Consider the following 72089-nt stretch of genomic DNA (forward strand, 5'->3'; position numbering starts at 1 on the left):
TCCATTAGTTCTTTACTACTCGAGTCCCGTACCAGTCCATACAAATATATACCCCAGCTCAGTGTTAGGGGATGCTATTCTGCTGGAGATGTCATCTTTCAAATAAGACATGAAACCTAGAACGTGACCATTGAAGATCCCATGACACATTTCACAAAGGTAGTAATGTCTTACTTTACAAAATGAAGAAAGCCTCTCCAAGTGATTTGATAGTATGAAGGCTGAGGTGAATATTAAAGTGAATGTGCAGAGTCTGTTTTTTTGGTTGATGTGCCTGTTTTCCAAGGCTACTCAGTCTGAAAGACAAACTGGGATTTGAAGACATTTATTAACTACAGTAACTAAAGGTTTGAGCTAACAGCTTCATTTTCTTAAAACATTTATTTTTCAATCCCTTAAGAACAAACATTAGACACATTTGATGAGGATTTTGATTGTACCTAGAGACTGAATGGAATTCTCCTTTTCTCTCTGGCTCTGTTCTGATGCAGCACACCACTAATTAGAAATATGTTCGTTTGGTTCACTGTACACAGATTAGCTTAATTTTGGTGACGGCATAATATTGGGTGATTGAATTAAAAATAGGTGCTGCAGATGTTTCTGCAGAGCAAAGCACTTTGAAGTATTTCCTTGGGTGTATAAGGTTCTGTGCATTTGTGCTTAGCAGTGGAGCATAATTAGATTTCAAATTAATGGGTTGCATATGACTACCCTGGAACAAAGATGAGCTATGGTGACTCAGTAGCTAAGTGACTTAATTTTCTCCTTTGAGGTCCTAATTCCAGTCCTTGACTCTTTGTGAGTATGTGTGCATATGTGTTTTGTATGTACTCTGTATGTGTGCATTAACCCCTTAAACTAATCACATAATCTGCAGTCAGTTGTGCTAATGCCCTCAGCAGGAAGAAACAGTGAATGTCAGATGTCATGATGTGGTCTCCTGAAAAGTGTGGGAGCTAGAAGAAGTTGCTAAGAACCAAGGTTAACAAAATGGGAGTATCTGGCCAAGGTACTCATTCTGCATTGTAAAACACTGTTGTTCTGGGACCCACAATCCCAGCTTTGGATGCTGGGTGCTAACAATGGTGCTAACAATGAGAGGAGCTAATACCAGCCAAATACATGCAAACAATGAGAGGAGCTAATACCAGCCAAATACATAGATAAAATAACCTCTCTACTCATACCTCTTCCAGTATGTATCCATGAAGGGCTCTCTAGGGCAGTTCTGCAGCTTCCCGCATCTTTCCAAATGGGGTGCACTGCAGTGCCTGGAGAAGAGAGGAAAGATTGGGGATAAGAGGAATGCTACTTTGAAAAAGAGGACTTCACAATCTCTCCAGGAAGTAAGATTAAAAAAAAAAAAAGGTTTCGGGCATTACACCAGTCTCCAGAATGATTTTATCCTTCAGGTTATATATTACTTCTATTGCCCTCAATATTTGTATTCTCCAAAGAGTCACTCAGCCCCTTTCTTTCTCCATGTGTCTGTATATTTAGCTATGAAGCACAGATACAAGGAGGAAGTGGGGTGGGGAGAGGGTGTCAGAGAGAGATGGGATCTGTATCTCTGATGAAATCCTCTAGCTTTTCATAGACATGGAAACATCATGGTTCTGTAGAAATTAAACGGGGTTCTACAGAAATTATTCTAAAAACATACAGGGTCAAATCCTGGTCCTACTGAATCTAGAATTCTTTGAGAGGATCAACAAAAAAAGGGGTAAACAGTGAGGTGGCAAAGTTTGCAGATGATACAAAATTACTCAAGATAGTTAAGTCCTAAGCAGACTGCACAGAGTTACAAAGGGATCTCACAAAACTGAGTGACTGGGCAACAACATGGCAGATGAAATTCAGTGTTGATAAATGCAAAGTAATGCACATTGGAAAACGTAATCCCAACTATATATGCAAAATGATAGGGTCTAAGTTAGCTATTACCACTCAAGAAAGAGATCTTGGAGTCATCATGGATAGTTCTCTGAAAACATCTGCTCAGTTTGCAGCAGGAGTCAAAAAAGCAACAGAATGTTAGGAACCATTAGGAAAAGGATAGATAAGAAGACAGTAAACATCATAATGCCACTATATAAATCCCTGGTACACCCACACCTTGAATACTGTGTGTAGTTTTGGTCACCCCATCTCAAAAAAGATATATTAGAAATAGAAACAGTACAGAGAAGGGCAACAAAACTGATTAAGGTACAGAACAGCTTCCATATGAGGAGAGATTAAAAAGACTAGGACTATTCAGTTTGGGAAAGAGACAACTAAGGAGGGATATGATAGAGGTCTATAAAATTATGAATGGTGTGGAGAAAATGAAAAGGGAAGTGTTATTTACCCATTCACATAACACAAGAACCAGAGGTCACCTAATGAAATTAATAGGCAGCAGGTTTAAAACAAACATAGGGAAGTACTTCTTCACACAACATACAGTCAACCTGTGGAACTGGTTGTCAGGGGATGTTGTGAAGGCCAAAACTATAGCTGGATTCAAAATAAGAATTAGATATGTTAGTGGAGGATTAGTCCATCAATGGCAATTAGCCAAGATGGTCAAGGATGCAACCCTATGCTCTAGTTGTCCCTTAGCTTCTGACTGCCAGATGCTGGGACTGCACAACAGGGGATGGATCACTTGATGATTGCCATGTTTTGTTCATTCCCTTTGAAGCATTTGGCATTGGCCACTGTCAGAAGACACGATACTGGGCTAGATGGTCCATTAGTCTGACCCAGTATGGCCATTCTTATGTTCTTTGTGACAATTTTGCTTTTCATGTCATTGGGGGTCAACATTTCAACCTTAGAATTTAATTGGGAATGCTCTTTTCTGTAGCATTGTTGAGCCGTCCTGTAGAATTCTATCGCAAATTTATCATTCTCTATTAAAGTCTATGGAATGTATTTTTTTTAAATATAGTAAAGTTTTCATTTTCTATTAAATACTATAAGTCTTTTCCCTAGGTGATGTGAAAAGTCTTTCCTGGCCTCTGTCCAGTTTATTATTACCAAAAGTATTGTGTATGTTGCATTGCGTTGTATAGCAGGCTATAGTTCAATAGGTTTTGTTTGTGGGTTTTTTGGAGGGGAAAATGGGATAGAATAACAAAAAATTCAGAATCAAAAAAGTATCAAGAAGACATAACTTATTGTTTACCTGCTTTGCTCTTAAATTATAGATAATTCAGGTGGGTTAAAGAGGTAATTAACAGTCAATCAAAGATTCCACTTCATTCATAATTATGAAAGAGCATCTTTTCATTCAGTGTACTCAGTTGGTGTGGAACCTTTTCAGTTCTGATTTTGTACCACATGAGTCAATGGTACTAATGAGCTGGCTTTGGCTATAGTAATTAACTCTGATGAGCTGTTTTTTTTCATATTCAGCTGACCCTTTATAGAGAAGGACCATCTAACTCCATGATCTAGAGGCAGGAAGCTTCTCTGCTGAACTTCCAAATCAAATCTGCTTCATCACAGTTTGTGTAATGACCCTCAGCATGTTTCTTCAAAAGGGGTTGAATCTGCAATCTTTACCACTGCCACACAGACTTTCGCTACTTGTACTAAATGAGTAACTCCTTTAGCTGTAGCAAGTGCTAAGTTGTTTTTTCCTCTGCAGAGCTCCCACTAGAGGGTGATGTGAGACACACTATTCAGGTGTGTTATGTCTGGGCAAACAGTGGGGAAATTATTCTCAACAATGTTTTCAAAATCCAACTCATCATTCCATCCAACCACATTTGTGCACTATTGTGTTTACATTGTAGCAAAAATAAGTGACCTTTTTTTTTTTGTTGGGGGGGAGGAGTTTTTTATCTTTGCAAATCCATGCACGACTGTGCGCAGTTGCATGAGAAGCACTCACTTGAGTTAATCCAGGTATGGAACAGACACCATACCAGGTGACTGTTGACCAGTCACACAGATCATGTGATGAATACTTTAAACTTAATATCATAGTTATGTGAATAGTGGTGAAAAACCCATAGGCCTGAATATGGTTTGTATATTAGAAATAATGAATAAGAAGTTCATTTGGGAAACTCACCATAGGTTTGTATATAATTAGGAAACAAAAATGGGGCCAAATTCAATCCAAACAACTCTAGTTCTGTCCCATCGTGTTTTTAGAATCTGACTCTTTTTTTTATTCATTATTTGTCCTCTTCTTTAATGCCTTGGATAATTCCTCGCTGCATACATATCTGACTTAATCTTTTCTGGTATCACCTTTTTTCTTAAATGTAAATGTGACCAGTCTCATTTGTCCACTTCCCCACAATGAACCTCTTGTTTGTCTTCCAATCTGACCCATAGTTTTGGAATTTCTCCCATTTGCATTCTTCTGAGCCACCACTCACTACTTCATTTAAATCCCCCTTAAGCCTGACATCTCCCATAAAGCCTACAAGACATGAGGCAATAATATCTCTAGATAGAGATATAGGCTAGGCAATTCAAAGCAGCCTCAGGGAGTTAGCTTCTACATCTCACTGGAATCCAATGGGAGTCGGACATCTAACCACACTACAAACTATGGTTGACTCAAGTTACATTGGTGCCAAAGTTTATATATCACTTGGGCACACGCATACCTGGCTGCTTGGGTCAGTGTTGCATGTCCTCACCAGAAGTATGTATTCCAGTGTGCCACACACCACTATCTGGCACAGTCGGTTTTTGTAAATCTTCATAATGTGTTACGGGATAGAAATTACTCTCCCAGAGCTCTCGCTGTTAGATGTGTTCGCCAAGGTGGCAATCAGGAAAAGGCAGGGGGTGGCTTTCCATCTCTGTGACCCCAGGACTCAAGAGTTTAAAATAGTGACCACAGTGGTCACTGTCATAGGGAATGGGGCATTTTGAGACAGCTGCTGATGGACTCTTAGGGTTGACAGAGATCATGGAGTGTCTACACTTGCACTGCATCAACCTCAGTAGGTCGAGCAGGGCTCCATACTGTTTGAGGAGGTGGTTTTACTGCACCGCTGGAAGGGGGCTTACATCATCAGACAAATCTGAGGGTAGACATGTGCAAACATAGGTCAGTGAAAAGCACTTATGACGACCTAACTGTAGGGTAGACCAGACCTAACTCCCATACGCTCCTTTAAGAATCCCAGCCAAAAAAACACATTTGTATTACTAAAATATCTGCATAGCTGCTGAGCAGCTACATGAACTTTTTACCACATCCATCTTCACCCCATCCCTCCCCTACAGCTTGTTAAACCCATTTATTGCATCACATCTACAATTAGACTTCAGTCTCTTGGGGGCAAGAATGTCATCCTTTTACTTGTGCTGTCAAGTGTCTAGCACACATTATAGCAATGATTAGTATCTTATATACTAGGAGTAGATATGCAGGAGTGCCTGAAACAACCACATGGAGCACCAATATGGAAGGGACATTCTACAGCAGGTTCCAGTATAATGTTTTCACCCCTCAGCTAATAGAGAGCCTATTCCTTCCAGCCACACCCCCATAACTTCCCATAGCCACTGTGCCTGTCTCTGACCAAGGATCAAAACACATTTAATCACATGGAAGCCATGATTTAGGTTGCCTTCCATATGCCGACAAGTCAATGGCATTATTAACATCTCTGTCTGATTAACGTGAGAAGGAGAGAATGGGCTTTTATTAGCATCCAGTTCTTCTGAAGTGAAGCAAAAATCTAAGCTTTCATTTTGTTAATGAAATCCCCTGCTGCTATAAAAATCCCTCCCCACACTAATCCCATAGGAGATGTTATCTGCTTTTATCTGTGGCAACAGAACTTTAGCTCACCTTGCGACAGTGCATATTTGGCCAGAACAATTAAAACCATTTATACATAAAATAGGAATTGATTTAAAATATATGTGTAGTTTTCATTTCTTTTTTAGGCCTTGCTGAAATTTGTGCATTATGCAAGAATTTTTATTTTTATTATATAGTCTCTTAAGCAATCTGTGAGTAAAAAGACTTTCCTGGCTCTATTTAAAAAGGAAGAACCAGAATGTGGCATTATCAAAAGGTTTCCTAGCTCTGTTAAAAATTTAAAAAGGCCTTATGTAAGCCTCTAGGCTCTACTCCGCAATTTTAAAGAGAATAGCAGATTGAATAATGGAAACATTTATTTGTGAACAGTTTATTCAATGACCGATGGGAAAAAATGTTAAATAAAATATTCACCTACTATTATGTGATCATCAAAAAGGTGCTCAAATAATGAAAAAATGCATTGGTGCATATTTCTTCCCCATCTACTCCTTTTATGCACATATGTAATCCCTAAAGGTTAAACACCACCAGTTCTTAGATACTACAGTTAGAAACACTAAACATAGATACAGTTGAAGGGAGTAAGAGGCATAATTATAACAACAACAACAAAAAAGGGTGGGGGGACAAAGAATGGTTTATTTGGACATGTGCCATTTTCCTGTCCGGAAAGACTAGAACTCTACCCATTTAAATGAATATGAATCATTTTCCCTCTGCTTAAATGTTGTGAATGACACTGTAAACTATAGCAAATCATACTTTTAAATATGATTTTTGACAATAAACTGCAGGCCTTCAATCAACCTTAGGTTAATTTCTGAGCTACCGTCTCTTGGCAAAATGCTTTTGTAGTTTCCAGATTTTTCAGCCTGCTGCTTTGATTAACAGGAAAAAATTCTATTAGCTCACACTTGCCTTTGTCTGAATAAAAAAGGAATCAAAACATCAAAGATTGTGGTTACCTTTTTTAAATACAGCCCTGATATTTTTGCACACTTTGTTCTAACTCGTTTGATGTGCAGTCAGACCCTATTAAGATCAAACGTTCAAGATAATGGAAGACTGTGATCTTCTCCAGTATGTATTGTTAACTCATGTTTAAAACTAATCTGCAACTTTAAACAAGAGTAAAGGTTTCTTTATATCACACAAGAGAATGTGATATTGGTAAGGCATATGGCATTGCCTGGGGGGCAATATGGTAGGCAACAGCCTAATAGGAGCATGTGAAAGGAGCAATTATAATTTCTGTTGTGGACTCTCCTTAATCAGTCTCTTGATAAATGACCCATCAATTACCCTTGAGTAAAGTGACTAGAGAAATGGGAAATAGAATCAGTTCATTTCATTTCAGTGCCTCTAAACAATTGAAAAATGTCACACCTGCTTGTGAAGAGTAAACTGCATGATCAGTGTGGTATTCGGTAGGGGTCATTGGTGGTTAGAGGAGAAAACTTGGATTTAGGACCTATTAGTACTGTTCCTGAGTTTGTCACTTACTCACCAAGCAACTTTGGCAAGCCATAGTGAGTCAGTAAAAGAATGAAGAATGGAATTCAAATGTCCTGATTCTGAATTTCTTGTTCGAACTGCTCCCACTGGGGAGACAGCACCCTCACCAGTTCCAAAAACCTGGCCCTTTGTGACCTATTCCACAGAACCCCAAAACCTCCCATTGCTGATTCTTGTGATACAAATCCAACAATCAATCCAAAGGACTATAGAAAAGTACCGTGGAGGTTTGCAGGATAATTGTATAGGTCATTCTGTGGTATGAAGATCAATAATTTTGAGAACCACTGCACTAGATAAGACTATCCCAAATACAATTAACTGAATACTAGCTAGTTAAGTATTAGGGAGCTTATAACATCAGAGGATTAATTTACATTGATATTTAATAAATAAGGACATTAAACTTGAATGAATAAAAAAGTAGAGAGGAAAAACATAAACAAAACCAAACCAAACCAAAAAGCCAACAACTCCCAAAAATGAGCACTATGGGGCAAAGAAAAGGACAATGGACACTGTTGTTTTTTTTAATGTTTTTCCATCTGCTCCCAATTGTCCTTAGTCAGCATACGAATTAAAACATGAGAGGATATAGAATCATAGACTTTAAGGTCAGAAGGGACCATTATGATAATCTAGTCCGACCTCCTGCACAATGCAGGCCATAGAATCTCACCCACCCACTCCTGTATCAAACCTGTGTCTGAGCCATTGAAGTCCTCAACTCATGGTTTAAAGACTTCAAGGTGCAGAGAAACTTCCAGCAAGTGACCCGTGCCCCACGCTGCAGAGGAGGGCAAAAACCCCCAGGGCTTCTGCCAATCTGCCCTGGAGGAAAATTCCTTCCCGACCCCAAATATGGCGATCAGCTAAACTCTGAGCATGTGGACAAGACTCACCAGCCAGGCACCCAGGAAAGAATTCTCTGTAACTCAGATCCCACCCCATCTAACATCCCATCACAAGCCATTGGGCATATTTACCGCTAGTAGTCAAAGACGAATTAATTGCCAAAATTAGGCTATCCCATTATACTATCCCCTCCATAAACTTATCAAGCTTAGTCTTGAAGCTGACTGGACAATGTGAGTGAGAGACTGTCTGAGTGGCTATATGGAGCCAGGTCCTCTGCCAGTATGATCTGGCATAGCTCCATTGATTTCAGTGAAGCTACATCAATCTACACAATCTGAATATTTGCCTCATGAGCTGTATCTTTGACAGTAACTGTGACTACAGCAATGTCAGGACTTTTTACAATCATTGTTCATATCATAAAGCATTAGACCTGCATCCATAGCCCCAACAACGGTTGTGTTGCTGCTTCTATACAGGCACCAGAGGTCTGATAGCTCTATTCTGTTTCAATTGACTTCAATGGAAAATTCTCATTGAGACAGGGACCAGAAATGTCCCCAAACATTGTAATCCCAAATGGAGACTAAGGGGGAAAATACATCATAATATCGTCTCATAAAATATATAATACAATCTTCTTAAAATTGTTCTTTTATTTTCTATATTCTGAGGGACTAAGGGTCAGATTATCCCATGTGGGGTGGCACAGGAAAGTCTCAACCCAAGGAGTTTCAGGTAACTTATCCAATTAGGGTTTGGCCCACTGTGGAATGGAGAGAGTGGCATGGTCTCAAACAGTGCATGGAGTATTCCATGGGCTCCCTCTGCAAACTCACACAGCTGCAGGGAGAAAGAAGGGATGGGATACTCCATGGACCCTCAGATTACCTAGCACAGATGTCTCTGGAATTTGTGTCCAGATCCATACTGCCCATTCTCAGATAGGTGTGTGTGTGTGTGGGGGGGATTTCTTACTCTTTTATTGCAGATAGTTTCATGATAGATCAGCATTGTTCCTTTGCAAGTTATGAGGGAGATGATGCAAGACCCCACTCAGAATCCACAGATTCCTAAAGCATAGAGCAGGGGTCGGCAACCTCTGGCACTCGGCTCACCAGGGTAAGCACCCTGGCAGGCCGGGCCAGTTTATTTACCTGCTGACGCGGCAGGTTTGGCCGATCGCTGCCCCCACTGACTGTGGTTAGCCGTCCCAGGCCAATAGGGGTGGCAGGAAGCCGTGGCCAGCACATCCCTCGCCGCTTCCCGCCACCCCTATTGGCCTGGGACGGCGAACCACAGTCAGTGGGGGCCGCGATTGGCCGAACCTGCCGCGTCAGCAGGTAAATAAACTGGCCCGGCCCGCCAGCGTGCTTACCCTGGCGAGCCGCGTGCCAGAGGTTGCCGACTCCTGGCATAGAGTGTGCTTGAATAGCTTCAGGGGGAGGAGAGTAGTGCAGTTTCCCCATCCTAAACCCTTTTAGAAGTATCAGCCACTGTTGGTGTATTCCCTATGTGATGATCTGTGCCCAAATTATGTCTCTAAGTCCACGTTACCTTCTTCCTTTAACTCTTAGTAAAACCAGGAAAATAAAATAGAGGAGTGAAGTGTGATCAAATTCAGTCTAGCAAGCGCCTTTCTCACACTTAATTGCTGTTGGTTTAATTTTTGAAAAATGAAGCTGTTGTTCCTGAGAGTGTGAGGGGACCTAGCAAGGGGGAAAAAAAGCCCCCAAACCATTTAAAAAGCTGTGTTTTTTGGAGCTATGTAATTTTCAAATGACTAAGCAATTTGCCCTGTGTTTGAGGGGGAAAAAATAGATTGCAACTGAACTGACAACTTGGATGCCAAACTGCAAGGAAATGCATTTTTAAAGGTAATATTTAGTATCCCTTTGGAGAAAAAACAATGAGGTTTTAGATTAGAAATGCTTGACAACCCTTAATTAAAGTGAAAGGTGCATTGTTGTGCTGCTGTAATATCTTAGGGAGAGACCATTAAGATGGCCTCCCTGGCTACAGGATACTGCAGTCTTGCAGTTTTCACTGATGGGCTGCAGCCCAGGGTGGCATCCAGAGGCCAGAGAACTTCACCATCTTAGACACCGTTAAATGGTTAGAGCCAAATGTTGCTGTGGTTGTATTCTCTTGTTCTTGTGCCTGCCCATAGTGAGGGATTTAAATCCCAGTATTTGTCATTATACAGGTGCCATAGAGTCACCCATTTTCAGCATAGGGCGATACAGTAGTTACCACAGGTACCCAAGGAGCTGAATATTGAATTTTAATGGTACCGCCTAGATGACAGTTGACTTCTTACACTGTTTACACTTCTTCACTTGTAAGGAGAGAGAGGATAACAAATGGCTAAACAGTTCTCAAATAATCCCTCATCTTCTGGATTATGAAGATAGATATCAGAGATAGTCCATATCTTTGTAGAGTCTGAAGGATAGATTGGGTACCAATATGTATATGTTACTATTGTTTCCACCAAGTAATGAAATTGTGCTCAGACCCCCTTGGATAGTTAGTTTACTGTGTATCCTAAACTGAGCAACATTGTGTTTGCTCAGCACTTTCATGGGAGACATCCAAGGAAAACACAGTGGGTTGCAAGAAGTGAATTTGGTGACAATAGGAGGGAGTCTTTCCCTTTTAGCTAGTCTGGAGACAGTACTCCAATACTGTGTTATTGGAGATACTATCTTTGAAATGAGATCTAAGAGAGATGCCCTTTCCACTTTGGTCATTAAAGCTTCTATTGCACTTTCCACAATGGCAGAGATGTTAATCCTATTGCCTTAGCTGAATTTCAAAATATAATTACATTGTTGTGATGGGTTCGGTCAAAGAGACCCCCTTGGAACTCACCTGATGTGCTGAGACTACCTCTGAGCCCATTTTCTCTGCCAATTTGGGGCTTCAGAACCCTGCCTTGTCGAGCTAGACATGCAAGCCTGCTGCAACACAGACCCAGGGTCTGAATCACGCCCCCCAAAGCTGCAGACTTAACTGAGAACAGCTTAGCAAGTACTCCTGTCTCCAGCACCCAGACACACCCAGTTCCCAATGGGGTCCAAACCCAAATAAATCCATTTTCTCTGTATAAAGATTATACGGATAAACTCATAAATTGTCTGTCCTCTATAACACTGATAGAGAGATATGCACTGCTGTTTTCTCCCCCAGGTATTAATTACTTACTCTGGGATAATTAATAAGCAAAAGTGATTTTATTAAGTATAAAAAGTAGGATTTAAGTGGTTCCAGGTAATAACACACAGAACAAAGTAAGTTACCAAGCAAAATAAAACAAAACACGCAAGTCTAAGCCTAATATATTAAGAAACTGATTACAGATAAAATCTCACCCTCAGAGATGTTCCAGTAAGCTTCTTTTACAGACTAGACTCATTCCTAGTCTGGGCCCAATCCTTTCCCCTGGTACAGTTCTTGTTAGCTGCAGCTTAGGTGGTAACTAGGGGATTTCTCATGACTGCAGCCCCCTTTGTTCTGTTCTGCCCCCTTATATTGCTTTGGTACAAGGTGGGAATCTTTTGTATCTCTGGGTCCCCACCCCTCCTTCTAAATGGAAAAGCCCCAGGTTTAAGATGGATTCAGTACCAGATGACATGGTCACATGTCCTGTGAGACCCCAAGCCTTCATTCTTCCTGGCCTACTCAGAGGAAGGCTTGCAAGTAAACAGAGCCATTTACAACCAATTGTCCTAGTTGATGGGAGCCATCAAGATTCCAAACCACCATTAATGGCCCACACTTTGCATAATTACAATAGAACCTCAGAATTATATTTCATATTTCTAGTTTCAGATACAAGAATGATACATTTATACAAATAGGATGACCACACTCAATAGATTATAAGATTTGTAATGATACCTTACAAGAGACCTTTTGCATGAAGCATATTCCAGTTACATTATATTCACACTCATTAGCATATTTTCATAAAATCATATGGAGTGCAATGTCACAACTGTATCTCCCTAATTTCCCTTTGCAGTTTAAATTTAATGTTATTCTTCATCTCTTCCTGCCATGTTGTGGTGCACTGTTAATAGGTGCTATATTTCTGCCCAGAATGGCTGCATTTCAGTGGGGGATAGGGTGTTCTTGGTATGATATGTATGTTGTTTATCAGTGCATTTTTAAAGCCCGCAGGGATCCTTCAGGATGAAAGATGCTATATAAATGTAAGCTATTATTATCTATTAGTCAATTTAAAGCCTCCTAAATCCCTTGCACACCAGACATAACACATTATAAAGGCTGTAGATAAAGACCTCTCTTGATTCATCATAGTGCATGCCTGTCGTATATTATTTTGCAGCTGCCGTTGCAAAGAGGCATCTCATGGTAATAAGGAGTGGGAGGAAGGGGATTGCTTATCATTTGAGAAAAAACTAGTTTTCAAAGTTTATTTTTACAGACTAAAAATAAATGCAGCCTTCTGATGTGTTATTATCCCCCTTCTAGCATTTTAGTAATCTGAATTCAGATCTCTTTAATTAAACACAATTAAAACAAAAGTGTTTATATCATCTTTAACAGTACCAGCCTATTTTTATAAAGGGTGCTTCATATTAGTAATTTGTTATCTAAACTTCTCAGTTTTAATTAAGGATGAGTGAACCTAGTGCAGAAAATAATAAGGGGCCCAAACCTCAGCTGCTGTATATTGGTATAGTTCTACTGACTTAAATGGAGCAGTGTCAATTTCCACCAGCTGAGCAGTGGCCCAATATTCACAGAATCATGGGGAGAAAGATTCCTTTTCACTTCCTGGAGTGGAAGAGGGGGGGGGGACCCCCAAGTGATTTCTCTGTGACATTCTTCTCCCCAGAACCAGGGGATGGGGGTTGGGGAGAGTGGGGAGGGGAAAGGAAGAGGCTCATGTGTAAAGGGTTAATTATTTTTCAGGTTATGCAAGAAAAAAATAAGCCTAAAGAATTAGAGCTATAGTCTTACTAGTATGTCAGGTTCCTATGGCTATGCCTGTTCCTTATCCTTATCCAGAAAACCTCCTGCCTTTGCTGAAATCCATCTTAGAGATTTAAGTCCCAGTTCAACAGTCAGGTCCATTATAGAGCTTTCCATTAGTTATAGGTACTATTGTCATATCATGTCAGTTCCTGGGCTTTCTTGGGTTGTGGCGGCATGAGGAAAGCAATACATTGTTGAGAGTAACAAGGAGGAAAAGGCAGTAATTTTGCAAAGTTTCTATAACTCAGGCTTTGAGACTGCTCTATCAGGGTGTGGCTGGACACCCATTGCCGCTTGGTAATAATCATCACTGTATATGTGTGCACAAGTACGTATTCCTGGGGATGCCAGGTGCATGGTGAAAGATACCCTAGCTTTAAATAAACAAATTTCGGTGCCATCGAGGATGTGCTGCAAATAGCATCTCCAGTGCTGATGATCCATATACCAGGTCCTGTAAAGTGCTGACATTCCATGTATTCAACTGTACAGGCCACAATGGGAAATTAAATATTTCCTCTACATAATAATATCATAATTTTATGGTCCCATGTCTTACAATCTACCAGAACATGAAATAAGTGTCTTATCTCACTGGTAAGGGCATTCATTGATTCCTAGTCAGATACAATTCTCATTTTTAGTCTTTATAAGTCCCAAGATATTGGATCTTAATCGAGTCCTGGGTCCAAGAGTAATATTGCTCTTCCTAAGTCTCACACCATTATTGATTTGGAGTACAATTCTGCATTTGGGAGAAAGAAGGAAACATTTTATAATCAGACTCTTCTTCTTCTAATAGTGCAGTTTGAAACTGCTAAGAGCTTTGTAATGATAACAGTAGTCCCTGGAAGAAAGAGTAATGGGCAGAATACAGATGATATGATCAAAGTTGCATGATGAATGCAGTAGTTAAATGTCTTTGTCATTTGTCATGCAGATTTAACCATGCTGGGTGGCATAGATTTGAAAAATATTTAGCAAAATCTCTGGCCAGCAGAGTTAAAGACAATAAAAAGGAGGGGTTGTATGTAAATTAGGACCAAAAATATCCTCCTCAATTGTATAAATCCATTAATAGATGAAAATGGTAGAATTGTCAAAAAGGCAGACGTGTTCAATAAATATTTCTATTCTGTGTTTAGGAAAACTATTAAACAAAAAAATAGATGATGTAGTCATATCATATCATATATGATAAAACATTTTCTATCACAATAGTAATTCAGGAGGCTGTTAAATAGCATCTACCAAACTTAGATATTTTAAAATCAGCAGCTTGGATAACTTGCATCCAAAAATTTTAAAAGAGATAGCTGAGGATGTTGCTGGATCAAATGCTGATTTTCATTAAGTCTTGGAACACTGGGGAAGTTTCAGAAGACTGGAAAAAAGCAAATGATGCTTCTATTTTTCACTTCCTGGGAGCTGTCTGAATAATTATCTATGCTTCAATCCTCAACTGAGCCCAATAATTTCTGGGTGCAGTGGAGGACATGTGGAGGATGGTCTCTCTGATCCTGGGGCAAGTTCAGCCTTCTGCTCTAAACTATGTCCATTTAAGGCCATCCATCAGCCAGAGGTTTCTGGAGTTCATTGGCATTCCAGCCAGATGCACATATGCACGCACGCAGACAGACACAGGGGAATCCTCAGCTAAAGAGATCTTGATGTACTTTTTTGGAATGACTCAATATTGAGGTCTGATTAAATGGTAAAGCCCCCAAAACCTCAGTGTTGGCTATTATCCTTATATTTAAATAATTCTGGGATATAATGTTGGATTACATTCTAAAAATTATTTTAAAAGCCCAGTATAGATATAAATAAATTATACACACAAACCTATGTGAAAAGAACATTATTTATGTTTCAAAGTCAAACACGCAAAATTTAGGAAATGCCAGGTCCCCTTGTGCATACGTATTATTATTTACAGTCTTTAATTATATGAGCACATGCTATTTTCCCCCCACAGGATCCCATCCATTCAGTGTGCAGAATACAAGGCAACTTTAATTCTGGCATCTCCTGACTTTTGAAAGTGTGACTTAGCAAACCCAATAATGCTCTTTTAGCAATGTTTTTGGTGTAGGGTTTTTGTTTTGTGTGTGTGTGTGTGTGTGTGTGTAATTTCTTAGCTGTTTGAAAAAGCAAACTGAAAAAACAGAAATTACAAATCATAGCATTAATTGACACCCACATGAATCATCAGCAGGATTGGAATCTTTAGATCCACAACACAAACCTGTGCCTCTTGAGCTAATAGATAGCAGTAGTAGTCATCCTCTGAGTGGACCAGCACTAGAGGGGACTGAGATTTTGCCAGTGAGTTTCACAGATATTTGCTGACAGCAGAGGGATGGTGGGGCTCAAGAATCTTGGGTTCTATTACAGGCTCTGGAGGGGAATGTGTTCTAGTGGGCACAGACTCACCTATTCCTCCCAAGCTTGACCCTTTCTGCCCCATCCCCTCCCTGTCCCAGTCCCAGTCCTGTCCCTTCTTCATCCCTGGCTCCTCATTCCAGGCCCATTCGCCTCACATAGACAGTTCCAGTCTCCTATCCTCGTGATTCTCATCCCAGCCCTACTCTCCTTGCCCAGCAAGTTCTAATATCACCTCTCCAAAGCCCCATCCCACTTCCCCCCTACTCCCACACCGTCTCTTTGACAAACCATTCCCAATCTCCCCCATCCACCCCAGCTCCTTGTTCCCAGTCTCCTTGCCCAGCCAGCCCAAGTCTACTCCCAACCCCTCATCCAATCTCTCTCTTTCGCCCCTAGCCTGCAGGCACCCTTCCTGCCCAAGTTCTCTTTACCCATTGGCTCCATTCCCAATCTCTTTCCCCAGGCTCCTTGTCCATTTTCCTTGTCCATTATCATAGTCTCTTTGCCCATTTCTCCCATGTACCACTGATCCTCATTAGATTTGTTTTTATTCCCCTTTCATCTTCTTGCCTCTGCCCACTAGTTCTCAGTCCCAGTTTTCTTGCCCTGCCAATCTCAGTCTCCCCCTACCTACTGGTTCCCATTTCTCCCATTTCACTCCCTGACCCATAGCTCTAATCTCCTAACAAATGTCAGTCTCACCCCCATCCCAACTCCCAGTGCTAGTTTCTCACTCCCCCATTCTTCCAGCCTCCACTCCCAGTCTCCCACCTAATGCTTCTTCTCCCAATCTATTTCCCCCATTTGCACAGGCCCAGCTCTTGTCCTCTTTGCATTTGAATCAAGCATCTTCCTCCTCCATGCTGCCCGGGCTATCAGGGGGTCATCGAGAGCACAGGAAAGACAGGATCCTTGCTTTCAGTTCAAATGTCTGGAACTGGACCTGGCATGGCCTGCAGTACCCCAGAGCTACAATTGTGGGGAAAGTCCTGGTCAGCCATAGGATGGAGCATGCCCAGTTTGGATTGAACCTTCTGGGATTTTAGCTACTAAAATTTAAGTCTCTTCTGAGTATGCGGAACTGCAATTTTTCAAAGACTTATAATGTGGCTATATTTGGGTGGATTTTCAGGGGTTGGGCAAAGACACATCTCAAAAAGGCCATTCTTTGCCCAAGACCTTGCTCCAAAGCTTGTGGGTACTAGAGCTTCTCAAAGAAAAGGTCACTAGAATTTTTAGCATGGGCAAAACAATGTATTTTTCCCTAGCCTTGTTCTCAGAAAAAGCTGAACTGTTTTGGATGATTTCTTTCAAAAGTCAGACACCTGGCATGGAAAACTTCATCTCAAGTAATTAAAGTTTGGCAAAGTTCTAAACAACTGAAAATAGGATCATATAACAAGAAATGTCAGGCAACCTTAATAGTAGGTGATGCTACCAACCCTGCCTATAATAAAAGTATCTCTATCGATATATAAATCAGCATGAATAAAAGAAAGGCTTACTGTAAACAGAAATATTTGTAGACATTCTAATAACATTAGCCATCAAATTTATACTTCTTTGGAAAGATACTTTTCAAGTATGTATTGACCCGTAGACTTACTCCGTTTATATGACATATACATTTTAAAGGGCTAAAGCTATCAAGCATAATAGCTTGGAGTCTTTTATTAATATTCAGAATCGTATGTATTAATTTCTTAATAATTGTTAAGTATTAGACCATTTTTATTTCATAGCACTCTTTCATGTATAGCAACTTTATACTTTTAGCTTGGTTGAGTCTTGCCCCCCATCATTGTATTATGCTAATATTTATATTATCTGAAAGTTTTAATTAAAATGTTTAAACATTTTTCTCCACTAGCTACATTCTACAAGAATGGTACCAAATCACTGCAGCTTACAGCAGTGATATCACTGTGCCCAAACCTGCCATTGAGTCTGCATAATTCAAACCTTATTAACTTTGGGGGTGAAATCCTGGCTCCATTGAAGTCAATGGCAAAACTCCCACTGACTGCAGTAGGGCCAGGATTCACCCCTAGTCTTTCCTCGTGGACCCAATTGCACGATTGAGACCTGTATTTAGGTCATGAACTAAGGCAACTGTATTATCGTTTGGGCATTCTGAATAAATGATCAGTCAGACACAAAGTCCTTCCAGATTGTTGAAAATGTAAGCTAGGAATTTAAGCATGTGCTTCACCTGATGTCAACAAAGTACTCGTGCTTAAAGTTGAATACAAGTTTAAGAACCTGGTTGAATTGAGATCTCAGTTTGTACCACATGTACCTTCCCTTTGGTGAAATGTAAAATGTTACTACAATTACTTCAGTGAGCTATGGGCATTCAAAGTGTAGGCAATAGACCAATAAGTAAATGTATATTTGTAAATTTATGACAATTTCATCAATTTACCAAACATGTTCCTAGCATGGGAATATATAAAACAGGTATGCCTTCTCAAACTTACAAAGTGCTTCCACAAAATATACTATCAGGTAAAATTGAAGTATCATAGATATTTGAGATAGAAAGAAACCTAATAGGTCATCTAGTTCGGTGGTTCTCAAACTGTGGCTCATGGATCATCAGTAGTCCATGACATACGAGACAGAAATAATTACATTACATACTTTACCATGTCAGAAATTGCTATTGATGAAATAAGGATGGAAATCAAAAATAAGTGGTCATCGTGACTGTGACTAGGAGAGTAGGTTGGGTCCATACTATCATGAATTAGTGGGGAGGTGGCCAGAAGAAAACCTGCCTATTACATGGTCCACACTATGTGAATATTTGAGAACCACTTATCTAGTCCATTTCCTGCTAATGCAGGATTTTTTCAAGCAGTATGAGATACTGCTTTCTGTGAGAGAGGTGGCAAGCTTCTGAGCAATGCATTAAAATGATTTAAGTCTTTCCTGGAGGGACGCATCCAAAGAGTAGTAATGTGAAACTGCATCTGCACCACTAGACCTCTCACTTAGAGGCCCACAGGATCAATTCTCTGTCTGGTTCTATTCAATATCTACATGCAGCCACTAGCTGAACTGGTAAAATGACATGGTCTCAAATGCCAGCATCAGTATGCAGATGACACACGGCTATACTTATCTTTCACCACATATGAACATACCCAACCACCAAAATGCCCCAGTACTTGGATGAGATCAGCTCACAGATGAAGAACAGTTGACTGAAGCTGAACCCAAGCAAGACAAGATATTACACTGGTGGGAAAAGAAAGAGTTTGAAGAATTTGCAGCCACGATGCAGTCTTCTTTGGTTGAAGGTTCACACTCACAACTAGTCAGTTCAGTCTGTAGCTTAGGAGTTCTCCTAGATTCCTCACTGATGCTAAGCTCTCATATCCATGAGTAGCACTTTCTACCACCTCTGGTTGGCTAGAAAACTCTGTCCCATGTTGGCAGATGGTGACCTGGTGGATGGATGATCAGTTACTCACACCTTCATCACCTCTTAGATGGGCTACAGCAATGTGATAAACCAGAGCCTGAAACCATCAGCCCTTACGAAACTCTAGCTAGTACAGAACAGTGCAGCACACTCGATTGCGAGCACATGAGACCTGCCCTCTACAGTGGCTTCACATAGACTATTGAGTCAAGTACATGTTCTTGGCATGTATTTTCAAGGCAATCAATGGCCTGGGCCCAGAATATCTAAAAAATTGTCAGGCTGTGTAATGAATACTTCATTCTTTGAGCACAACAGAACATTCTACCATTAAGGTGAAGCTTGTTGACATTTTCTCAGCGGCTGGTCCAAGAATATGGAATGAACATCCAGAGGAACTAAGAACTATCACAAATCTCAGCACGTTCCACTCCACGTGCGAGGCACAATCCTTCAATCTTTCCTTGTCTGACATAAACGCATAGCAGCATGTACGTACAAATAAACAACAATTAATAAAAACTACCAAAACAAAACACTCCACTGCATACACAATTCTTCTCTGGGGAGAGGATTAGAGACAGAACAAATTACATGTGACATATTTTAGTCACGTCATTTAATGCACTATTGGAAGGTGCTCAAATGCTACAGTGATGAGGATAGCATAAGAACCTATATAAAATAGAATATAATATAGTATATTTTCTAATGCTTTTACCAAAGTAATTTTAAATGTCATAAGAAAATAACAGAACTTCACTTAGAAGATCATTTGACAGCCTAATATGGATGAAGTATGTTCTTGTAGGAGTGAGAATCAGTAGATGTAGGTTTTATTCCCACCTTTTTCACTGACCCTCAAGTCATTTTAATCTCTCTGTGCCTCAGTTTCTCCAGCTATAAAATAGGGATAATATTACTTTCCTCCTTTACAGGGGTATTGTGAGGCTATATTAAAGTACGTTATCTCATTAATGTCCTCTGGTCAAGGGCACTATGGAATGCAAATCATCATTTTAAGATCTTACCACTAGACAGTTGTTTCTGATACTAAATGCATCCTCCTTTTGAGCCTTAAACAATTCCTTTCCTGGTGCCTAAGCTTATAATCCTTGTGCAGCCAAAGAAAGAGTGTAGTATCAGGTCAAAGTTTATTGTTCACACCCATGAAATACTTGTATTTCCCCTGAGTCATCACAGAGCTTCACTCTTAATTTTATTTCACTTGCTGCCTCGTACATTGACTTGAAATGTTTTCTTGGTTGTAATATTCAAACCTGTACAAATATTGTGCACAGGAGCTTTTGTGACCTATTCATTGGTCAGCAATGATAGATCTGGTAATAATGTGCTTGCTATTCTAGCTGTGCTGCACTTTACTAACACCAAGGGTTTAACTGAAAATACAGTCTGACCTTGGTTTTGTTCACTGGGCACAGAAAGGATGTAATTGCTATGTATCTGCTGAAGGACGCTATTGCGAAATGTCACATTGCTAATTTTGGCTTCTCATACACCTTCAGAATCTCAGATCCCAATAAAAAACAATGTGTTGCAATTGCATAAAACTCCAATAAAACTAGTGATTTTCCAAAAAATTAACTTCTTATTTCTCTGTACCTATTTGTTGTATCCAAAATTCTATCACAGTATGATAATTGCATTGTCCCTAACAGTCTCATATTCAATCATAATTAAATAAACAGCTTGTAAATTGCAGACCATAAAATATCTGTGTTCCATTCTTACCTTAAGGGGTTTCCATAGTTACCAAGGACAAGAAGTTTAACCATCATTTGTTGGACTCCAGGCTATTCACAGCATTAACTTTTCTCTCCTGTCACCCTTTTCTCCCTATCTCTTTGTTTATTAACAGAACAAGGGAGTAATTTGGACTCAGTTAGTAACTGCAAATGCAATAATGCAAAATGGACTCTCATGCTTCAGTGTCATTTCATTATTAGCTGGATATGTTGCTCCAATAAATGTGGGAAAGAAGTTTTCTCAGAAGAAAACATGCCAGGTGGATGCAGCCTGTAGTCACTAAGGTTATGTAATACTGTTATCCAGCAACAATCCAGCTCAACACAGTATATTGAGACCTTGCTATTATAATACAGTGGTGAAGGCCATATAAGTACACCTTTTAATTCACATCCCAAAATGCTGACTTATGCCTATGTCTCAGTGAAGGTTTGATATAAGATCATTGCAGTGAGACCTCATGTTACTAGGCAGGCCGTCATTATTTTTTCAAAATATTCTATTTTGCACATTATCAAATACTCTTCTTGTCAAAGTAAATGATCATCCATATCACTGAAATGGACTTTCCACCTTAAATTCAGCTGAACCAAGTCCTCTGTCTGGTTAGTCTTAAGACAATGGGAAGAAAGGAAATGGTCTTCCCCCACCATCGCAAAGTTTGGTCAGAACATATCTGTTGCATCACATATGTAAGATGCTACTAATTCATGACCGCAATGCATGTTCACCACTCTGAAATATCAGGCCTCAATATTTTTGTCTCCTTTTTAAGTTTATTGTGAACAGGAGCGGGGTTTATATAGTACATTGAGTTCAAGAGCTCAGCAAATTTCCTAAAAGGATTAGACGTTTATATGGATAGCAAGAATATCCAGAGTTATAATAGTAAATAAATAAATAGCAGTTTGGAAGGGACATAATTCCTCATATTTTAGGACATAAGATAACCTCTAACTTTTGGAGGTTAGGAAGAAGCTTTCTTTAGGGACAGAGTATCCCATAACTGTCTTCTTTCCCCGGAAATATCTGGAGTGGGTATTGTCACAGACAGGACACTGGACTAGATGTCTGGCTGGTCTGATCCATTAAGGCATTTCCATTGTTCCTGTTTTTCATTTTGTGGGCTTGAGGCGTAATGATTGGTTGGGATTTGGTGATATAATTTTGGATTCTATCAGCTATTTACTTACAAAAAGGTACTACAGTAATGACCATAAACCCTGTAATATTTCACTACTTTAAGCTGCAGAATTTTGGAAAACTGCTTTAGAATACTACATTATTTCATCAAAAGTGAGGTTGCCTATATGACTTAAGCTTATATGACTAAATCACAATAGCAATGCGTAGTAATGGTCCAAAATGCTCCATTTTAAAATAGTCTTATTGCAGGAGTTTGGATAATTACTGTAGTACCTTAAAAGGGATGTTGCCTTAGATCAGCGTTTCTGAAACTGGGGTCCATGGACCCCTGGGGGTCCCCGAGGGGACTCCAGGGGGTCTGCTGGCCCTGCTGAGAAACTCCTCCCTCCTTCCCTCAACTCCTCCCTCTCCCTCCCAGGCATGCCTTCAACACACTGGGAAACAGGCTTTACCTGTCCCGGCTCCCCACTGCTCCCAGAAGCGGCAGGCATTATCCTGGGGCGGGGAGGCCAGGGGGTCTCCACGCACTGCCCCCGTCCCAAGCGCTATTTCCGCAGCTCCCATTGGCCAGGTAGCGGTACCTGCAGATAAGGGCAGCATGCGAAAACCCCTGGACCCCCCACCTAGAAGCTGCATCCAGAGGGATGTGCTGGTCGCTTTCAGGAGTGTCCCGAGGTAAGTGCCACCCCCATCACCCTCTCCTGCACCCCAACCCCTGCCTCAGCCCAAAGCCCGCACCCCCTCCCACACCCAAACTCTCTCCCAGAGCCTGCACCTCGCACTCCCTCCCAGAACCCACCCCCTGCACCCCCTCCTGCACCCAAATTCCCTCCCAGAGCCCACACCCCTCCTGCACTCCAACCCCCTGCCCCAGCCTGGTGAAAGTGAGTGAGGGTGGGGGAGAGCAAGCGACAGAAGGACGGGGGATGGAATGAGCAGTGGATGGGGCCTCAGAGAAGGGGTAGGGCAGCAGCATGATCCCGGGGAAGGGGGTAGGGCAAGGGCTGAGTTGGAGGGTTTGGGAGTCCCTGAAAAAAATTAAATCTAAATGGGGGTCCTCGGGTTGCTAAAGTTTGAGAACCGCTGCCTTAGATGACTGTTACTATTATTAAGTTTAAAGTTCTACAGTGTTTCAAAGTAACACTCCCAACCTCTTAGTAACACTATTGGAATCTGTAATGTTTTGGAACATTGTTTTAGAATACCAGGTCACATTTATTGTGGATTGTGTTTGCATGATTTTTTGTTTAGGTTCCCATGTGCCTTCCAACATAGGAACTAGAGATGTGTTTTGGTCATCATTATAAAGCAAATGTGAGCTTAGAAAGCGCCCCTTTAATTTCAGTTTACTCATTATCGGCTGAGAGATTTCTGGCATGAGAGAGTGTCATCCAGAAGGTGCTTATCTGACTTTGATTCATGGTACAGTTAGCATGTGAGGTGAATTAACACGCTAGTGTGAATAATTGCAAACTCTATATAGTCAGGGTTATTACAAGATTTCTTCTGTATAGTTGCTTATTTTGATCTTCCTGCTTCCTTCCTCATAAATATCTTCCATAAGATATGGAAGATGAAAACAGTAAAAAGCCTTCACAAGAGCCATCAACAGTTACAGAAGTGAGAAAAGCAAAGTTGGACTTTAGTAACCCAGGGGATTAGTAATGGGGTGGCAAACCTTTTATTGTTAGGGAACTGGTTTGAATCTTTCCCAGGGCAGTAGAGAATGAAAGTTGCTAATACCTAATACCGCCAAATCAGTGCCCTGTGCAAAATTAACTTAGATCAGTTCTTAGTGGACAGATCATAAATGGCACCAATTAGCCCCACTCTGAACAATCTCAGCAGAGAGGCTAGGAATTGATTGGGTCATACTGTCCTTGCAGTAGGGGAGCAGATGGGCCAACAAATTCTTCCTAGTATTCTTCTATATCTGCCAAAATATATTTTGTCTTGTGTACTCCAAAGTTCTCATTCATGACTGAAATCAGCAAATATTAGGAGCAATAGAAAGGAATGCAAAGTGCAAGTGAAAACTGAGATTAAAAGAGAGTTGCTTTGGAAATAGCCACTGTTGTCAGATGTTCGGCTCTGTGTGTGTTCTCCCTGTGTGCTGTTCCAGCTCTGCGCGATAGCTGGCACAGAAGATCTCGAGCAAACCACTCAATGACCACAATATCTGTTAAGGTGTGAAGACACTTGGTCAGGTTTATTGTCAGCAAAGCACGGTCCTAGCTCCCCAGATTAATGTTGACAGTTGCACTAGCACATGTATGCCCGTGACAATGGATGCAGCTCAGTCAGTGACGGGACTTTCCACTGCCCCCTTGACTGGACAAAGACACTCCCTCTGAGATACATCTTTATACACCAATACAAACAAGTTATGTATCATCCTTGACATATCAGGGTGCCAATCTCTGACGTATGAGGGCACCACCCATTGCCTTGTATTTGTAGGTTCGATCAAAACATTTCTATTTATCGTGCTGCCATCCTGACCTTATCCTTAGGATGGGTTATCATGTTCCTGTTATCTTTGGGGAATGTGGTTATCGCGGTGTTCTGGTACCACCCTTCTGGAATATGTTTGCGTGAGTGTATTGTGCCTAGCACATTTTAGGAATATGTGTTTTTGCAATATCAACCCTATCCTTGCCAAATTCTGTGAGCAGGGTCTGCCTCTAGCTCACAACTTAACTTTGCTTTATATCAGCATGGTTTTGACTACTTTAGCCCAGGTCTCAGATACAAGGGCTCATGTCTCAGGCTCTCTTCCTACTACAAACACGTGACAGAGTGCACTAGCATAAAGCCTTACAAAGCTTTCCAGTGTCCTAACCTGATATCGCTGTCAGAACATGCATGTACTGACCACCCCACTTGGACGAATATGTACTTAGGCATCATTTGATTTAATTGAGACCGTGAGGGGAAACTACATAAGAAATTAGGAAGATGTAAGGGAGAAAACAAGAAACCCTGTTGGAAAAGACAATTAAATAAACCTAAACTGTAAAACAAACTGAGAAACATGAGCAGAAAGAGAAATCAAACCAAATTCATCCCTAGAGGATTCAGTGGAGATTCAGTAGGGATCAACTTGGCCCATTGAATTTAGATCTTTTAGGGGAGTATCCTACCACAAGTGGCTGGGCTGAGTGCTGGAGATAGGGTAGGAAGAGGAAGGGATTTGTGGAACTGCAGTATTTGCTGTAGTTCCTGTACTCATGCTCCATGAGGTGTCATGAAGCATAGCAGTGGATCTCCATACTTGATTCTCTCTTATGCCATTCCTGTCCCCTGCATGACAGAGATACTAAAGAACTGTGATCTGAAGCATGCAAGATTTAGATTCCTTTGTAGATGACTCCAATGCTGGATTTACTCCTAGGCAAATGAGCAGCGATAAATAAACCACAAAAGTAATGTGGGATCCCCTGATTTCTATTATGAGGGAGAAGGAGTTGTGTGGGAAATACAGGGACTGCATCCTCCAGGGCTCACAGGGAACATAAATCACCCCAAAGATGGCACCATGGCCCCTCTCCCACATGGGCTGGCTAGTGCTGCTTGGTGAAAACAGGCTGCACTATCAAGAGATGGTATATTGTGTGCATGTCCCTCGCATACTGTGTCACTCAGGGAATGACTGTGGCTCCTGAAGCATAATCTCCTCTCTGAGATCCACCTGAGGCTGAACACTTCCACTCTGCTCTTAACTCAGGGCTCTGCTTAAATGTAACCCCATGCTATGTAAGTCCTTGCTTTTAAGGTTTTCTGGTTAAAGAAACTGAATATATTTGATACCTTTTGATGGATAGATTTTCAAAAGTGCAAAGAGTAGCAAAGTGCCTATTTCCCATGGAAAATCAATGAGAGTTGGCCCCAACTCCCCTTTGTGCCTTTGAAAATCTGCCACTGAATTTGTAGCCACAGAGATCATCCTGGGGGTGCCCAAGAACTTGCAGTGTTTAATAAATGCAGATACCTTTGGAATGTTTTTTCTTGCTAAGCTCTTCAAGAAGGCTGTGCAGTACATGGACACGTGGTGTGAAAAGTGCACTGAAGGTGCCTTTCCCTGATGCATTCATGTTTGGTTAACTTTATGTCAAAAGTGAACTTGCATGGCATCAGGGAGGGATACTGCCTTTGGATACGTACCTTAATGACTTGATCTCATGCTATTACACAAATAACACAGGATATACAGTTTCTCTACAGCCTGCATGTGGGTAGCAGCTCACAGTATCACTTGCTGCTTTTTTGTGTGCCAGGTGCACGGCATCCACCAAAGTGGGCAAGAAGTACGGAGTAAATTGTATTAAACAACTACTACAGATTAAGACCTAGAAACTTGAAAACGACTGAGCTTGAGGAGTGCTCAGCACATCTGAGGAGGTTGGCACATAAATGTGCACTGGGCACTCCCATACTTTTCACAAGGCCTGTCCCTAGACTTACATTAGAGTAGCCTGCACTAGCTGCTAATGCCCGTATCTGGAACCTTGGAATCACCAGTGTTGGGGAAATCACAACTACACCCCCTTGCTTCCTTCATCTTCAGTGGAATGGTGGAAGGACCTTGAGTGAGGTATAGGGGAACTCCTACCCCATTCCTTGTGCTGACTGCCAGTGTCAAAGGTGTGGCTGGAACCAGACCTTTGACACTGGCAGCCAGGACAAGGAGTGGGGTAGGAGTTCCCTTATACCACTCAAGGTTCCTTTCCCCACTCCCCTGAGGATGAGGATCCTTCAAGACTCTGATTTGCTAGATTCGTGGTCACGGTACACTGGGAGAGTCGTACAAAGAAATCAAAGTGCAGCCCAGGATTGGGGCCTAATTATACATGACTGAGTAACAGTGAAAATTTAGCATCTTATAGAGGCCACCTAAATTTATGGTTAAATTACTATTATAGTTAATTGCCTTTTATTAGAGAGACAGGGTGGGTGCGGTAATATCTTTTATTGGACCAACTTCTATTGGTGAGAAAGACAAGCTTTCAAGCTTACATAGAGTGCTTCTTCAGGTCTGAGAAACTTACTCAGAGTATATTACATTTGAGATACTGTGTTCTGCATGTGTGTGCAGGTAGTTTAACTTTGCAATTACTGTAACTGCTTCATCCCATGAGTTGCACCTAAGGAAAGCGATGCTGTGCATCTCTGCACAGGTAAATTAACTTCATCTTTAATTGATCCATTCCCTGTTTTGCAACTAAAGAAGGCTGTGCTGGTGGCTCAAAAGAAAACGTAAAGTGCACAGGACCTGACTGAATTATTAACATAGATTCCTCAGAGAGAAGAACACTTGTGTAAAAAAGTCTATTTCAGTAAAGTTCTTCAGAATAATTGACAATGAAAATAATATAAACAGTCATGAATGAAACAAAATATTACAAGGTATGTGTGTATCAACTGCTGCAGAATAAATATTATGGCATTATAATGCATTATTTAACATGTAGCATGTGATCCTATAATTAGAGCAGTATCACAAGTCATATACTCAAGGGACAGCATTGAAGTTATTCATGCAAACTTAATTCAACAATTTCCTAGCTGCTGTGGGGGTTAACTGTGTAACAAGAAAATTCTCAGCATTTTAATAGAGTTTTAAATATATACAGCAGAGGGCAGCAGTGTTATTGAATTGACCATAGAGTTTGTACCTTTGTTACTAGGAAAGAGACAAAGAAAACTGAGAGTTTAAAGGGGGATCAAGGAGAACTGGAGAAACTGGTTGACTGTCCATGAATGCTGTTCCTGTCTGGATTTATAAAGCCAAACCTTTATATGTCTCTAGCACAACTGAGGGAGATACTGAATAGCAAATTGCTAAAATACAAATTTGCAGTTGAGTCTTTATGTGAACCCTGTTAAAAATATCACCACAATATTTTGTAATGCTTTAAATGAATTTTCCACATTTTTTATAGTGCCATATATTTTTCAGTATCTTATTAAGGTGAAATTGAGCCTGACCTGCAGGAAAACTTCCACACTGCTTAAGTCCTGAGGTGAAGGAGCCACCAGCAAAACAGGGAGGACCATTTGTAACCCATGTGCACTGCAGGGGTAATCTTTGTGCTAGCACATAGCCTGGTGCAAAGGCAGCAGGCCAGGGATGAGGACAGACCAGAGGAGATTGCAGATAACCGTGGCTGTTACACAACACACAAGTGTGTTGGCATGACTACTGCTATTCCCTCCTCCCCCTTAGTGGCCACAGGGGCTGTTCTGTGGCATCAGACCCCAGTTTGGGGAGACTTGATTTGACCTTCCCAACCCTCCCACCCCTGTACTTCAGCAGCACAATGCCTGATTAATAGCCTTATGCTGATGAAATGAATTTCACCTCATGTACTTGAAAGAGAAAAAATATTGAGTTATATAAACAAGTCCAAAAATAAAATCAAACAGTAGCTACAATAGCTAAGATCCCTTCGCACCTGAAATAAAATGCTTGTTATATAGATCTTTAACGCTTGCATGCTAAAAAAAACCAGAATAGGATCTAGAGATATTCACAGAGAGAGAGAGAGAGAGAGACAAAATGAACAAATATCCCTGATATGTGTTAAAACAACTGCACATCTTTCCTCCTCTTTATCTTCTCATTATGGACAGTTTGCAAAAAGTATCTGGCTTTGAAAAATTATATTTAAAGTACCCAAGTAGTTGGCCAAACTATATAGGTTGTGATGCAATTGTGCACGCATTTGAAGGGTGCAGAGCAATTGCTGAAGGTGCTTTCAGAGAGCGTGGTCCTGGTGCTTGGGTGTGGATGATATATGTTTGGCACAGGACCCAAGGGAGAAAGGTAAAGATGGCTGCAAGCCCGGGCACTGTCTTGAGCAGGTTTGCATTCAATGAAAATTTGAGCAGTTCTTGGCAGCTCTACATGTGAGGCTTCTTATGAATCAGTCACCAATTCCTTAGTTCCTGAGCAGTGGCTATCCTTCCATAGTCACCTGAAACAGATGATGGGAGAGCCCCTAAGCATGCACACAGACCCTGTTTATAGGACGATAGAAGAGGCAGCTGGAGGAGGTCTTGCCTCTCGCATGGGTGAAAAGGAGTACATGGAGAGGGTTTTTGGTGAGGGAGGGAAAAGTGTTCTTGGCGCAACTGACTAGGGGAGGATTTGGTAGTGGAATTCGTGGGAAATGCCTTTTGTAGCTTGAAGGTCTTGTCTAGGGCAGCTGGGTGCATGATTTAAGATCCCTATGGAAGTTGGGTGTTTGGGAATTAGTGGAAGAGTGTATGAAAGTGGGGATGGATGTTGGCAGTGCCAGTATTCTCTCCCAGCCTTGTCTTGTTCTTGCTGCTCCCTCTTGTATTACTGTCACTGCCTCCCTGCTTTTGCAAGCTGCCCAAGACTGAGGAGAGAGCTGAGTAGCAAAAACAGTGACAAAAAGGGCACTTGGCAGCCTGCAGACCAGCCGCTTCAAAGTAGGCCCTTGATGGTGACGGGATGAGGAGTAACCGCAGACTATCCCTACAGCTTTTGTGGATGCATGAGGGAGCTCCTGACTGCATGTCATGCCAGATGCACAATGACCCTTGAGAGCTCTGATGTTAAATATAGTGGGCCAAGTTCTCTTCTCAGCTACAATTGAAGTCCATGGAATTGCACCAAAGCAATTGGTTCTGTGTTTCTTTGTTTCATTGATTGCTGATGTGATTCATTACTGAAGCCAAGAAGTTTTGGGATAAGACAATAAAAAAAATCCACAATACTAAAAACACAAACATCAACAATTTAATAAAATCTTGCCCAGTGTTTCAAAAAATATAATCATAGCATGCAATTCAATAGCAAAATCTATCCAACAATATCAATTCATCTTATAAACAATAATGGTCTGATTCTGGTGTCATACCAGTTTAACACTAGTGTAATCTATTGATTTCAGCAGAGTCACTCCTGTTTTTACAACAATGTAGGAAAAATCAGAATCCAGTCCTGATTAATTAAAACTTATCACTTCTCTCTGAGGTTGTTAATATAGACCTTTGTTTTAAAGTTGAAGAAATTAAGACATGGAGAGCGAATGGAACATGGAGAAAGAGAGACAAGTGACTTATGCAAGGTTGCAAAACAGTTGGTGTCAGTTTAATCAACAGATACTACAGTGATTGGTGTGTATAAATAGCAAAAATAGACTAGATAAAGCAGATAGATACAGCCCAGATCTCCTGATTCCCAGTCCTGTGTTTTAGATGTTGGACTATGATAGTCAAGTTTTAAGAGTGCAAAAGAAAGCCCTTGGTAATTCTGAGATATTGTTGCACATTACTACCAAGCATGCATAATTAAATTCATAAATATATATTGTCAGAACATATGATTATAAAAATTGTCTTTCTTTAAATGGACTGCTCTGATGTACAACATATATTTTTTTAACTAAGATGGCTTTTTACCACAAAATGAAACAATTTGAGGTTTAAAGTGAAAAACCTTTAGCTGATAGTTTTTTGTTCTGCTGAATACAGGTATTATGCATCAGGGTGCTCAGGGTTATAAATGTGCTTTGAGCTTGCTGTAATTTGTAAGACTTCACTTGTGGCTGATTTATAGGAAATTTCATTAATCTCTACAGTGAAGGGACCTTGTAGATAGCAGCAGATTGAAAATGAACCCAGGGCTGGGGGCTTTAGGAACTACCACAAATGAATCAGCACTGAAAAACTTTGAATGGTAATGATCATTTGCAGAGTGTAAAGGTCTCTCTCTCCCCCCACCCCCCACCCCCCAAGAGCTGAAGGAAAATTTTTTGAGGTAACTGTGAAATTACCAACCCTGCAGCTACCAGGATATATTTTTTTAAAATTTAAACAGCTATTCTTTATTTCTGTGTTCAGCACACATTTACTAATGAGTGTTTCTCTGCTGTTGCTGCTGCTGCTAAACCAGAGAATAGAGGAGGAAATATCATGAAATTGAATGAGTCTGTTTAATGGTGGGGGAGAGCTGATGCTCAGCAGTTCTCATACAGTTTTTTTTTTTTTAATCCACTCCCCTGAAATAAGCAAAATGTTTTACTAGCATTTTTGTGACCTTCTACATCCAGTAGTAAAAACTTCACTTGCAATAAGACCCCAGTCTTGTTGTCACATTTGCAGTGGTGTAAGGGTTCACATATGCAGTTCTGATTGTAAAACAGGGAGTTGGGACTTTCGCTTGTACCTGCCAGTGTATCTTTTTAACAGTTCTTTTATTTAGAATGTGCCAGCAAGTTTAAAACGATGCATAATTTGGGGGTTCCTATCCTAACCATTATTACCTGTACAGGCTTTTCAGGTTCTTGTCACTGGAACTCTGGGCTTCCCTTCTGTATCTTAAGTCTCTCTGCTAAGCACTGTTGTGCTGGTACTGGCTATCTGTCATCCAGTTATGCACATTATAAACTAAAATGAAGTATGGACTGAGAATCTAGTTTCTGGAATGGCCCAAGCTCCATTGCAAATTGGAGCCTGCAGAGTTGTAAACATTAAAATCTGCCTAATAGAATAGGTAGAGGTTGACTGAAAAGTGTGGAGAAAAATTGATCTATAATACTGTAACTTTTAATATTTAGAGTTAATTTAATGCTATTTTTCCTTTCTTTCTTTTAGACGATTCAAACTCCAGAAGGACCAACACCAAATAAATTATGAATGTTGAACAAGATGACCTTACATCCACAGCAGATAATGATAGGTCCTAGGTTTAACAGGGCCCTATTTGACCCCCTGCTTGTGGTGCTACTGGCTCTTCAACTTCTTGTGGTGGCTGGTCTAGTCAGGGCTCAAACTTGCCCTTCTGTCTGCTCCTGCAGCAACCAGTTCAGCAAAGTGATTTGTGTGCGGAAGAATCTGAGAGAGGTTCCAGACGGCATCTCCACCAACACACGGTTATTGAATCTCCATGAGAACCAGATCCAAATAATTAAGGTGAATAGCTTCAAACATTTGAGACACCTGGAAATCTTGCAGCTGAGTAGAAATCACATTAGAACCATTGAAATAGGGGCCTTCAATGGTCTGGCCAATCTCAACACTCTGGAACTTTTTGACAATCGTCTTACCACCATCCCTAATGGGGCTTTTGTATACCTGTCAAAACTGAAGGAGCTTTGGTTGAGAAACAATCCTATTGAGAGCATCCCTTCTTATGCTTTTAACAGAATCCCTTCCCTACGTAGGTTGGATTTGGGGGAACTAAAAAGGCTTTCATACATCTCAGAAGGTGCCTTTGAAGGTCTATCCAATTTGAGGTATTTGAACCTTGCTATGTGCAACCTTCGAGAGATCCCTAACCTCACACCACTCATAAAACTGGATGAGTTAGATCTTTCTGGGAACCATCTGACAGCCATCAGGCCGGGGTCCTTCCAAGGGTTAATGCATCTTCAAAAATTGTGGATGATACAGTCCCAGATTCAAGTGATTGAAAGGAATGCCTTTGATAACCTTCAGTCACTGGTGGAAATCAACCTGGCACACAACAACCTAACACTACTGCCTCACGATCTCTTCACACCACTCCGCCTAGAAAGGATCCACCTGCACCACAATCCTTGGAATTGCAACTGTGACATTCTTTGGCTCAGCTGGTGGATTAAGGACAAAGCACCCTCCAATACTGCATGCTGTGCTCGCTGCAACACACCTCCCAATTTGAAAGGAAGGTACATCGGTGAGCTGGACCTGAATTATTTCACGTGTTATGCTCCGGTGATAGTGGAGCCACCAGCAGACCTCAACGTCACAGAAGGCATGGCTGCAGAACTGAAATGCCGAGCATCGACCTCCCTGACCTCTGTATCTTGGATTACTCCAAATGGATCGGTTATGACGCATGGGGCATACAGAGTTCGGATTGCTGTGCTCAGTGATGGCACATTAAATTTTACAAAGGTGACCGTGCAAGACACGGGCTTGTATACCTGCATGGTGAGTAACTCTGTTGGGAATACTACAGCTTCTGCCACACTGAACGTCACTGCACTGGACAATGGTTACACATACTTTTCAACTGTCACGGTAGAGACTATGGAACCTTCTCAGGATGAGGCACGGACCACAGAGCAGATTGGGCCCACACCAGTTATTGACTGGGAGACCACCAATGTGACAACTTCTCTTACTCCACAGAGCACAAGGTCGACAGAGAAAACGTTTACCATCCCAGTGACAGATGCAAGCAATGGGATCCCAGGAATAGATGAGGTTATGAAGACTACCAAAATCATAATTGGTTGTTTTGTGGCTATCACTCTCATGGCCGCTGTGATGCTGGTAATATTCTACAAAATGAGGAAACAGCATCACCGGCAGAACCACCATGCTCCAACACGGACTGTAGAGATCATTAACGTGGATGATGAGCTTACAGGTGATACACCCATAGAGAGTCACTTGCCCATGCCGGCGATAGAGCATGAGCACCTAAATCATTATAACTCTTATAAGTCTCCTTTCAACCACACAACAACAGTTAACACAATAAATTCAATACACAGTTCAGTGCATGAACCGTTATTGATCCGAATGAACTCAAAAGACAATGTACAAGAGACTCAGATCTAAAATATTTACAAAATTGGGGGGAGGGGAAATACAAAAAAGACGGTTTATAAAACAAATGACACAAATGACTGGGCTAAATCTACTGTTTCAAAAAAAGTGTCTTTACAAAAAAAAGAAATTTATTTATTAAAAATTCTATTGTGATCTAAAGCAGACAAAATTATGTGTATTCCTCAAAACCTCTTTTTGCTGCACTTATTTACCCCTCTTCCTCCTTTCTCCCTCCCCTACCTGCCCCAACCCCATTTGCCATATTTTTCATAGGAGATCTTGATTCCCTAAAAGAACTGGTATAGGAAATTTTGTAAGAATTCTGTCATACTTTGGGAATTTTTATGGTGAACTCTAGTGGTGAGATTCAGTCGATTTTGTCTCTTTTTTCTGTTTTATTTTTTCTTTTCTCATACCCTTCTTGAAATGGTTCTACAGGGAATGGAGCATTAGCAGTAGATTTGTAAGTGAGAAACAAGGAACAAGCAACAACAACAACAAAAAAGCAAAGTCTTTTTTTTTTATTTTTCATGTAATGACCTGTTCTGTATTTACCAAGAGGACCATTCTGTGGAAGAAGAAACAAAAATTAAGAAATTAATTTACTTGTGAACATCTACAAAAACCACGATCTTTTAAACAATTCTAGAACCAGAATTTGTAGTTCAAACACTAAAATAAGATTATAAATAAAATATTGTTGTTTTTTTCTGTACTCGGATACAGCTTATTTTCAGTGTGGCTTTAAAAAGTTAAAAGTTTGTTAGAAATTTTACAGTATTCTGCTGTGATGGTCTAAAACACAACAGCTTAAGAGTATTACTGCTGCATTTAGATCATTACTGAAGAATAGCATTGTTTTTATTTTAGTATATATAACAGCGTACTAGATAATAAAAATACCTGACTTTTAATGCAAAATTATAATGACTCAGTGTAAGGGAACTTTCAATTATCTCCATTGTATTCAAAGAAGTATTCCGCGAAAGATGTCTACACAGAGTTCAGGTACAAAAGGGCTGACTAGACAATGGTGGAAGTTTTGTTCTTATTTTAAAGAAATGTTACTTGTATATTGGGTGGTTGTCAAAATTAATAATATTGCTTTTAATCTTCAAAGCCAGACATTTTGATTGCTTTGGAAGTTCTCCTAGCTGTAAATATGAAATCTGTTTAGATACCCAAGATACATCTCTGAGTCCATATCCCTGATGGTTGCAAAATGAAATCAAGGTGCTTTGAAAGAAGTGGATTAACCCGGAAGAAAAATCAGTCTAACACACCGTTTTGGCCAAATTCACAGATGAGTCCAAGCTGCTGTAACCTGCACCTTCTTTTAGTCCCCTTTACATGTATGTGATGCCCTGACTGAAAGGATAAATGCTCTAAAGTAGCATGTGTAATCCTCAAAGTTGCAAGTGAATATTACAGCAGAAAGTCTAATCTAAAGAGGAAACTGGAGAGAGGTGACACTGAATCACAATGTGCAGGAAGCATAAGTATAGTGCAGAGGGAAACCCGAAATCCTATAATAATCTCAGAAAAATATTTGGAGACATTATCCTTCAATGTATTACATGAAAAATAATATATACTCTAAGGTAATTTTAATAGGGGATGAAGAAAGATCTGGATTAGACATACTGAAATACTGGGGAGAAGATTGTCTTATGATGACTTTGCTTGCTAGTCCTCCATTTGAAATGCACTGCTCCATTTTAGTAGCGTTCCTGTTGAATTCCATATGAACATTGTGGCATAGTCTATCCAGAAACATTGCAGATGCATTTTGTTCAAGGTAAGGTGTTCAGATATTATGGTGATGAGAGTGGTATAAGAACCTGTGTAGAGCTGGAGGTGCATTTTGCCTAAGGTGTCTGCTCCATCCAGTAGCATCGGAGGTGTGTTACATTTTTGTCTCTTGTACTTTGGCCATCTGGAAGCAGCAGACTGTTGAGGAGCTTTCCATTACAAAAATTGTGTCCACTTTTTTGATTAAAATGCTGCTGAGCACTATTTTTTTTTAAAGCATAAAATGTTAATTGAGCTACAGCTTGACCCTATTCATAATCAAAGATTTTAAATAAATAAATAAAAATGCATAGAAAATTGTAAAATATTCCCTCCCCTCCCCCCCCCAGTGGATATTCTTAGCTGCTAATTATAAGGTTAAGGAAAAGACCCCTATTGGCATTATCTTGGGGGAGGAGAAGAGGAGAGGATGGTGGCTTATGAATATTAATGAAGAAAGGGGTTGGAAAGGCTTAGATGGCTCCCCCACACAGAGTTTATTTGAGTTTAAAGTAGCTATGGGTTATCTCTGAAGCTCACTTGTATAGAAAAGATATTACAAAACATCTGGCTATGATGTGCATTAATTTAAAAGAGCCCTGCAATTTCAACTTCTGATGTTTGCATACTGTTGGGAGATGTCCCACAAGTGGAAAGGAGACTAACAGAGTACACTTGACTCTATGGAAAATCCGCCCCCCCCCCCTCCCCCCGAGATTAACAGACACTGTCACCTAGATTAAGGTGCAACATTTTGATCATGCATAGGAAGCAGGAATTGAAACTAACTGGTCTAATTTTACTTGTCAAATGAAATGCAAAAAAATAAACAACATCAACAAGGAACAGTAAATCAGTATTTTAAATACTCTTGATTTGAATAAATAAGGTGTTCTTAGTTACATGGTAGGAGAGTCTCTCTAACCATGGTTTATAGAAGCTGACCAAAAAAAAGGCAATTATTTTTCACAGGATATTTGGGGGGGAGGGATTGTTTTTGTTTGTTTGTTTGTTGTCAAAATGTCCTGAGAGAATTTTTTGTTTTTTTTAAAAATAACTGTAACCGAAATTGCAGGTGGGAGGGTGCGGAGAGGAAGTTTTCAAAAACAATTTTTGATCATATTTTTTTTTCTGAACATTTTTTGGTTCTGATTGTTCATCAAAGTTATTTTTTGTGAAAAAAATAAATCAGCTAGCTCTACTGATCCATTTGAAACCACACCAATGCTCACACCCATGGGGGGCTCTGCATTCTTGTTAGACCCCTGAGGATTCCTCTTGTTTTTCCCTACTTCTCTGCTACCCAGCTGTGGCACTGTCATTGCCTTTCCAACCCAGAATAACTGCACAGAGTCCTCCCCAGAGCTAGTCAACCCCATATCTTTAACTGCTAGAGGGGATATGGAATAATGTGAGAGAAGTCACTAGCTGCTGCAGCTCTGCCACTTCAGAGTTAGAAGCGGGGAACGAAGCCTATATGTCCTGTATGGCAGAGGACAGCTACCAGGTTGCTATGATGAATTTGCTCTTATTGGTGAAACTCTAGATGAGCTATGAAATATTATTTCCTGCACAGGAGCAACAAATGTAATCTTGATTATGAAGTGTCATTTTTTTTAATGTACACGTGGTAAAAGATGAAATAATCTTCAATTCACCTGATCAAGTTGTACAGAGTTAGCTGCTTTCTTCTATAAATACAAATTGCAGAGGCTTTCTTCCTCAGGAATAGTCTTCAAGTGCACAAAAAGGGTACGATTATAGGGCTTGAAGTATGCAGGAGAGTGAGAAAAAACAAATAGGTTGCATAACACGAGCATGTTATGTTACTCTGAAACACGCTAAATGTACAAAAATTGTTATGTTCCTGGATTTCTCTTTCTACGGAAAATAGTCTGTGCATTAAAGAATAATGTGGAAGGGTTTCCAGATTCCATTTTACATAGATGACACTGTGGGTCAGTTGCAGTATAAGAAAAAGGGGAAAACTAAATGGACATTGTATTTGGAATCTGACAGTCTAGATTTGATGTGGTGTGAGTATTATGCATAACTTCTGTTGAAGGCTTCACTGGTGTGAGATAAGAGTATTATTTACCACAGTTCTTTGGACAAGAAGGATGAAGAATTCCATAAAGCTGCTTTCCCCTTCCCTCAAGTGCATATTCCCATATATTCATGTCTTAAGGATAGCATTTTTTTAAATTACTTAAGGCTTGCTTTTCTTTTTGAGATCCAAAAGATAAAGGTCCAGGAAACATTAGAAGCTGAAGGGGCAGAACCTGTACAGTTTCACTGCAAATAAATAAATAAAACCAAGTTTTAGCCTAGTCTACGTGATATAGTAAGAACCACATATATTACCAGTTGTCTCAAATGTCTCTGTTCCCCCTCGGTATAAATATGCATGTATGACCAAAGATGCACTTAATCCAGTGGCACACAGCTCTAGCAGCTCCATTTACAGTTGTTCTAGTAATAACCAGGAGATGAATGTTTTAATGAGTACTGAGTTCCACTGATTATAGTCTCTGTATTGGCATTAACTAGCAAAAGCCTCCACTTCCGCTGCTATTCAGATAGTGCGGAACTGGTGAAGGGATTATGGGCATGCATAGCTTTGGGAAGATACTGGGGAGCCTACCCAGAGGGCCTGCAGTGCCTGTGCACCATGAAGCCTGTCTTTGTGGTGGTTCCACACAGCAAGGATCCGGATGGGAAGAGTATTGTTGTAGGGGTGCAGTTTCACTGGCTGCTCCCTGCCTCAGAGGACAGATGCAGTAGTTAGTAAGGACTAAAGTAATGCAGCATCCAGTGCATAGCAACTGGAAATAGGGGGAGATTTCCTTCTTTCCAGTCTCTGGTTAACTCCGCTACACCAAACCGAGCTCCAAGTCTTTAATTTAAGCAATAAGATTTAAGCCTTAGTCAATATGGCTGAATCCCACACATTGACCTACATTGTGAATTTTGCATCAGTGGCAAAGTCATCATATTTTTCATAAATGTTGCTCTGGAGCAGTCTTGCCTAGTGGGTAATGCACTAGAGTGGGACTCTGGAGACCTGGGGTCTTTTCCTGGCTCTGCTATTGTCCTGCTGGGTGAGCTTGGACAAGTCACTTCAGCTCCCTGTATTCCAGTCTCCCCATAAGTAAGATGGGGATACTGATACTGCCCTCCTTTGTAAAGCACTTGGCAATCAATTGATGAAAAGCAGTATACAAGAATTAAATATTATTGTTTTTATTATTTATGATGGTTTGAGAAAGACCGGGAAAGCTTTGCAGAATGTAGATCTCAGCCCTACTCAGCTTACTTAGACAAGTAGCTATAGCCTATTATACCCAACTGAATGCTCTTTGTAGCCCCTCCCCTGAGGAGTGGTTCAAGCCTCCTCCCTGGTGACCAGTGCTGCAGCACTGTGAACGGAGCAGCTTAAACAAAAAAATAGGGTTCCTCTTACAATGTCTTTGCCTCTCCTGACTCCCTGGTCAGGAGTCCTGTGGAGGTTTCGGCTGGCTCTCAGTTGCAGATGCCAGGCTGGATCTCTGCCTCTCTGGTGTCTGTAGAGCTGGAATTGCCCTCACCCATGCACTAGATCCCACAGCACATCAGAGTCTCCCTTTGTGGGGAGTAGGAGTTAATTAGACTCCCTGAGCTCTTCTGCTTCTCTCTGAGCTCCAACACAAAACTGAAATTAAACCTAGTCTCTTTGTTTCTCAGTCAGACTGTCCCCTCTCACTGACTTACCATTGGCCCAGCAAACTCACCCCATGCAGAAGCCTCCCTAGTGGCCTCTGCAGGAATTGCTAGTTCATACTGTCCCCACTCCTGACTCCAAGCATGCTGGAAATGGTGTCGGAGGGTGCTAGTAGCCATTATTGCTGTAGTCCATAGGGTAGGATCCCCTAGAGACTAGTCCAGAGTTCCAGAAGCTGGAAAATTCCAAGATGGGGTTACACCTAAGTGATTTACATCAGGCAGGATTTTGCCTGTGGCAGTCAGCAACCTACCAGAGCACATGTATTCTTGCTATCATTCCTTTATAGCTTACATTTATATGGTATGTTGTATCCTGAAAGCTCCCAAAATGCTTTACAAATGGCTGGGTAAGTGAACCTATCTTGAATCCTATCTGAGGTTCACAAATGTTCCAACCCCATTCCAGTACTTTATTTTGGCTGAATGTGGAAACACTGAAGTACCCAGAGAAGTGACTATGGTTATTTCATATAGACAAGGATAGGAAAAAATCTATATTTTTTGCAACTTTGAAGAATTTCGTGTTAAAAATATGGTAGAAGATCATTACATTTTTTCTGACATGAAGAAGGAATTTCTATAGTGATTAAAGCATGTACTGGTAGTCAGGACCCTTCTGGGGGTTCTGAGAAAACATATGCCTCATGTCAGCCCTAACACTCTCTAATACTAATGAAAACATTTCTCCATACTCAGGGACTGCAAATACAAGGATTCCGGCTGCCCTCTGTCTGCTGCTGATGTGTGTGGACTTCCTGGACCTTCTAATTTGCTTGCACACTCATACAGCAGCATCCAGAATCTGATCTTTCAACTCTGGAATACTCTCCCAGGGAGAACAGATGCAGAAAACCTCTCTTAGGTCATCTAGTTCCTCTCTCCATGTTACTTTCCACAGCCAGCACAGATTCACTCCCTGTGATCTCCAGGGGTTGCTTGAGTCTAGTTTTAAAGGGCTCAACAATGAAGTTTCCTGCATTTTCTCTGATTCTGTATTTCAGTAACAACATTTTGTTATGTATCCAGGGCTTCAGAAGGCTGTTTTGGATCTGGTTACCAATCAAAAGAGTAAGGGTAAGTTATAGTGGTAGTTTATGTATTAATAATTAATTAAATCAGATTATTATTAATACAAATGTACTTTAGTTCCCTGTCGGGGGAGGCAGTCTTTATTATAAATAATTCCATTATGATACCAGAGAACAAGCAAGAGAGCTCATATACTATGAAAAATATGCATGTGTGTGCATGCGCGCGCGCACACACACACGCACATATATATGCAGTGTGGTATTATTTAAGAGTGGGATACTACAGATGGGATTAGAGAAATGAAAAAGGAAACATAAATATGGAGAAAGAGAGAAAGTAATGGATGGGTTGTGATGGATGTCCAGGAAAACTGAACTGAGGTGTCTGCAAAAGAGATTTGGTCACTTAAGTACTTACCTTCAGTAATTGAATCCCCCCCCCCCCCGCAAAGGACAGCTGTGGTCTAGTTGTTTCAGCATGGAGATGGATTCTTCTTTTGCCTCTGCCACTAACTTGCTGTGTAGTTTTATGTCTTTGTCTTAACTAGACTGGTCTGAAATTTTTTCACAAAATGGTTTTTCATCAGAAAATGACGATTCACTGAAACCTGTATTTTTTTGACCATACCAGTTTCAACAAAACTGTTGTTGGGAAAAACCCCTCAGGTCCAGGATAGAATTACGGGTCAAAGAGACAGAGAACCCCCACAATAGTCAATAGCCCAGAGCAAGCACCTGGGAAATAGGAGACCCACATTCACATTCTTTCTCCGCCTGATATGTGTCAGAGACTGGCACCCAGGTCTCACACCTCCCAGGAGAACATGCCAGTCACAAGTTATTGGATATTGTGGGGGGTGGGGAAGGGGGGAGGGTCTCTCAGTCTCTCCTGTTAGAGCTGTTCCACTGTGTATACATAATTAAATGAATATTAATTGAGTCAGAGATTGACGCAGTAGATTGGTGGTTAGGTCACTCACCTGGGAAGTAGGGGAGTCCAGATCTTCAAAGGTACTTAGGCATCAAACTCCCATTTATTTCAGTGGGAATTAGGCACCTAAATATTTTTGAGGATGTGGCCTCCAGTTTCCATATCTTCTCTGCTGTGAGTGTAATCAAATGTGAAAATTGGTGGCAAATGTGGTGGTGGTCTTTTGTATGTGAACACACATTCACTAAGAACAAACTGAGACCACCAAGTTCATTTCAAATAGGTCTGCACATATGTATCAGTTGGTAACAAATTTAATTCTTCATCCCTGTTTGGTTTGATGCAGTGGTTAAATGTTCTGTATCCAAATACCAATCCAAAGAACCAGAAAGCCCACCGTATCATCACAGTTAGAAGGAGATCTCGGACTTCAGCTTCTGAGGGTAAGATATTTAGACAGACCACCATGTATAAGTCAGCCTGTGAAGGAGCAGAGAAATTGCTGCCACACACAGCAGGGGTTAAAGAAAACCTGTGGGTTCAGCTAGCCCCTCCCTGCTATACCTGCAGCCAATGCCAGGCCTGGAGGGGGGAGAAAAGGAGAGCCTGGCTCATCAGATGCTGACTGGCAAGGAGGCTTGCTGTTTGCCTGCCTGAAGGGACAGAGTAGCAACCTGCCACCCAATGCAGCCACTGGAGACAAGTAAGCCTTCCCCTTGCCAAAGGGAGCCTTCAAATAAGCCCCAACTGCGGGGTAACTAGACTAGAGGAGCCACGCCCCAAACTAATGAGACTTTAGTAGGAAGTAGTCCAGGGAAAGAGCCCACTGAAGGCTCTATCACAACACTGTTCACTATAGTCACTTCCTATAGCTATGTTTCTTTGCATTCTTAATTGAGAAGATTAAATTTCTTTCTTCCATTTAACCTCTTTGGGTGCTTCAGAGAAATGAGACAGGCATTGGCAAAAAGTGCTGGTGACTTTGTTTCAAGGGTATATATCAACATAACAAATGTTTGGTTGGAGAGCCCATGCAAGCAGCTATTATAAGAGAGAGATCAACTCAAATGTGAATGCCCCAAAGCAAGTGTAAATTTCTTCCTTTCCTCCATTGTCTTCCTTTACACGTAATGGTATTTGGCACATGTATATTGTAAACCAGTGGTGACTCACAACTGATAGATAACTGATCCTAGAGATTTAGCCTTCTCTCTGGGAAGCAACATGATTCAGTAGTTAGGACACTGGACTAGGAGACCTTGGCTTTATTCTTGGCTCTGCCAGATCTACAGTGTGATCATGGCCAAGTCAGTTAATCCCTGTGCCTCAGTTTCCCCATCTGTAAAATGTGGATGATGATAATTTCCCTTATTTGTAAAATGCTTGAGAACTATATATCCAAAATACAATGCAAGTGCTAAATGTTGTTGTTGTTGCAGAGTAACAGTTTCTTTGAGTTCACTTTTGGTTCAAAATTATTTAGCACTTTGAGAATTTCATATCTAGGGATTGATCATGAAGAGTTCTGTAAGTACAATCAATGCACTATTGGAACTGTCTTGGGTTACTTGTCAGATAAATCACATGGTGGTGTTTCTGTTTCTGATTGGATGAGCACACAAGTATTTCTGCCACAGATAATGGCATGTGCAAATTGTGGCTGGTCCTAACACAGCCTCATAAGGTATGTCTACACAGTATTATAAACTGAGGTGTCTGAAACACTGGGTCTTGTCGACTTGGTGTTTCCAAGCCCACCCTTCAGCATCCACACTGCATTATAAGGCTGGGTTTACAATTGCTGGACACAGGTCTCACGGCCATGCTAAGGCATCCATACTGCACTATGCAAAGCTTCTGACTCTTGTCTGCAGCTTGAACTGTATCCACACTGCAAAATGACAGAGCTTGCACCTGAGTCATAGGGTGAGGCTCTGACCCACCCTCATAGCCGTGTGCTAGGACTTGGATCCTGAGTGCTTGTTGACCCGAGTCAGACTAATTTGTGTGTGGACAGAAGTGGGGCTTGAGCTTAAACCTGAGTCAGAAACTGGGTTTAGTGTGCAGTGTAGACATACCCTTAGGCACATAAAAGGGAGTAAGATGCTTCTCCCCAATTCCCTGTGTAGCCTCCTCAGACTTTGACTTTTGATGCAGAGGTGTAGCAGGCTGCACGCAGCTGATAGTCCCTACCCTCAGCAAGGAGGTGGAGAGAAGCAGTAAATGGGAAGAACCTTGACTCTGTTCCCCCAAAATACCAGTCAGAAGAGATGAACTAGTATGAGTGAGGGTAATGTGCTACACTTGGTAAGGGGCTGCATCAAATTACACTCGCTCCTCCCCAAAACTGGGCTGCTCTTGGGGCAGTGCTGCTGTATGCCATCACTGGCCCTTACACAGGGCTGTGCCAAAGGGCACACTCTAGCCCTTAATTTTGATTTTAGAATTTGCTGTCTACAAACATTTGTGCAGAGTAAAATGCAGGAAATGTTTGTGGAAAGGGAATACAAGAGGTTGGAGCATCAGTGAAGCAACTATATTGGAAAAAATAAATGAATATTCATAGATTTATTTTTTTAATTAAGCATTCAAGAATCCTTCTACAGAACCATTCAATAAGGGGTTTCAAAACCCTTTACAAATATTTATTCAAAGCCTCTTCACACCACTGTGCAGTAGGTAAGTATTATGTCCATTTTACAGAGGTGTATATATAGAGGCACTGAGGAGACGAACAACTTACACCTGCTGTCTCAGTGGCTGACCCTGAAATAGAACTGTGATTTCCGGACTCTTATTCCTTTCAACATAAGGGCATATACACTTTGTCTTTCTATTAGACTATCATGTACAATAGGGCAGGGGAAAAGTTAATCTGTTTTCTAGGGAAAATTTGGAAGGGTTAATTACTAGTGTGGCTTTTCATGTCTCAGTCTTGGGATGAAGTCCCCAAATAGTTAGTAATAGCAGCAGCAGGTCTTTCAACCAAATGAGTGAACACAAAAGGGTTTCATCATCATCTCTTTCTTCCTTATTCCTTCAGTGCATCTTTACTGGGGTTTGAATGCATTTTTTTAACTGCCCTGTTAATCACTTAAAATAAATCTTTAGCCAGTTTGTTCACTCAGCAGATTATTTGTAATCTTGTACATTTCAGTCATTGATGCCTCATGCATTGGGATCACTGCCCTAACAATGCAACATCATTTCATCACCATATTGGGGGAAATATAAATGGAGAGAAAGAAACATGATTAATTACTACATTAAGTGAAAATGAGAAAGAAAACATGATTGAGTGAAAATTTGCTGCCAAATTTAGGCCTTGTAAAACTTAAGTTTTTACAAAATCTAAAGGAAATAGGAACATGTACTAATTATTTTTTTTAATTCAGTGAAAACAAGCAACAGTTTACATTCCATGTTTGCAGCTCAAACATTGTAGCATTTTTCCAGTGCGTAAAAGAGGGAGCATAAACCGACCAGAAGCTGACTAAAAAAAGACCAGAAACTCACTAATCTCTTTCCTTCACTTTTTTTCCCAAGACAAAAAGGCAAAGAATAAACAAACAGGATAAATATTGAAAATTTAATTAGATTTAACTAATGGTTTCATCTTAGGTGCTGCTTTAGATAATTACCAAAATGAACAATCACTGAGATTCAATCCCATTGTATTGTCATAGCTTCAGCTTTCACTCATGTTCCTTTTATCTGACTCCAATGTGCCCCCCCTTCTAGCAAAATAGAACTATTCTGGAAGAGATATATGTATGTAAATTTTATAATGTATACAAGATCAAACAATTTCCCCCTGTTTCAACCAACTGAGTGGTAGGAGTGTTGAAAGTGTTATAGTGAGGCCATTGGACAACTTGAATTGTTAGGCTTCTGTGTCATTATTAGACAATCTTCTCTAAGTAAATACAAGGCATACTCTCTAGCCCCAAAACGTGTGTCCTGCTTCTGTGCAAAAAACAAGTGAAAAGGGATTGATTTGGGCTTTGAGGGGAAGGGCACCTTTATCTGCCCCCCACACCCACTTTTTCACATGACTCTTCTTCCAATGCTGGGTAACTTCCACAGGCTGTACATGATTTCATCACTAGGATGATTACCATTTGTTGAGAGATGGTGCCCTGACTTTGTGGTGTAGGGTGGGTGAATATATTGGGGAAAAATTAAGAAGCAGCTTGGATTTTTACCCCCAAACTTGAATTGAACTCCTCTCTGCCCCCATCCATGGCATAAATAAATAAACAAATAATATAAAAATAGAAATGTTAAATTAACTTAAATTTAATACCTTTTTCATCCACCTGGCTCAGGCTGGAAATGCTAATGTCAAAATTCCATGAGGGGAGAGATTTATTTCATGGCGTGTCTAGCCAACCTGAACGGCAAGGATTCATATACAAGCAGGAACTACTTTTATGAAATATTACAGAAAAGCCTTTTTTATCAGATTTACAGCCCCGTTTTTCAGACTGTTGATTTGGGTCATTCTAAATTTTGGGATTTTATTTTAGTCACTGTGAACTGAGCCTTCTAATCCAGGGGTCCTTAACCTGGGGATTGTCAGTGGTTGTCATGGGCCATAACCATCTTTCCCTTCTCATACTATTAAATTGAAAAGGGGTCCTGGCTTCATCTTTACTAAATGGGAGACAGCCCCTCCCTCCCCACACTGAGGTCTGGCGGGAGGGGTTGGTAGGGAAAATGTTTTGCACAGCACTTGAAGTTTTCACCTCTCATTAATTTATAGCACAAAACCACACAGGATGAGGTTGTTTAAGTACTCATCTATAAACAGAGATGGGGCTGAACCAAAACTGTGGTCCTGCAAAAAACTTGAATATTTGGTGAATTGAGATGCAGATCCTAGCTGGCCTATGTGGACTAAGTCAAGCTGATCTGAACTCTGTGCCTTGGGGCCTGTCTCTGCTGTCTATTTGCACACTGTTCTGTGATATAACCACTGTATGTGTTCCGGCCTCCTCCAACTCCTCTTTTGTCTGAGGGTTATATAACATCTTTCTGTATTTCTTAGCCTCTAACAGTAAATTAATAAGAGTCCACAGCTTGAGACTTTAGCTGAAGAAAAAGGGGAAGTGGGGAACACTCTGAAGTTTCCTAACAAATGGTAAGGTTTTCCAAGGCTTTTCTGGGGGATGTTTCATGCTGTTATGTCCTGAGTGTGTACAACATAAACACCACAGTTGAATGCTGTTTTCCCAAACAAATATTACCGTTAACCTAACCCTAACCCATACCTTTTTTTTAAAAAAATCTGGAATTATTGAGGGAATATAGGAGCGCCCTACAAATAAAAAGCCAGGTGTTCAAGCAACCGTGACCACATTTTAAATTGCTTGATTAGTTCTCTGTGGTGGCTGATTTGTTTTATTGTCTGAAATAATACAATGCTGTTACATTCCACTTCCATCTCTAGTCACCACAAAAAGAAATTAAACTGGTTTTAAATATGTTCTGGGTGATAATTACCTGAAAGAGCCAACAGGCATTGTGGGGTGGTACAGGCTGGAGCTGAAATCTGATTCATAAATTGGCAGCCAATGCCTGGTGGGCACTTAATCCACAAGGATTTTTAATCCTTTTTTTGCTGCACGCCATATACCCTGGACTTTAAAAGGTTTCTGTTTACCTACTGCTTAATGGAAATCATTTGTGTTGTGATGCAAAGGGATGGCTGTAGCTCATCCACCAGAGGCCCCTTCTAACCCACAAGACCTTATGTTGAGTTGCATTGCAAAGACATACAGGGCCAACTTCACCCCCAGATGAAATGTACTGAATATGACCCATTGTGCATGCAAAGACAAAATTGTATCTTGTCCTCTGTGGGCATGGAGGGTCCTCTGGTAGTGGAACCTTTGTTGTTTCACTTCAGTGAGCAACAGGGGGCTGGAAGTGTCGTGATTTGGAAACACAGACAGCAGGTATGCACTCTTTGCGTGGTGGAAAGCTGCATTTGGTGGCAGCTTTGCACACGCTGTCAGGAGTGGGGTGGGAAGATCCTCTGCTCTGCAGATCCTCCCTTGCCACAGAGGGGGTGCATTAGAGACAGTTAAGGAGGATACTGCAATCCTGAGGTTTCCATAACAGCTGCAGAGTTGGTCCACTGCTGCTTCATAGTCTCTTGGGGATTACACAACATACAACTCGCTCTGACGTAGTGCCTCCATAGGAATGCATATAATTGGTCATAACAGCACTTACTAAAGGTTAATGGTGGGAGGGGAGATTTTCATAGTTTCAGATGGGAATTAGATGCCCAACTCCCACTGGAAGTCAACTGGAGCAGGTGCCCAACTCTTATTTGTACCTTTTGAAAATCTCGTCCTTAGACCTATAGGAAGCATCTGCATTTTGTATCCAATGTGAAGCCTGTTGTGAAGTTCCACACAGTTTACAAGCATCTTTGCTCTTCGGAACGTGCTCCAGTTCCCTTGGGGTTTGTTTTATTACAATCACCATCTAGAAATATTTGGTTGCTTTGGGTGGAGTTTTTGTCTGTGAATGTCTCTATTTTCATGAAGCAAATATCATTTGTGTGTCTGTGATAAAAAGGGTTTGCCCAAATTAGATTGGCACAAGTCACATTTTCTGGTATGTAAAATGGGATAAATGAGGATGAGAAATATTAAATAGGGAAACAACCTGCCATTGGGAAGTCAGAGCCAAATGGAATCAAAGCCCTGCTGCATTCTGATGCTTTTGATGAGCAGATTGTAAATGAAGATTTGAAAAGCAGCTAGTGTGAAAAAACAAGGTGGGTGAGGTAATATATTTTATTGAACCAACTTCTTTTAGTAAGAGAGACAAGCTTTCGAGCTTACACAGAGCCCTCCCTCAGGAGTGAAAAAGTATTCAAGCAAAAAGTGAATTCCAAAATGCAGCTCAATGCAAAATCATTAGCAACTTCTCCTCCCCTTTTCAAAAAAAGGAAGTAGAGGAGGTGTCAAGATCCATGGAGTGAAATCAGTTCAGTAGTCTTACTTCTTCTGAAAAGGAAATATCTGAGACATTGTCAGGGATGATAAGTGCTTTATTCCATCCACCAATGCCTCATCAACATTGAAATCCTAATCTCTTTGAAACAAACTGTATGGCAATTAGTCAGGGATCTCCAAAGGAGAGAGGCACCTTATCTCATTAGGATTGGAAGGATGACTCCAACAATACTCATTTTCTGTTTAATACAATGTTTTAAAGAATGCTTTGGGAACACTGGCTGTGTAATGAAGAGAAATTATGGAATGATTCTTGTTAGAGATAGGTGTTTGCATTTTGGAATATGTGGCTTGTCAAATTCCTTCCAAAGTTTCAAGCATTGGTTCTCAGTAAAATGTGAGTGAATGAAGCTGACGGTATTAGGTGCTATTAATAAGTAGCACCACCATGAAGGGTACTCACAGAGATTACATTGTAATCTGTGTTTTTCTCTGATTTTAATTTGGTGCTTCAGAGGGTTTTTTGGAGAGGAGAGTGTGTATATATGAAATTGTATTTGTTAATGTCATCAATGAAACCAAATAGCAGCCTTAACAACTTTTCTCTTTCCTTCTCTGTGGCATTTGCAGTTGAGAATGGTTTCCACTTAATAAACTCCTAAAGCTTTCAGTGCAATGCTTGCAGGCCTTAGAAGTCAAGCAATTTCAGGATTTTCACTGTACGTGGAAAAGGACAATTTATTTATTTTTCTCATTTTTTTTTTCTGTGTTAAACACCTGCTGTGGCTGCCAGCAGTAGCAGCTCTCTCAAATCCCACTATGGAAACAAATCATGGGCCAAAATATTTATGTATTTAGCTGGTTATAAGGGAGGTCTCAAGGGATGAGCCAACAGTTTCAGAGTGTATAGAATAAGATACCTCTAAATTGTCACACACAACTCGTTCAATTTGATTGTTGCAGCCTCTGGGGTTCAAAAAAGTTAATGAGGGTTTTTTTTTAAAAACATCTCTGAATTTTTTTAGTTTGAGATGACAGCAGAAATGCTGAAATATCAAGAGGGGGAAAAAACTGTTCTTATGGTATTTCCAGCGAGGCCAGGAGGGCATGCAAATGTCACAAGAAAGTGCATTCTCACAGTATTTCATCCTAGGCCATGATCCTGCACTATGGGAGTTTTTTTTCCATTGACTTGACTGTGAGCAGGACAAACCCCTGGTGAATTTCTATAGAGCTTCAGATAATCATCCAATCTCTGAAAGTTTTAAGGTTCAAATTCTGCTGCTTACACTCAACAGAATTATACTAGTAGCAGTACATAGAAAATGGAATGATGGAAAATGAAAATGGTGATCAGATTTAACCCTTGATTATACTGAGATGCTTCTGTTCACAGTAGGATTAGAGACTGACCAATTCAGGCATACTCATAGTGAGTATTATGACTATTCTGAAAATTCTCATAGGAATTTTGCAAAAGTACTGTCACACCCATGTGCTTTCAGACTAATGAGACTATATATTCAGTGTCCCACTCTGCAAATTTGAAATTTAGCTAAGGAAAACACTGTAGATGAAATCCAGTCTCCAGTGAATTTATTGGGAGTTTTTCCATTGATTTCAATAGGATCTAGGATTTCACCCTGTATATTTTCCCCTGTAAGTAAAGTATTGTCAGGAATTTGTTAAACATTCCCTCCCCCTTGAATGGCTTTAGATTATATAAGAGTTTCATTACAATTTAGTAACAGTGACTTTCTGTAGTTTATGCATGCTGACGTCACCCCTGTGTTGGCTTTCTGGATGAATTTCATCTCTACAGAATGATCAAAAAAGTAATACCCACATGCCTGCAGTTAAACCTTATACATGTGGCTAGGGGAATAAAACTTAGGACTTCTGCTCTGAAAACAGTCGTCCTTCAACCACTTGCTCTAAGGGAGGTTCTCTGTTAACTATCAGTAATTTAGGGCTTCTACTCAGCCCCAAATCTGTGTGCTTGCTACATATATTTGCCAGTGTTTTGGCCAATCTGGGCTGCATTTTTAATAAACTCAGGCTGTGTTATGATTTTGTGTGGAAACCACACAATGTGTGAATGTCTTCTCTGATTTCAACTAAAACCCAAACAAATGTCGTTTTGCTTTGAGTGTTAGGGAACACTTGACACTGGGACGCTGAATAAGTTACTGGTGTGTGTAAACAAACCCTGCCATGGATTGCACAGCTATTTCTTATAGCCTCTTTGCAAGCCTCCAACCACCATGCTCACAAAGGCTTGTGCTGGCCTGATTCCAAATCACAGGACATTGGTGCACATAAACGCTGTATATTACATATTTACATATTTACTAATATAGCTCCTCCCCAATTGGGCACAGTTGATGTGTATGGGGTTCACAGAAGTTTGGCTCAACATGTGGTTGCTGATATATCACAAATCTGTTCTAAGTACAGACACTAAATGGTGACTAGCTATAAGGGGGAAAAGCCTGAGCTTAAGTAGTAGAGTCCTGTATTTTGGGATGAGAACTCCTTGAGTTATGTTCCCGGACTACCTATATGTGATTTAGTTGGTGATGCTGGTATCTAAGATCCAGATCCTCAGCAGGTGTAAATCAACATAGCTTTAAAGGAGCTATACCAATTTGTTAGTTGAGTATCTGGCCCCAACTATTTAGTACATGACCCCAGATTTGTGTAACTCCAGAGCCTCTCTCCTATTAATATTTTGAAGCTTATTCTACTTCTCTAAAATAATGGGAGCAGATCATGGAGCATCATCAAAAGCTGGATACAAATTCATATCTATTCCGAGTACCTGCAATTATACACCTACAGGATAGGAGAGTTCTGCATCACAGTCCCCCTGGCAACTGCAATCATCTGTGCAGCACATAGTTTACATCATTCCCAGACCAGAGTTTTCTAGTCAGGGTCGCATTTAAAGTATAGCAACACAATTCACATGACAGTCAGGGAGAGGAGGTCCAGGGAATCTAGGTAAATTATTTCCTTTAAAGTAAGTGGAGAAGCTTTTTGCAAATGTTGAATTAACATCACTGAAGATTCCAAGGCAGCAACTGAATTAAGAGCATAGATTCAACAACATCACAAAGGTCTTGACATTTTAAAACAAAATACATTGAATATTAGGTCCAGTGTGATCAGGCTTCTTGGGCTTAAAGTGAAATGTGCTGTGAATAGCATGGGAGTGTTTTTGTTGGTGGTATTCTCAACTGTTAGAGTGCAAACATATAATCCTGAACACAGAATTTAATTATAATACTTAGCACTTATACAGTGATTAACATTGTTATTACCTGGGTAGCACCAACAGGGCAATGGCCACAGTAGAAATACCAGCAAAAATCTCTCATCTAGTTCTCAGTGGTTCCAGATGTCAACGAAGTTGAGAACCGACTAATGGGTTCCGGGGTAGTGGGTGCTACAAATGGAATGAATGGAGTCCATTGGCATTTCAATTGGGGAGCTGCTATAACTACACACATGAAAGCAAAGTCTCTGTCCCTAAGAAAGCTTATATGAAATAGTGTACAATTTGGGTGTCCCTAAACCTCTGAATGCCAGAAGCTGGGACTGGACAACAGAGGATGGATCACTCGATAAATTGCCCTGTTCTGTTGATTCCCTCTGAAGCATCTGGTACTGGCCACTGTTGGAAGACCGTGTACTAGGCTAGATGGACCATTGGTCTGACTCAGTATGGCCATTCTTATGCTCTTAAATGCTGGGATGGGGTGCAACAAAAGCAGGGTGACTGTGATTTGTAAGGTTAGTATATATCTTAGTAGTGTTGTGTTTTTGTTTTCTTTGATTTACATAAAGATTAACTGTCATCTAATTTGTTTACACTTCTCTGGAGGGCAGAATTAAGGTTTTGAGGGCCTTTTGGAAGAAATGTGTTTTTGAGAAATGTCTTGAAGGTAGAAATGGCCACAATTTTTTTTTTTTTTTAAATGTTGGTTTGTCAAGATCAAAACTTTTTGTTGGAACATGTCAGTGTTAATTAAGCATTTTTGTCAGGAAGTTTTCTCAGCTTCTGGATGGAATTTCTGATCAAAAGGAAAGACACATTACAGGATAGTCAACCCTGTGGTTAGGGTACTCACCTGGGAAGTGGAAGACCTATGTTCAAATCTCTGCTTCAAATCCAGCAGAGCAGGGACTTGAACCTCAGTCCCTGCTGTCCTAGATGAGTGTCCTAGTGGATATTTTGGGGTGACCATATTTTTTTCATAAAAAGTTCAATGGTTTGTTTCATCCTGATGTGGAACATACAAATGTCTGAAATCTCAAAAATTGTTTCTGATCCAGTTTTATCTGAAGAGTGGGATTTCATGAAATGGTGATTAGTTGTGCATGTTGAGCTCAGCAAAAAGAATGATCATGATGGTCTATGACCTTAAAGTTTGAGTCTATGAAAAACTAGTTGAAAGTGATATATCAAGACCTCTTTGAGGTAGGTAGGTGACTAGTTATACATTTTCCCCATTTAACAATTTAGACGAGTGAGATTAAGTAACTTGATCATAGCCACACAGTGAGATAATGGGAGTGTCATAAGAGTAAAGATTTGCCATTGGCCAAAATTTGCAGTATGCCAGTTGATTACTGTTCTCCACTCCACAAATGCTGATGTCCTATTTGGAATAAAAACTGAGCCAGGACTTCAGGAGTTGTACAATAGTTTACTGTGAACATCTGGAATGAAAAGCAGTTAATAAATATACACACATATTCTCTCTCTCTCTCTCTCTCATATATAAAATAATATTTTCTCCCAGCATGTGTGAAGATTTAGAGATATTTTTGGGCTTGTCAGCCAGTGACTAAGAAACACTATTCATAATAGTCCCATGCAATGGTTATTTCTTATTAGGTACATAATCTCCTGACAACAACGATTATTTAGCAAATTGCTACATTTTGTACTCGTGTGGTAATTACTGTACATTCACTGAGCCTTTGACAAGAAGACTGTGCTTCTCTTCATACACACACGGACACACACACTTTAGAGATGTGATTTGCCCATTAGTTACCAAATACTGAGTGTAAGGGCCATAGGTATTTGCTTGCATTAACAAAAAACAAAAGTTCATGCCGCAAACTAGCATGCTAGCTCCTAGCTAGCTTGCAAAGCTGTTCCTGTTACCTAGCAACCAACAGGAAGCATGTCAGAGAGCAAGAGGGGTCTGAATCAATATGGATGTGTTGGCAGCAGCATTATTAGTTTAGGCAAAGTAGACTGGAGATGGGAGGTAAAGGAGGAAGACTTCGTAACTGTTCTGGCTTTTTCAATGTATGCAAATAGTGTGAGGAGCAATAATTTTAATGAGGGTCTGGGGTGTCTGTGTTTCAGGGGTTGATATAGTGATGTTCATTACTCCTTCTCCCCAAACCTTTCAACTCTCTTAAAAATAGCAGAGTAAACTGAACTTATTCCCTCTATGAAAACAACGCTGCCCTAAAGCATCAGCCACTTCTTAAGGCATCTATGTAAGCAGACATGTTCTTTGGCACTGTGAAATGAGTACAAATGGTGTTCTGTGGGCTGACACTGGCAGCTACTGATATGAGCTCTGCAGAGTGGAAGATTGGGTGCTGACAACACTCCAGGTCTATAGGAGAAGAATGTAATATCAGCAGATGGGTAGCAAATGCAGAGGAGCAGAATAGAGCACTCAGACTGAGATTAAATTGGCTCTTATCAAATATACAAGAATCTATTTTTTTCCCTTTTAAAACCAATATTGTGTATAGTGGAGGAAAAGGTCTTACATTTTAGATGAGCACCAAAAGTATTAAACAAATCTTCCAAGGACTGAGGCGTGTGTTCATTTGTTTAAACTTCTTGAGTCTGCAAAACTAGACTTGAAATTCTGTGACAAATAACTTCCCACCAGGATTTCTTTCTGGTCAGGCCATCAGAATGGCTTTTCGGGGGATATTTCTGCATTTCCTTGAAAGGAAGGCTTGTCTGGTGATTCTGTGTAGGAGAACTGTGTTGTAGTTAGGAGATCTGGATTAAATTTCTGGTTCTGCCAAAGATTTTAGGCAAAGCAATAAACCATTTGGTACTTCAGTTCCTCATCTGTAAACTGAGAATAATAATCCTTTATTTCTCCTATCATTTGTCTGCCTTGTCCATTTTAGTTTGTAAATTCTTCAGTGCAAGGACTTTCTCTTATTATGTTTGTACAGAACCTAGCTCATACAGGCCCCATTCTAAGTTGAGATCTCTAGCAACTACCAGCATAACAATTAATATAAATAATAATGATAATTAATAAGATCTGGTCAGAAAAATGGTATTTTCCATACAATTTCCTGAGGGGAAAATATTTTTCATTTTAAAAAAAAAATTACAGCTATTTTCTGTTGGGTTTAGGTCCTGTTCTCTTATTGATAAGAGGTCAAATAATCAGGCTCAATCATCATTTATTAATCAAAGATTGTTAATCAATGTTTAATATAGAAAGGAAGGCTATAGACTATAGAAGTGACTGCGGTTCAATTCACTCCTAACTCCCACGAACTCTGCTCTTTATATGCTGGACAAAGGAAATTCCTTTCCCATAGCTGTTCTATACAAGCAATTCCTGTTATGGTATTGCAGCATAACTATTCAATAAGCTAAAGATATTGGTAACCAAGTTCTTGCTATACAAAACACCCGATCATATCACATCAATCATGAAATACATTTTCAGCAACAAGTATCCTTTATTAATCATAAATAGTTCCTTTCTGGACACATTCTCCAAGGCCAGTGGAGTCAGAGCAAGTGATTACACATGTTCCATTCTTTAATCATACATGAGTTCAACCTAAATTCAGAGGACCTTGAATTATAGATACAAATCACTAGACTTACAGCTACAAAACACTTTAGGTCATGCACAGAGGATTATGGGGGTTTTATATACAAAGAATTATGGGATTATAAAGAATCATGTTGAGTCTGGTTCATTTGCTAACACTTCCAGTTTGTAATGAAAAACTAAAACCTTTTGTGTTCAAAAACTGGGGAAATTTCATCAGAAAATGAAAATGGAACACACACATTTTCCATTTAGGAAAAATGGCATTTTTAATTAAAAAAAAACAAATCTGAGAAAAACAAAACAAAAAAAATGATCCATTCCAGAAATAAGAGCAGTGAAATTTCTTCCAGTTGAGCTCAATGGACTCTTAAATCCGAAGCATAATGATAACAGATGAAATATCAAATCAATAACCTATCAATATTAATATTTGAAATATCGAGTGCATTGGGAATACTTCTGATCATTCTATCAGAAACAACAAGTGAATATGAAAATGTGTGGGGAGTTTGGGTAGAGTGACAACTACTGTTTTTCTTTATTGTGAACCAATTGAGTTGAGTCAAAACTGTATCTGCATATTTAACAGGTAATGACTTTTAAACCAAGTCACAGCAATATAATTTTTATGTATATTCTCAATACAAATAACTTTGTACTTAGAAAATATCTTTCATTGAAATATCTCAACACACTTTACAAACAGAGGCCGTGTTTTCCTCCGTGCATATGACTGGTAATCAGAGTAACTGGGTTTGTTGGTGGCTTTGCAAATAATGTACTATGTGATTTTGTGCAAGTCTCTTTGTCTCCCCATGACTCAGTTTCCCCAGCTGTAAAATGGTATAATGATATTGAGCTTCCTTTGTAAATGGCTTTGAGATCACTGGATGAAAACTACTAAAGAAGTGCTAAGTATCAGTATGAAGTCTCGCTTCATTCCCGAGATGATGTTTCCCTTTTACAGATGGGAAAACTGAAGTCTGTTTACACACAAATTTTGTACTTGTATAACTATTTTGGTTAGGGTTTTTTTTTTTTTTTTTTTTTTACTGTAATATTTATACCAGTATAACCCCTAGTGTGGGTGCAGTTATACCAGTATACTTGTTTCCTTTCCCATATTGGAACAAGTATACTGGTATAACTGCATATGGGAATAGCTGTAATGGTCTAAATGACCTTTATGCCAGTATAGCTGGTCCACACTAGGGGGACTGTATCATTTTAACTTTACTTTTATAGTTAGAGATACAACTTTTGTGTCTGGATAGGGCCTGAAATACACACAAGTGAACTGATTTGCTCAGGACACACAAACTTAGTGGCTGCATTAGAAATAGTCCTGACGCCAATCTCCTAATCGAATATTGTCCACAAGACAATATTCCTTCCCATTATCATTCCTGGTATAGCACAGTGACAGACAGCTCTGCACACTGAGTTGAAGATATTACCTCTGAGTCTCTCCATTTCTCCCACCTCTTTTCCATTCTCCCAACACTTAGACGTAAAATTTCTCCTCCCCGCTCCAACCTCTCGCAATAGATCCTGCAGCTTAAACACTTACAACTTCCATAGTATAAAATGTTTGACAGTTATTTTATGTTATTTAATGAGATGTCATAAACTAAAGATATAGGTGATCCCCTCTAATCCTGCTCTGTAGCATCCTCCTTAGCCTGCTGCTGTAAAACATTAAAAGCCTTCTTTACCTTGCGTTAATTGGTATAAATGGGGTTAATCTTTGTAAAGCAGAGATTATCTTGCTTTAGGCTGACATACAAGGAAAGACTTAATTAACAAAGAAAAAAGAGAGAGAGCGAAAGAGACTTACATACTGATGAAGTGCTATATTTCCATTCCCTCTCTGTATCATGTAGTGCTGCTATAGCTGCCTTGTCCATTTCAGGGACCTGTCAAATCATTTGTGGGATGGAGACCGGAGTGGCTGCCCCAGGAAAGAGATTGGTTGGTTTTATTTTGTTTTAAACAATTCCCTAATCTCAGTTAAATGGGATATTAATTTTCCTTTATCTAAGGGGACAGTTCTTGCTGTGATGGGCCTGGTGACCTCCAACTGAAGGAGAATCCAGATGGAAAACTCTCAGAGAATGGTGAGAATGCTTTGTTATTTTGCTGCAGCATCCAGAAAGCATCACTTTAAGGCAATGAGGTCATGAGGACTAGAGATAAAGGAGGGTAGGAGCATGGTGGGGACATAGCAAGGATGGGAGGGTAACATGCATTATTTAACTACAACCTTCTTAAGCCAATAGTCCAATGGCAACATAACACAAAACATGAAATGTTACAACATATCATATTGTCTTATAAAGGAGCATCTGCAGGCTATGAAATACTAAGGCGGGAGAAGGTTTGTTTGGGGTGAGACAAGGAATCATGGGATGTGATTAACCATACTAAAAGATTCTGTCAGGAGTCAGTCCTACAAAAAGAGTTAGATTCCCGCACAGCTGGGATAAAAAGACTTCCTTTAAAAAGTGGAAGTCAAATCCTAGTGAGGCAAATAGAAAGGAGCACAAACACTGCCAACTTAAGTGCAAGAGTGTAATAAGAAAAGCCAAAGAGGAGTTTGAAGAACGGCTAGCCAAAAACTCCAAAGGTAATAACAAAATGTTTTTTAAGTACATCAGAAGCAGGAAGCCTGCTAAACAACCAGTGGGGCCCCTTGATGATGAAAATACAAAAGGAGCGCTTAAAGATGATAGTCATTGCGGAGAAACTAAATGGATTCTTTGCTTCAGTCTTCACGGCTGAGGATGTTAGGGAGATTCCCAAACCTGAGCTGGCTTTTGTAGGTGACAAATCTGAGGAACTGTCACAGATTGAAGTATCACTAGAGGAGGTTTTGGAATTAATTGATAAACTCAACATTAACAAGTCACCGGGACCAGATGGCATTCACCCAAGAGTTCTGAAAGAACTCAAATGTGAAGTTGCGGAACTATTAACTAAGGTTTGTAACCTGTCCTTTAAATCGGCTTCGGTACCCAATGACTGGAAGTTAGCTAATGTAACGCCAATATTTAAAAAGGGCTCTAGGGGTGATGCCGGCAATTACAGACCGGTAAGTCTAACGTCGGTACCGGGCAAATTAGTTGAAACAATAGTAAAGAACAAAATTGTCAGACACATAGAAAAACATAAACTCTTGAGCAATAGTCAACATGGTTTCTGTAAAGGGAAATCGTGTCTTACTAATCTATTAGAGTTCTTTGAAGGGGTCAACAAACATGTGGACAAGGGGGATCCGGTGGACATAGTGTACTTAGATTTCCAGAAAGCCTTTGACAAGGTCCCTCACCAAAGGCTCTTACGTAAATTAAGCTGTCATGGGATAAAAGGGAAGGTCCTTTCCTGGATTGAGAACTGGTTAAAGGACAGGGAACAAAGGGTAGGAATTAATGGTAAATTCTCAGAATGGAGAGGGGTAACTAGTGGTGTTCCCCAAGGGTCAGTCCTAGGACCTATCCTATTCAATTTATTCATAAATGATCTGGAGAAAGGGGTAAACAGTGAGGTGGCAAAGTTTGCAGATGATACTAAACTACTCAAGATAGTTAAGACCAAAGCAGATTGTGAAGAACTTCAAAAAGATCTCACAAAACTAAGTGATTGGGCAACAAAATGGCAAATGAAATTTAATGTGGATAAATGTAAAGTAATGCACATTGGAAAAAATAACCCCAACTATACATACAACATGATGGGGGCTAATTTAGCTACAACGAGTCAGGAAAAAGATCTTGGCGTCATCGTGGATAGTTCTCTAAAGATGTCCACGCAGTGTGCAGAGGCGGTCAAAAAAGCAAACAGGATGTTAGGAATCATTAAAAAGGGGATAGAGAATAAGACTGAGAATATATTATTGCCCTTATATAAATCCATGGTTCGCCCACATCTCGAATACTGTGTACAGATGTGGTCTCCTCACCTCAAAAAAGATATTCTAGCACTAGAAAAGGTTCAGAAAAGAGCAACTAAAATGATTAAGGGTTTAGAGAGGGTCCCATATGAGGAAAGATTAAAGAGGCTAGGACTCTTCAGTTTGGAAAAGAGAAGACTAAGGGGGGACATGATAGAGGTATATAAAATCATGAGTGATGTTGAGAAAGTGGATAAGGAAAAGTTATTTACTTATTCCCATAATACAAGAACTAGGGGTCACCAAAAGAAATTAATAGGCAGCAGGTTTAAAACAAATAAAAGGAAGTTCTTCTTCACGCAGCGCACAGTCAACTTGTGGAACTCCTTACCTGAGGAGGTTGTGAAGGCTAGGACTATAACAATGTTTAAAAGGGGACTGGATAAATTCATGGTGGCTAAGTCCATAAATGGCTATTAGCCAGGATGGGTAAGAATGGTGTCCCTAGCCTCTGTTCGTCAGAGGATGGAGATGGATGGCAGGAGAGAGATCACTTGATCATTGCCTGTTAGGTTCACTCCCTCTGGGGCACCTGGCATTGGCCACTGTCGGTAGACAGATACTGGGCTAGATGGACCTTTGGTCTGACCCAGTACGGCCTTTCTTATGTTCTTAAGAGTTCTATTGACTGTGGCATCATCTTTCATGCAAAGGAGTGGCACGCCCATTGCTTCATAACACTTAAAACTGGACTGGAATGTACTTTAGAAGGACTCCTCCCTTTGGAAAAATAAACCACCTTGCCCAAAGAGATACAGCTTAAATTGGATAAATATAAAAAACCGGGCCAGTCTAATATTTTGAGGGGCCACATTCAAATTAGCATGTGCAAAGCTGCATCGAGGTTCCCTCTCAATTTATACCCAACTCCATAGTAGCCACCACTACATACCCAGAATACCTTCTGCCTCATGTCTTCTGCTTCTTCCTGCCTATGTCATCTACCTCCTTTTAGGCTAAGATATTTGCATCCCCTCTTTTTCAATCACTGCAGCCTGTGGCGATGGAACTTAAGACACTGTTGCTTTAAAAGGGTAAGAGCTCTATCCTATAATCAATCCTACTGAGTCTTCTGCTGAAATTTGCCAAACTTTCCAACCCTACTGATCATTTTCTGAAATAACTCCCCCTCACTAGTTGTTTGGAGAGGCTAATTACAAATAAGTGCATAGCTCTGGAGCAAGGGGACTCTTAAATTAAATATGACTATTAGGTCCTTCAGCGTCAGGCTTTTATACACTTCTCATGAGCGAGGATTCCAAGTGTTTTGATGTGGAGTAGGTCTTGGGAAACTGAGCTGAAACTGAACTTGTCTCAATGTCACTGGGATTCCACGTGGTATCGTGTAAACTCCAAGTTTGACAGCAGTTATCTTGTCTTCATGTGCTGTCATACACAGAGCTGTTTGGACATTTAAATTGTCCAAAAAAAAAAAAATCCCTGAAGGAAAATCTGTGTAGGACTTACAATTCTAACCAGGGTTCTCGTCTGCATCAATTTCACAAATGCACCCTCCCAGTTCAATGATATTTAACTTTAGGTCACCAATCTGCTTCCTTATAAAAGACATTAAAAAAAGCCCCTTGTCTCAGGATCACTTGTCCTGTGCAAGAAAAGGCAAAACACAGAGAGATCATTACAACAGACTTAACGCCCAATGCTGCCTGCCCTCAAATGCCCAGTGACTTCAAAAATCAAGCCAACATTTATCTTTTGAGATGGTGGTGGAGGGTAACTGCAAACATTTCATAATATTTCTGATTATATCAGTACCTTAAATTAAAGAAGAAAATACAACCCATCAGTCTAAAAATCCTGCATAATAGGCCATTAAAATGTTCAGACATCGGGTAAAAGCTTGGCCAAACAGATACATTTTACACTGGCAATGCCAAATTCTCTCACTGAAGCAGCTCCCTTGTTGTATAGGCAAACTCCTAGCAACCTTTTCTTAACCTTTTGCAGAGTGTGGACCTTGGAGCCAGATCCTCAGTTGGTGTAAATCACCAAAACTCCATTGAAATCAATGGATTTCACCAGCTGAGAATGTGGCTTGTAATGTTAATGTGTTACAATTGTATACATCTTTCATGTAGAAATATCCCAAAGGACGTTGCAAGTTTTATCAAACCAAGTTACAAACTCTGGCCCTGATCCTACAATCAGAACTGAGTGGGCAGCCCTTCCATCCATGTGAAGCCCAATTGAAGGTTCCGCTGCAGGTCATTGCATCCCCCACTGAAATGCATCTACTCCTAAGTTAGGAGTCTGAAAATTGTCTGGCAGTGGAATACAGCAGATTCAAAAGAAAAACATTGTGTTCTAGGCTATCTGAGCCTTACTGTACAAAGCACACAAGGAGCAACGATGCACTTGAAGTCCGAATTCCCTTTGTTTTATCTTCAGAGAACAAAACTAAGAACGGAGAGCACACTCAGGATGTCTCTTCTGTAGCAGTCTGCATATTGTCACAAAATGACAACTGCTTATGCAGCAGAGAGGGGGATGACTCCCCATTTAAAGGAATGGTAGACAGAAAACAGTCAGAATGATACCAGCAACATTTTCTATATGAACACAATGGTCTTATCCATGTCTAGTTTCCAATGAAGTATACTATACATAAGATACATCCTGCTGAGCACTCAGTCCCCTGGCAGTCTGTAATATGCCAGTATTCAAAGGGTTAAATTTGAGGTGGGGGAAAGTAATTTCCGTATGAACTGGAGATATTGTCAGTTTTTTAAAAGTAATAAACACATTTTACCCCTGAATTTGATATTATCGCTCCAATACATTCACAATATATTTCTCAGTGTGCATAGTCAGGGAGCCAATTATCATGGTGCTTTTGAATTAATGATAAAAAGCCAGCTGCACTTAAAAAAAAAAAAAGGCAGCTAGGAGATATTTTGCCCTCGGAGAATAATTTGTTTCCTGTGCTCTCTGAACAGATGCTGCGTAATTTTAAATACATTAGCCATGTTAAACAATTGTCTCTCTGTTTGTAATGCACTTACCTGTGTGTTTGTGTATAATATTATACACACATGTGTGTTAGTGCTTTTCCCTTCAAACAGGTACAGCACAGAGAACAGCAGAGGAAGCTTCCTCTCATTGAACCACCGACCCCCTCTGTGCATGGGGAGAACACTTACAGAAGATACGACCATCTTTCTCTGTGCCCATTCCCAGTGCATGCTCACTGCTGAAGCTGTCCCTGCAGTGGTGTTTTTTATAATGGGGTTGTCTGCTCTCTCAGAGTTGGCTTGAGACCCAGCACCTCTTTTCATATAGGACACCAAACAGCCTTCAGATGAAAATTATTTCTGATCATGATTCACCTGGGCCAATTTCAAGCCAGTGTCATAGCAGTGAAAGGCCAGTCCCTGGAACTTACCCAGTCAAATCTATTTGTGATTCAAAACTTGAAAAATGTGTTCTCTTTTTGTGGGCTTGCAAACAAAAGAAATTTATACATTTTCACTAGTGAAATGCTAAAAGATACATTCCAAAAAAAATTGCCCCTAATCTAGCTCTTCAAAAAACAAATCTATTGATTATTTACATACACCAATGTGTCAAGTAAAATAAAGTTTGTCCCATTGATGAAACCCTGTTGGCAACTATCTGATAGTCCTGGATGTTATTCAAGCCTCTGAGAACATTAAGAAAGGAGAGGTAAGGTTTTGAAATGATTTCCACTCTCAGAATGAGGCTTGGCAGCACTACCTGACCTGAATTTGTGATTAGCCTTTTAACAGTCTAGTTTATCAATGTTAGCATTAATTTTTCTGAGACTACACACAAGCAGCAGGAAATTGCATAGGACAGTGTTCCCAGAGGTGTGTTGGCATGTCCCACTACTTTCTAATATGAACACGCCTATGCTGTTACTTTAATTACTAGAAGTTGAGCTGAAGGCTTTTAAAAATGAATAAATCCAAAGAGTTTGTGAATTCAAAACTCAGCCTCAGAATAATATGCTGGCAACTGCAGTTTTACAAATAAGTACATCTTAAAATGGTTTAAGATATGTTCTTTCTTTAACAATCTTAAAAGAGCTCAGTTCAGAACTTTGACATTCCCCTGTATCAGCTAATTGTAGGGTTATATACTGTCACTCATTGCAACTCAAAAGCATATCTGATGATATTACTAATGTGAACGCAGCAGAAGGAATGCAGCTCCCTATCAAGCTATTTACATATATGTCCCTCATAGTATATGAGCACATCACAAATTTTAATGTAGTTTGACATCACAATACATCTGTGTGGTAGGAAAGTGTTATTCTATCAATTTTGTGATGAGGAATGGAGGCAATAAGAGTTATCAAGTAACTTGCCTAAGGTCACAAAGAGAGTGTATGACAGAGTCAAGAACTTCTGAAATGCTGTCCTGTGCTTTCACCATAAGACCATCCTTCCCTGATTTACAGCTCAGCTCTACAAAGGGCAGAACACATATTGACAGTTGTGGAGTATCTTCAACTCCCTTAACCACTCTCACTGTGCAGTCTGCTGTAATTCAGCACAAGATGAGGCCACTCTCAGGATCAGGTCCTTAATGGGTAAAACCCTGTTGTCAATGAGAGGTTTGTGGTTGATTTCAATGAGAGTAGGCTCAGACCTGTTAACAATTGTTGCTGGAAAACCACAGAGACTGTAATCTGGGCAGGTAGAGAATTTTCCAATGAGGGCTCAATCCTGAAAAACCTTTATGCACAGAAGTAGCCCTTAATGAAGTGATCAATCTCTATGATGTCAATGGGAATATTTGGGTAAATAAGGATTTCTTAGGGTCATGGTTACAGTATAGAAACAGATGTTTAGATTAAAAAAAAAACATGAAATACTTTTTCTGGAAGGCTGCAATGTAACACTACTTTATTTCTTTGAAGCCAAGTTTCTAATAAAAGACTCAGAAACAGGGAGAGACAAAGGAGGCTGCTCCATGAGGCAGAACTCACTCCACCTTGCTCTAGACTGACTCTTTACAGACTGATTGCTGAAGACCCAGACCATGAGATTCTCTACAGAGCCTTCCCTAGCCTGCAAGCAGGACAAGGAAAATTCTTGAGAATTTAAAGTGATAGCTTAGAGCATTTGAACTCAGTTTTTACCACCTTAATATGTAAGGGTTGTAAGATGGGCCCCCCCTAACTTTTAAAGCAACAGTAGCTTTGGCTTTTAAAACTTCTTTTTCCAGTTTTCCTTATTTGGGACAAATACTTTAGACCCAGACTTCTCTCTTATTTTCTGCACTCAGCATGACCACTTATTTTAATAGGATTTGTCACACGAGAGCTACCCTGCATTGCAAATTGCTTAGGAAATATGACTTCAAGGAAGGAGGAAGTCATTAGCAAACAGAGGTATTTAGAGACATAAAAAGGGTAAAATGTGCATTTAGACTGAAGCAGCAATCTCTGTTCTGATATCTCGAGTTTTATCTATTTGCTGTTACCAACGTTTCCCTATGTAAATGTTTTCTGATTCAATAAGCTAAGGTTCAAGTCTGGCTTATTCCAAGCTGCTTATTTAGTGCTGATTGATAATTGGGGCTGTGGGGAATGGAAGCAGGAAATGAAGTACAATGTGCACAATCTAAATCACTTTTAAAAAAAGTTATGGCATCAAAGAAGTTTTAGTTGAGTTTCATCAGATTTGTAACAAAGGAACAGGCCTTTGTGAATAGGTTGTAGATGATAAACTGATCTGCTCCATTGTTAGGCTATACTTTGGCTTTTGAGCACAGCCCACACAGTAAGGGGGTACAGAAGGAGTCACATAGTAATGGCTGTTCCTGGGGGCATTCTCATTGACTCAGCCAATGACTTTGACTTTGTATATCAGAGCAGAAGCTCCATCAACCTACTCAAGGATACAGTATGCCCGGCTTTCAGGAGCCAGAGCCACACTTGGTCATTTTATCTAATCTATCAGATCTTGTGCATGGCTATCCCATCTGTCTATACACAATAGCCACAACAGTGATATAATGTGCTTTTGGGGCCCCCACAGGCCGGCACGGTTGGTCTCAGAAGTTTGTCACTTCCACCCTGGGCCCTGTACCCAACCTAGGGACAGCCCTGCCTGTAATCCTAGCATGTAGGTGAAATGCTGGAATTCCTTTAGCAGCTGGTACCTTTCAATTAGGGTTGAGATTTATCATGTGTTTGTCACTAGCCAGTAACTTACAGCTTGGGGACTCACTCTAGGCTACATAGTAGTTTTTTAAATTCTGCATTTTTGAGAGCAGTAGGAAAGATACATTTGCATTCACCTGACTGAATTTACAAGTTGTATGGGCTGAACAGTGGACTCAATTTTTTTTTTCTTTCAGATTTTGTGCCTCAGAAAGCCCTTTAAAATCTTGCATGTACAGTTCAAGTCTAGTATTTAGTGCACATCAGGGTGATATATATAATTAATGCTCAATACCAGGATACTTTCCTTTGGAAACAAAAATTACTGTGCTGCAAGCTTCACACCTGTTTACCCTGTTATGTTCTTTTATTTGAGCAAATGAAGCAAGTTCTGATTTCGTAAAATCCTCTCTTCCCTGCAACATAGCACCTTTCCTCAAGGAACTTTATGTAATTAGAATCACAGCACTAGGAAGGTATTATGCCAATGTTACAGGCAGACAAACTGAGGCAGACAGGTGAAGAAACTTTCCCTAGGTCAGAGTGAGTCAGTGGCAGAACAACAGGCATCCTCAGTTCAAGTTCCAGGCTCTAGCATTGGCATGATATAGAAAGGTCCAGCTCAGCCACATTAGTAAAATGTTGTGTGTTTGCTATTTGCATATGTAGTAGAGCTCACTGCATTAAGTTCTCCCTACTTAGCACTGCAGCATTTTGCTACCATCCCAAGATAACGTCGTCAATTTCATCTGTCCTTGGTAACTTATAAGACTGTTCCCTTTTTCTGTAAAGACTACAGTGAAAATTGGAATTAATTTATTTCCTATCACAAGGTTTTACAATGGAAGTATCATGCATAACTCACTATGTCAATGATCCTCACCATTTATTTGCCATGGACCATATTAGGTAGTATTATACTGACTTATGCCACTATTCTGGTGTATTACAGCTCCTAACCTATCATGATGGCTTCCTTTGTTTTCTATTATTAAAGTAGACATATAGGTGTCATAACTGGAATTTAAACTCTGATTTAGGCACCTAAGTACCTTTATCATTCTAAGCCCAATTCCTATATAACTTAGACTAGTGTAAATCAGGAGTAGCTCCATTGTAAACCGGTGAAAGGTAGCTCAGATTTAAGCTTATGTAATCTCAGCTGTATATCTAATATTTGTTACGAATCTTCAGCTATGGAGAATACAGGTCACAGTAACTGAATTTCTTTTTCTTCCTCTGCAATTTTTATCATAGATTATGGTTTCCTCAGAAGGCTGTTTGCATGCCACATATACTGGAGTTTCATGTCTATTTCTTATTTATAGTAGGTGAAATTCATTTTCTAATATGCAAAAATTCTTGTGTTGAATTCTCACTAGATTAATGGAAGGGTGGTAGCAAGGGACTGTACATTGTACAAAAAGAAAAGTGAATGAAGTGAAATGAGCATGGCTTGCCCTGATTAAAATATACCCTTTTACTTTTGATTTAACTTAACTTCTATTACTCTGTCCCAGCCATTGCCATGTACTTCTGAGGCCTGTTGACCAAAATATAGGAAGAAAATTACTCTGATAAATTGTATTCTAAACATCTAATTTAGAGCTAGATGCAGAAAGGTGCTCAGCATCTGTGAATCACACTAAAATAAATAGGCCCTCAGTGCTTCCCAGTTCTGTAGTACTGTCACATTATATAAGAATTTGGACATAATATACTGTGAATGAAATCCTGATTCCATGGAAGTCATTGGGATTTTTGCCATTGAATTCAATGGGATCCCATTTTTACCTTCTTTATGTAATCAAAATCTTTTGATTTCCAAGTACAAAATGCACATGCTGTGTCTGGCAGATAGGTACTGCATGGGATCTGTGGATTAAGCACAGACTACAGTTAGCTTTATTTGCAGTTAAGTTTGCAGATTTTTCATAATGGTCCCTTCTGGCCTTAGAATCTATGAATTCCTTTGGCATTACAAATATTGAAAATAGTACTAGAGAAATTCATATTACAAAGAACTCCATTCTTTCTAATGCTTGTGTAATTTAAAACTTGAAATGACAGAGAACCAGGCAGATTAGACACATGCTGCACCTAGTTCATTTTCAGAAAGAAAGAAGCAGCTGAAAAATATCATTTATGTTTTCCCCCCTTCCTTCTTATAACTTATCCAAATAATTGCTTTCGGCCTGAGATTTTACATGTCACCCTTCAGCTCAGAGTGAAGTTTGCACAGGGACTATGGTCTAGTGATTATAGACCTGATCCAAGGCCCACTGAAAGATTCCTAGGGATCAGACCCCTAGGACATCTGGAGCCAAGGCCTCAAATCTGAATATCCCTGAACTGTCACCTGGGATGAATGTTATGAAATACTTGTTTGTATATTTAACCTTCAAGTCAGATCCAGAGCCCAACAAAGTTAGTGGAAAATTTTCCTTTGACTTCAGTGGACTTTGGATCAGGCTCTTGGATACTAAGGTGACAGGCACCTTAGATTAAATGAATGGCACCCTGTCTCTCAGTTTCTCTGTATGTCAAATGGTTATCATATCTATGTATTTCATAGGGGAGACCTAGTAATCAGTGGGATAAATTCTGGTGTTGCAGTTAACTTTGTAGAAGTGTTTTGAAGTACTCAGGTGAAAGGGGACCTATAATGGACATATTACTATCATTAGGTCATAGCTATAGAATTTAACTCTTTTGCTGACAACATAGTCATCAGGGTTGTTTGTTTGATTTGTATGATCAGTGATTCCCAAAATACTGTTCAGCCGTGTGGTGCTGGCTGTGCCCTCCTTGTTTCCAACTGTTATTAAAAATCAGATCTAAATACTCTTCAAAAGTATTTTTTCCAAGTAAGCCATTGCTGTACGTCACACAGGGATGTTGTATGAACCCTAACAGGATGGGAGATGGTCTGCATGATCATGAATGGGAGGAGATGATGTATCCAAGCAATTGAAAAAGAGGCGCAGTGTTTATGAGCAATGTAGTCACAAATGTAGGGAAGTGGGGCCAGAAGACAGAGGAGTCATGGTCCATGCAATCATGAATGGTCTATATGCAATGGAGAACAGAAGGGGAAGTGAGTTGTGTAATCATGAATGGGAAAACAGATGATGATGAATTGGTCCACACAGATATGAAAGAGCAAGGATGTGTCTACTACATGGTCTCTTCATTAAAATGTGGACCATGCTATAAAAAAAGTTTGAGAACCTGTGCTACTGTAATTTATTATTCACTCTTTAAATAAATTAGATACAGTGCATGTATAGTGCAATTAAATATCACAATGTGTTTGCACAGCCACACATAAAACAAAAAGCTGCCATAGTGATAATTAACCTTACTTTCACCCCAGATTGAAATTAAGTTTATGCTGTTCTTTAAAGGGGGAGTCTGTCTCCTGATTTTCCTGTTTTATGGCTCCCTTGTTCTTTTGCAAATACAAAGCAGAAAGGATATAGATCCTGAGCTGTTTCAGTCAGTGATATCTTTAATTAACTCACAGAAGGTCATGTGAATGTTCCTGTGATACACATGGCAGATGCTTTAACTAATAGTTATTGGATCCAATCACTATTCATCATCAAAGTTTCATTGGGGCTTGCACTGTGGAGAGGAAACAGCAGGTTTTCCTATGCAGCTCATTGAAGTTGTTCTTGTTTGTTCATTAACCCTTATGAGAACACAGTATTAAAGCTGTCCCAGGAGCACCAGGCACTTTTCAGCACATCAAACTCTTTTGGAGTATGTAGCCTTTGTGAGGTTTCATAACATGTACTTTGAAACCATGAAAAAGGTAGGAACAACTGCTATTGTTTTGTGAACCCAAAGGATTTATATAACTGAGCACCAACAGTGTGCTCAGCATTGTAAAGAGCATACCTACAATTTCTGCTCAAGAAGATTTGGGCCTGAAACTCCCATTGACACTAACTTTAGGGCCAAATCCTCAGCTGATATAGCTCCATTGACATCAGTGAAGCTTGAGGCTCTTGTCTTAAGCGCATAGTGAATAATAAGTCTCTCTCTGTCTCACACTCACACATAAAATTGCTTACGGTCCTGTTCCAAGCATAATCAATAATAGTGTGTTGCATTTATATCATAACTTTTTTTTCTTAGGAGAAATATTGTGTGATCCAATGGTTGTATGTTGTCAAGGTCTCTTTTACATCTCACCCAAAAGATAGCACCTTTGTCAGAACCATGCTCCTCAGCCCACCCCCCACTCACCATGCAGCGGCAGCTCCTGTACCACAGGGCAGTGCCCAATTCTCCACTCTGGGTGTTGTAACCTGGCACATGGGATAAGTTTTGGATGTGTGTTTTCACTTGTATTTGCTTGTAACCATTTCTAACGTCCTCTTTTGTACTTGAATTCACTTAAAATCCTATCTTCGTTTGTTGTGTGTGTTTGTTTGTTTTTTTAATATAAACCCAATCCAGTGCTGTGTTTAAACTGAACTGATTGGTAATTCCAATTAAAGTATCAAACCTTTGAATATTGATTCTGTACAGAAACAACAACCCCTTGGAATCTGAACTGTCCAGGAGAGGGCTGGACATTGCTGAAAATGTTTTTAGGAAAATTTGGGAATAGAAGTGTGTTGGGGTCATGCTGCAAATAGTAACCAAGGCTGGTGGAAGCCAGAGTGTGACTGGTGCATTGCTAGCATGCTCTAGGGTCAGACCTGCTGGCTAAGGGCTACAGCTATATATATATATATATATATACATCTCTTCTCTTCATGTGTCAGTATAATAATGCCTGCATCTGTAATTTTCACTCCATGCATCTGAAGAAGTGGGTTTTTGCCCATGAAAGCTTATGCCCAAATAAATCTGTTAGTCTTTAAGATGCCACCGGACTCCTTGTAGCTATACATACACTCAGGGTGTGACCTGAATGCTGGTAGGCTGTTTGTGAGCAGCCCAGGTTGAGAGCTACAATAGCAAAGCATTGTTAGGCACCCAGGTGTACAGAGCAAGTGGTGACACAACCCATTACTGGTCTGGATTAAACCTCAGAATGTGACAGTAATCAAGAGCAGAATTTGTCTTAGAGTGTCTGCGTCAACTTTAATAAGTACCTCTTGGAAGCAGATCAATGAGCACTTTATTATTACATTTCATTGATTCAAATGGCATTCTGAACCTTGGGCTAGAGAATATAGGTGTGTGTGTGGATAGATAGATCATAATCTCACTTAGTCAATTACTGTTTATACTGACTTTATGGGTCCAAGATTTGACTCTATTCGTTTTCACCACCAGAAGAGCTCCCTAGTGGAACACACATTGAGCTGATTGAGCTTCTGAAGTCCATATTGTAAGAATATGGAATTCTTCAAAGGCAGGATAGACAACAGTCCTCGTAAGCAAAACCTTTTGTTATGGAGTCAGCTGAATGGGAGTCAAATGAGATACAAAGCAGAATTCCTTACTCTGTCTTGCTTTTCTTGCATTCTTATCCCAATCTGTTAGAATAGCTTTTGGGTAAACATGTGACACTGAACCCTTATGCTCATTTCAGATGTATGCAATCAAAACTGAAACAAAAGTCAGCATCATCAGCCTTGGGATTAACTGTGAATCTTCCATAAATGTTAATGAATTATTGTACCACAAGGATCATATTTCCCATTTAGTAGCCTTTAAAAAAAAAAAAAAAAAAGTCTTCAAAACTCAAATAATTGTCTTTGATGTTCCATGTATTTTAAGGTTTGAATTATTCTTGCCGATGAATGGTGGATGCCCAGATAATTTCTAATAGTATCCCTTTAAGATACACATGTACTCACCCATTGATTGCAGTGGCTTTGCTCGTGCTTGTGAAGCAAAGAATAGACCCTGAACCAGTGCTTTGGGATTCAGTGTCATGCCACAATAACTAATCAGCTGCAAATTGTATGTACAATCTGTTCCTGATTCAGCTACTAGGGGCTTGATTTTTAAATCAGGCCTTCCCTTCTTCAGGCAGAGACTTTTGTACCAGAACGAATTATCAAGAAAAGAATGAATGGGTTGTGGTGTATAATTGTGGACACAATTCACTGCAGGTGCAAAAGTGTGTCTGCAAAAAGAGAGTCCTAATTTGAAAGTGAGTTTGAAAGCAACTTGCCAAGGACACACAGTAAGTCAGGGTTAGAATGTAGGAGTCATGGCTCTTCATTCCTGGATCTACTCACAAGAATACATTCACTATGTTGGTCCACATCAATCCTTGTTGTTCCAAACAATGACTGTCCAAGGTCCAGAACAGAAGAATTTCTTTAGCAAACAGGGTGAGAGGGGAGAAGGTATTAAACAGCACTGAGGAAAGAATAGTAATGATGGTGGCAGCAGCAAAACTTCTGGCTATTTTTGCGGTCTGAGTAAGCAGACAGCTACTGAATCTGAGTCCTGCTAATCTTATTCTTTCACTTGTCCTTAGCTCCTTAGAAGGCAAATAAAATAATCAAAACATGCCTAATATCTAACTGGAACTTGAGGAACCAAAACCATTTTCCCCCTGGTTGTTCTGCAGGGCAGTGACCTCAGGATGTGTAACATAAAGCACAGCAGGTAGTTTCAAGCATAATCTTTAATTCATTGCTAGGAATATGACCTACTGCTATTGCAGGTGCTATCACTATAATGAACATCATACATTATGTACAGTTAGAATTTATTTCAGGCTACATCTGGAGATTTCGGTTTACTTGTTACTTTTCCCCCCTGTCAGCATACACTATGCACTGTTATTGCTTATTTGGTTTGAAATGGCAGATGCAGATCTCGTGATGCCGAAGAGCCTTGAGAGACTCCACTTCCTTATCAGAAGTAATTTTAAGTTTGCAGGAGATGTTTTAAAGAGAAAAGTTCATAATCTGTTTGTTAGTCCTTTGAAACCATCTCAAGAATGGTTTCTTTCTCGTATGTGTAAATTTCTCAATTCACAGCAAATATGGGTAGCATGTAAAACTGCTAGATAGTAGTTAATATTAGGGAAGAATGAAGGGATAGTTACCTCCTGCCACACTCAGGCATCAGTGTGAATGTAAATACCAAGGACTCTCTGAGAAGCAGAGGTGGGTGTTATAAATAGATCATCCAGCTCACATGTGACAAGGTAGCCAAATGCCTTTTATCTGATCCACAAAGAGGAAAATG

At 40.1% G+C, this 72089-nt stretch overlaps 1 protein-coding gene across 1 annotated transcript; it reads left to right on the plus strand.

Moving 5' to 3' along the window:
* Positions 1 to 31571: 31571 nt before the first annotated feature.
* Positions 31572 to 33485, plus strand: LRRC4C (leucine rich repeat containing 4C). The gene has a single exon (XM_065404156.1). The coding sequence runs from the start codon at positions 31572 to 31574 to the stop codon at positions 33483 to 33485; it is 1914 nt and encodes a 637-aa protein (XP_065260228.1).
* The last annotated feature ends 38604 nt before the right edge of the window (positions 33486 to 72089 follow it).

The sequence above is a fragment of the Emys orbicularis genome, chromosome 4 (assembly GCF_028017835.1).
Source record: "Emys orbicularis isolate rEmyOrb1 chromosome 4, rEmyOrb1.hap1, whole genome shotgun sequence".
Classification (NCBI taxonomy): Eukaryota; Metazoa; Chordata; order Testudines; family Emydidae; genus Emys; species Emys orbicularis.

What these genes read in the sequence shown, in the direction of transcription:
- LRRC4C (XM_065404156.1), top strand. Translation starts at nt 31,572, where the DNA reads ATGTTGAACAAGATGACCTTACATCCACAGCAGATAATGATAGGTCCT.